General features: G+C 46.6%; 2 protein-coding genes and 2 non-coding genes across 6 annotated transcripts in view; 2 read left to right on the top strand and 2 right to left on the bottom strand.

The window, feature by feature from the left end:
* Window positions 1-2645, top strand: part of LOC140460051 (uncharacterized) — a 14357-nt gene extending 11712 nt beyond the window's left edge. Inside the window, exon 4 of the mRNA XM_072554457.1 lies at window positions 1019-2645. Within this exon, the coding sequence (XP_072410558.1) occupies window positions 1019-1910 (892 nt within the window). The 3' untranslated portion in view covers window positions 1911-2645. The remainder of the gene's footprint in view (window positions 1-1018) is intronic.
* Window positions 2646-13967: 11322 nt separating this feature from the next.
* LOC140460298 (uncharacterized) lies at window positions 13968-37463 on the bottom strand. 3 transcript variants are annotated; one of them, XM_072554753.1, is made up of 2 exons: window positions 37097-37463; window positions 13968-15731 (listed from the first exon to the last, which is right to left on the bottom strand). In XM_072554753.1, the coding sequence occupies exon 2, from the start codon at window positions 15346-15348 to the stop codon at window positions 14296-14298; it is 1053 nt and encodes a 350-aa protein (XP_072410854.1). In that variant the 5' UTR covers window positions 15349-15731; window positions 37097-37463; the 3' UTR covers window positions 13968-14295. The 3 variants fall into 3 exon arrangements, with proteins under 3 accessions (XP_072410854.1, XP_072410857.1, XP_072410856.1); XM_072554756.1 differs by lacking the exon at window positions 37097-37463 and adding an exon at window positions 34360-36944; XM_072554755.1 differs by lacking the exon at window positions 37097-37463 and adding an exon at window positions 23584-23980.
* A 3923-nt stretch (window positions 37464-41386) lies between these two features.
* On the top strand, window positions 41387-41458 carry trnaw-cca (transfer RNA tryptophan (anticodon CCA)). The gene has a single exon. It is a non-coding gene; the product is annotated as a tRNA-Trp (tRNA).
* A 23320-nt stretch (window positions 41459-64778) lies between these two features.
* On the bottom strand, window positions 64779-64850 carry trnae-cuc (transfer RNA glutamic acid (anticodon CUC)). The gene has a single exon. It is a non-coding gene; the product is annotated as a tRNA-Glu (tRNA).
* Between the last annotated feature and the right edge of the window lie 7239 nt (window positions 64851-72089).

Raw genomic sequence — 72089 nt, 5'->3', positions numbered from 1 at the left:
GCATGGATTGGGTAAATAGACGAGGTATTTTCCTTGGGATGGTGAGTCCAGAACTTGAGGGTAATAGATTTAAGGTGAGGGCGGGGGGGAGACTGCAAAGAGACCGAAGGGGCAACATTTTTACGCAGAAAATGGTGGATGTATGGAATGAGCTGCCAAAGGAAGTGGTGAAGGCTGGTACAATGACAACATTTAAAAGTCATCAGCATGAGTGTATGAAAAGGAAGGGTTCAAAGGGATATGGGCAAAACGCTGGCAAATGGGACGAGATTAATTTTGAATATCTGGTTGGGCACAGAAGAATTTGACTGAAGTGTCTGTTTCTGTGCTGTACATCTCGATGACTCTGGCTTTCCACAAATGTTTGTCATGTCTGTATGTTCAGTTTCTCTCTGGTGGTGGTGTCAATGTCTTGATGGCTCATTTTGCTTTCCCCCCAACTTCCTGGGAATGTTAACCATTTTGTCTGGTTGTTCTTCAAGAACCTGCATTGCAGGTTCACCCTGAATTGATGTTTGTTTGCTTCCCAAAATCAGACCTGCTCAGTCTCAGCAATATCCCAGTGTTGTGAAAGATATTAAATTTCAGGTGGAGTTATCCAAAATTCAGTCTTGACGTTTTTGCTTTTCTGCCCCTATAAGATCCTGAATCAACACATTCAGGAGAATGAGTTAGAGAGAGAGATATAGTGCTTTCAGTTTTGTGGAATAACAACACAAACAAATTGCTTGTTCTGAATTTTTATTCTGGACTGACAGTAATGAATTTTGTAATCGTTTTTTCCAGAGTATTTGAAGATCTGAAGACGGAAGTTTCAAAATCAACAGATGAAGGCCTTATGCCCAAAATGTTGACTCTCCTGCTCCTCAGATGCTGCCTGACCTGCTGTGCTTTTCCAGCATCGCACTTTTCAATACTGACTCTCCAGCATCTGCAGTCCTCACTTTGACATCAATGTCTGACAGTCACTCAATCCATCGGGATCACAACAATTTTCAACGATGATTCTGTGAGAAAGAGCAAAGCTTTTTGGTTCCTGTTTCAGTCCATTTTCAGCATCAGTGGAACTGGATGAGACACCCCACTGTTGGAGTGCACTGAGTGTGGAGCCTGAAACAGTTATAAGGCCTGGGAAGAGGAGTTCACGGAGCGGAGGAGCTCTACACGTATTGTGTGCGGCTGAAGCTTCGGCCATGGAGAAACCCAAGGAATCCTGCCCCATGGAGAAACCGTGGAAGTGTGGTGACTGTGGGAAAGACTTCCGTTTCCCATCTGCTCTGGAGATTCATCGTCGCAGTCACACCGGAGAGAGGCCGTTCCCCTGCACAGAGTGTGGGAAGGCCTTCAGCAATTCCTCCGACCTGGTGAGGCACCGGCGGGTCCACACCAGGGAGAGGCCCTTCAGCTGCCCCAAGTGTGGGAAGGCCTTCAGCAATTGCTCTGACCTGTTGAGGCACCGGCGGGTCCACACAGGGGAGCGGCCCTTCAGGTGCTCTGCATGTGGGAAGGGCTTTACCCAGGCCTCCACCCTGTTGGCCCACCGGCAGGTCCACACTGGGGAGAGGCTGTTCCTCTGCACCGAGTGCGGGAAAGGCTTCAGCAATTCCTTCGACCTGCTGACCCACCAGCGGGTCCACGCGGGGGAGAGGCCATTCCCCTGCACAGAGTGCAGGAAGGCCTTCAACAGTTCCTCCGACAGGCTGAAGCACCAGCGGGTCCACACTGGGGAGAGGCCCTTCAGCTGCCCAGAGTGTGAGAAGGGCTTTACCCAGGCCTCTGACCTGCTGAGACACCAGCGGGTCCACACAGGGGAGAGGGCGTTCACCTGCTATCAGTGCGGGAAGAGTTTTAACCGCTCATCCCACCTGCAGAGACACCAGAGAGTTCACATGCCATCGCAGGGGATTTAAAGCAGCGACAGCTGAGTGCCTTTATCGACTGGACTATCAACCCAGTTCCGGGGAGCTGCCAAGGCAGATGGTGGAATTGGAATTCGATTAGAAATCTGGAGTTCAGAATCTAACAACGAAACAATTGTCAGGGAGGGGAGGGGAAACCCTCATCTGATTCACTCTCAACCTTTTTAGGGAAGGAAACTGCTGTTGTGTGAACGGATTCACTCACTCGTCCCAGTGCATCCTTTACCCGGGCTGGCCTACACGTGATTCCAGACCCACAGCAGTCTGGTTGACTATTCTGCACTCCTTCTCTTCCTCCCCCCCACCACCCCCCCATCCCAACTCCAGTCGATGAGGGGGGAGAAACCTACTTGGAGACAAGGTATGGGTTTGAATTGGTGCATGAGGCAATACTTCTTCTAGTTTATGGCTACACCAAGGATCCAATTCCAAAAGGACAACTCTGTGCTGACAAATAGTAAAGAACGTGGGGAGGAGAAGTGTGTGTGCTTTGACCTTGAGCTGTTTTTTTTTAAAAAAAAGATACTTTTTCTACACCTTTTTGCTGGGGTGGATCTGAAGCTGTAACAAAGTTGGGTCGCAATAAAGGTTACCTGAACCTCCTGCCGGGCTCAGATTCTCATTGAAAGCTTTGAGCTCCAACAGGTTTTTGTTTAAAAGCTGCCCATTTCTTTCAACCTCCTGTGCTAAGTTTCCAATGTCATGTATCAAATGGAGCAGTGAATGAGTAGCTAGTATCATTAGAAATTATAAATTTTTTTAGGAATGCAGGCACTGCATTGTTTAATCAGCATTGTAAAGTTTCGTGGCGGAAGTGTGGGCTGTGTTCACCAGAAACGTTGCGGAGGTGTCAGTGTTGGACTGGTGTGCACAAAGTTAAAATCTCACAACACCAGGTTATAGTCCAACAGGTTTATTTGGAAGCACTAGCTTTCAGAGCTCTGCTCCTTCATCAGGTAGCTGTGGAGCAGGATCGGAAGACACAGGTTGTATAGCAAAAGATCACAGTGTCATGCAACTGATAGGATATATTGAACAAACCTAGATTGCTGTTAAGTCTTCCATCTTTTAGAATGGTTTGCAGCTTTCTGTTCATTAATATGTAAATCCCAGAACTACTTTTAATTCATGTTCTCAAGGTGACTTAAGGTTTTATAAAAATAGTGACATCTCAGCTCAGACAATGCATGAAAGGTGAGAGGTTCGGTTTGTCTGTATCCCAATCTTGAATCAGACTGGTTCTATTTCCAAAGTATGAGTTGATAAAATATTACATGGATTGATTGCCTTCATTAACTGCCTGCTGATTTTTCCACAAAAAGCACACATTGAATCTATCTGCAAATATAATACTGCAAATGCAAATTCATCCCATGGACTTGTATATATGTGCATGCATGAGAGAGTAGTGTGAGTGCATGTGTGTATGATGGAGTATGAGCCACTGAACAGCATCTTCATAGAGAATACTGTGCACGTCAGGTGAGGTGCCAGAAGACAGGAGGTTGGCTAACGTGGTGCCACTGTTTAAGAAGGGTGGTAAGGACAAGCCAGGGAACTATAGACCAGTGAGCCTGACGTCAGTGGTGGCACATTGTTGGAGGGAATCCTGAGGGAGAGGATGTACATGTATTTGGAAAGGCAAGGACTGATTACGGATAGTCAACATGGCTGTGTGTGTGGGAAATCATGTCTCACAAACTTGACTGAGTTTTTTGAGGAAGTAACAAAGAGGATTCAGGAAGGCAGAGCAGTAATGTGATCTATATGGACATCAGTAAGGCGTTTGACAAGGTACCCCATGGGAGACTGATGAGCAAGGTTAGATCTCGAGGAATACAGAGAGAACTAGCCATTTGGATACAGAACTGGCTCAAAGATAGAAGACAGAGGGTAGTGGTGGAGGGTTGTTTTTCAGACTGGAGGCCTGTGACCAGTGGAGTGCCACAAGGATCGGTGCTGGGTCCACTACTTTTTGTCATTTACATAAATGATTTAGATGCGAGCATAAGAGGTACAATTAGAGGGAGAGGCTGAATAGGCTGGGGCTGTTTTCTCTAGAGTGTCAGAGACTGAGGGGTGACCTTATAAAGGTTTACAAAATTATGAGTGGCATGGACAAGATAAATAGACAAAGTTTTTTCCCTTGGGTTGGAGAGTCCAGAACTAGAGGGCATAGGTTTAGGGTGAGAGGAGAAGGATATAAAAGAGACCTAAGGGGCAATGTTTTCACACAGAGCGTGGTACGTGTATGCAATGAGCTGCCAGAAGAAGTGGTAGAGGCTGGTACGAATGCAACATTTAAGAGGCATTTGAATGGGTATATGAATAGAAAAGGTTTGGAGCGATGTGGGCCAGGTGTTGAGGGGCGGGACTAGATTCGGTTGGGATATCTGGTCGGACCGAAGGGTCTGTTTCCATGCTGTACACTTCTGACTCTCTGCTTGTTCAGCAAAAGCCGCGCATGCTCTGTCTGCAGAAACAGTGCAAACCCTTCTTCAAATGGACCAATGAGAAGCCAGACAAGGAGCCTAGTCCTCCTGCCAATCACAGCTCCCCAATTGTCTGAATGCAGAAGATGGACCATCAGGTTTTGATGCTGCTGCTGCTCCTCTCCAAATGAAGATCGAGCTTCACCTCAGACTGCAACTTCCTTCCTCTATCCGTCATCTGTGAGTACGGCACTGTCTTTACCATTTCATTTATTCATTCTGGGGTTAAATTGTTGACTTGCAGCAACTGAAAAGAAAACGACTGAATCCAGGGAGGGGACAGAGTTGGGAAACGTTGGTCCAGGTCTGTGTCTCAATTGACAAACGCACAGCAAATGCAGTCCCACAGTGTAAAGTGATAACCTCTTATGAAAAAAATAACTGCCGAAAGGAGGTGCGTTGTTTAAATGGTGATATATTGGGATGTGGAGAAAGTGAGGACTGCAGATCCTGGAGATCAGAGTCGAAAAGTGTGGCACTGGAAAAGCACAGGAGGTCAGACAGCATCCGAGAAGCAGGAGAATCAACGTTTCAGGCATGAGCCCTTTATCAGGAATGATGTGTGGATGTAAAAAGTGGCGTCAGCATCCTTCCACACCAGTCACTGCCAGTTGTCAGACGGATGCAGCAAGCAATCAGCAAGGCAAGAGGTATATTAGCAAGAGGAATTGATTTCAGAAGTAGGGATGTCTTCTTGCAATTAGGGGGTCATTGAATATATTCAAGGCTGAGTTCAGCTGATTTTAGAACAACCATGAAGTGGATGTTTATGGGGGAAGGCAAGTAAAATGATTTTAAGACCAGTACAGAACAGTTAGAGTCATACAGCACAGAACAGACCCTTCAACCCAACTCGTCCATGCTGACTATATTCAAATCTAAACCACTCCCACCTGCCTGTGTTCAGCCCATATCCCCCTGAACCTTTCCTATTCATGTACTTATCCAAATGTCTTTTAAATGATGCTGCTCAACCTGCATCCACCATTTCCTCTGGACATTCATTCCACACAAACCACTGTTTAAAAAAAAAGGTGCTCCTCATGTGTTTTTTAAATCTTTCTCCTCTCACCTTAATTTGCAGCCTAATCTTGAAACGACTCATGCCGTTCACCTTATCTATGCCCCTTATGGTTTTGTAAACCTCTATAAAGAGAACAAAGAACCTTACAGCACAGGAACAGGCCCTTCAGCCCTCCAAGGCTATGCTGATCGAGATATTCTATCTAAACCTGCCGCCTATTTTCTAAGGATCTGTATCCCTCTGCTCCTTGCCCATTCATGTATCTGTCTAGATACATCTTAAAGGACGCTATCGATCCCACCCCTACTGCCTCCGCTAGCGATGCATTCGAGGCGCCCACCACCCTCTGTGTAACTTTCCATGTATATCTCCCTCAAACCTTTACCCCCTCACTTTGAACTCGTAACCCTGAGTAATTAAGTCTTCCCCTCTGTGAAAATAATTCTTCCTATCCACCCGTTTACATCCCTCATGGTTTTTCGGCCTCAATCAGGACCCTCCCCAACCTCCTTATTTCCAAAGATAATAATCCTAATCTACTCAACCTCTCCTCATAGCTAGCGCTCTCCATAAAAGGCAACATCCTGGTGAACCTCCTCTGCACTCTCTCCAAAAGTATCCACTTCCAGTTGCCAGATTTCCAAAAGGATTTGTACGCAGTATTCCAAATGCCGCCAAACCAAAATCTTATATAACTTTAACATGACCTGCCAACTCTTTTATTCAATCCGTCTGATGATGGAACGCGTGTTGTATGCTGCCTTGACCACTCTACTGACATGCGTTGCCACCTTCAGAGAACAATAGACCTGAACACCCAGACCTCTCTGTACATCAATTTCCCCCAGGACCTTTCCATTTACTGTATAGTTCGCTCTTGAATTGCATCTTCCAAAATACATCACCTCGCATTTGTCTGGATTGAACTCCATCTGCCATTTCTCTTCCCAACTCTCCAATCTATATTCTGCTGTATCGTCTGACTATTTGATATTCCATCAATCTGAATGTCATCTGCAAACTTGCTAATGAAGCACCCAATACCTTCACCTTTCAACCTCCTGTGCTCCAGTGAAAAAGGTCCCAGCCTACCCTTCAATAGGTGTGAAGTCTGTCTGGGTCCCAATGTCGAGGTAAAAACCGAGTCAGCCTGACATTTTAGATAGAAAAGCTCTGCATTTAAATTACGTTCTTGAGAAAGTTACTGAAAACAGGTTCTGGGATTAACATACCAAAGAACAGAACTCCAGTCTAAAAGATGGAAGATTTAATCTAAATTGTTTAATGTATCACATCTCCATGAACTGGACTCTGTTGGCTATAAATAGTCTAATCATGATCTTATTCTCCACAACCACCTGAAGCAGCAGCAGCACTTCAGAGCGCCAGAGATCCGGGTTCAATTCCCACCTCGGGCAACTGTCAGTGTGGAGTTTGCACATTCTCCCCATGTCTGCGTGGGTTTCCTCCCACAGTCCAAAGATGTGCAGGTTAGGTGAAGTGGCCACGCTAATTTGCCTGTAGTGTTAGGTGAAGGGGTAAATGTTGGGGAATGGGTCTGGGTGAGTTGCTCTTCAAAGGGTCGGTTTGGGCTGAATGGTCTGTTTCCACACTGCAAGTAATAAAATCTAGAATAAATCTAATCACTCCGAAAGCTAAGGCTTCCAAACAAACGACGTTATGGCAGCAGCGGGAGATGTGGACTATATTCACTAAAAACAGTTAAGCAGTTAGATAACACGTTCGAATGGGAAGTGTGTATAACATGATCTCCCAACTCCTATACTCAATGCTATGAGCAATGAAGGAAAGCAAACCAAACACCGCCTTCACTAAACTGTCCACCTGAGACTCCAGCACTCCAAGGTCTCTTTATTCTGCAATACTCCCCTTAACTATGTCAGTCCTGCCTGGATTGCTTGACCAAAATGCAAACCTCTGATTTCTCTAAATTAAACTCCAACTGACACTCCTCGGCTCTTCAGCTGATCCCATAAATTCTAATTTATAGTGAACTCTTTCCTCTCTTATTTCCTGGAAGCTGAAAATCTCCATCCCACACTCACTCCCTCCATTTTCACTTTGCTTATAGCGGAAGAATGTAACTGAGAAACTTATCAGCCATGATTGAATGGAATGAGCAGACCTGGTGGCCTAATTTCTGCTCCTATGTCTTGTGGTCTCTTGCTGTCCTGGACACCGAGAGAGAGAATTGGGACCAGCATTGAACAGATCATGACTGGATATGGATCTACCTGCATCTAGGTGGATGGGCTGAGACTTTTTCACTGGCGCATAGGAGGTGGAGAGGTGACCTTATCAGGGTTTACAAAATCATGAGGGGAGAGATGAGGTGAACGACAGGTGTCCTTCCCCTAGGGTTGGGGTTTCAAGATTAGGGAGCAAATTTTGATGGTGACAGGAGAAAGAGATTTTAAAAAGACTTGAAGGCCACAATTTTTTTTATACAGAGTGGTTCACATGCAGACTAAATGTCTAGAGGAAGTGGTGGATGCAGGTACAGTAACAACGTTTAAAAGACATTTGGATAAGTTCATGAATAGGAAAGGTTTGGAGGGATATGGGCCAAAATACTAGCAGGTGGGACTGGTTTAGTTTGAGAACATAGTCAGCATGGACTAGTTGGACTGAAGGGTCTGTTTCTGTGCCGTATGGCTCTGTAACTCTGTTCTATACTGGTCTTAAAACCATTTTCTTGCCTTCCCCATAAACATTCACATAAAAATCAGATGAACTCAGTCTTGAATATATTCAATGACCCCCTAACTGTAGGAAGACATTCCCACTTCCGATCAGAATTCCTCTTGCTAATACACCACTTGCCTTGCTCAGTGCCTGCTGCACCTGTCTGACAACTGGCACAGAAGGACACTGATGCCTCTCTGAACATCCACGCATCATTCCTGATGAAGGGCTCATGCCCAAAACTTCGACTGTCCTACTGCTGCTTGACCTGCTGTGCTTTGCCAATTGTGGTCTTCTCCACATCGGGAAAACAGAGTGTAAACTCGGGGAACGGTTTGCTGAGCATCGCAGAGGCTGAGCGGACTTCCCAGTCTCCACCCATTTTAATGCCCCTTCCCACTCCCCTTCTGACATGACTACCTTTGGCTTCCTCCATTACCACAACAAACCAAACCACAAATTGGAGGAACAAAACCTCATCTTCTGTCTGAGCAGTCAACAGCCTGGAGGACTCAACACTGAGTTCTCCAATTTCAAATAATCTCCCATCCCATCCCCCAACTCACTTCCCAGCCCCTTCCACTCTTCCCTGCCAACTAGATTCCTTCCTCCCATTCACCAACCAGGTCGTACCAGGTTATGGGGATAAGGCAGGAACAGGATACTGATTGAGGATGATCAGCCATTATCACAATGAATGGTGGTGCTGGCTCGAAGGGCAGAATAGCCTACTCCTGCACCTATTGTCTATTGTACCCTCTACCTGTCTCCACCTATCCCCACTTCAATACCCTGCCCCCAGCACACCCTTGTTCCACAGCTCTCCCTATACCCACCCCCCAGGCCTGAACAAGAGTTACACCAGATACCTCGACTTCTCCACCTCCTAATACTGCCTGGCTTGCTACATTCTTTCAGTCTCCTGCCTGTCTATTTTGCCAATTGAGAACAAAGGCCTGGACTAACTTTTCCAGAGTCTGTCCCCTCGCTGGATTCACTCCCATTCCTTTCAGTTGCTCCAAGTCAACAACTGAACTTCAGAATGAAGTGTAAATGGAAATGGGGGTGAGAAAAGAGAGTGCCGTACTCTCAGATGTTGGACAGAGGAAAGGAGTTGCAGTCTGAGGTCAAGCTCAATCTTCATTCAGAGAGAGGAGAAGCAGGAGCTTCAGAACCTCATGGTCCAGCTTCCACATTCACCAACAGGGGAGCTCCGAATGGCAGGAGGACAATTCTCCCTCCGGTCCTCCAGTGCTCCTTATTTGTCCATCAAACGTAGGTCTCACCCCTTCTCTGCCGACAGCGAGGAACACGCCCAATGTTTTGGTGACACCGGCAAACATGTGCCTGCTTGTTGACACTGAGGAGTGTACACAATATGCACTGTAGCAATGCTGGTGTTATTGACAGACCTTAAATGTCCAAATTCCTATGGGAGAACAAAAAGGGGAGAGCCATATTTTTTTTCCATGTGGCTCAATATTTGATTGCTTTTGCATTTGTCTGGCTGCTCAATGTTTTTATGTCTTTTCCTCAATATGCTCTGTAGCAATGCTGGTGTTATTGACAGATTTTAAGTTTCCAAATGCCTATCGGCTAACAAAAACAGTACAGCCATAATTTTTTTCTCCCCCATGTGGCTCGATATTTGATTGCTTTTGCATTTGTGTGGCTGCTCAATGTTTAAGTCTTTTCCTCAGTGTTGGGGTGAGATTCACAATTAGAAGGCATAGGTTTAGGGTGAGACCACAAAGATACCTGAGGGGCAACATTTCCATGCAGAGGGTGGTGCGTATATGGAATGAGCTGCCAGAGGAAGAAGTGGAAGCTGATATAATTACAGCATTTAAAAGGTATCTGGCTGGGTATATGAATAGGAAGGGTTTAGAGGGATATGAGTCAAGTGCTGGCAAAGGGGACTAGATTAAGTTAGGATATCTGGTTGACATGGACAGGTTGGACCGAATGAGTCTGTTTCCGTGCTGTACATCTTTATGACTCTAAATAATAAAAAGTCTACTTTTCCAAATAACAAACTATATCCATGTTAACAAGGCTTAGTGCACCACATACTTTATTAACCATTCTCAACAGGCCCTGCGCCTTCAATGACTGAGAAACATAGACATGCTGGTGCAAAATCTCCTTCAATAGTATTTACACACTACCCTAGGGAATTGCACAAGTAACAGCAAAGAGCAAACAGCACAAGGATGAAACAAACAGTGAGGGGTAAACAGCACAAGGATTAAATAAACAGTGAGGGGGTAAACAGCACAAGCCCCAGTAAAATCAGATGTAAAGTGAGTGTAAAATGTGACTATGACAGGACAGGCCCCACATTCCTTCCCCTCCGTCCGTCCCCCCCAACCTGCCTCACCTTTCACCTCCCGGGCCCAGTACCTTCCAGGTGGCCCCAGCGTTGACACAGGGGCCGCCCCACGACCAGTAGAACTCCACCACCCAGGCGGCCGACGGGTTCCCAAACAGGCCCTTAACCCCATCCGCCTCCAGAATGGTCACCGGCTCCTGCCTGCTGTACAGCCGGGCGGTGTGGCCGTGACACAGCAGCTGCACCAGGAAGGCGGCGGTGCCCAGTGACGGGTGTCTGCCCCGGGCCGCACGGCGCCATTTTCCTAACGGCCGCCCCTTCCCCGCTCGAGGGACTTCTCCTCCCAACCGCCTTCACCCCCGCGTGACGTCAGCTCAGGGGGGATGGGCGGGGCCGGGGGAGCCTCACCGTCACCAAGTAACAGCCACCTCGCGCTACAACTGCTCATTCACAAAAACAAACTCTCCTGTCTCGCTCTGCAGCTGCAGGGGGGACACTGCGACATTTCGAGGAGCCCTGTCTACATTGGGAAAGCTCACGGCTCAGTTTAAACAGATATTCCGACATATAACGGAACGGCATCATACCTAAAAGGGGGGCAATCTGCATTTTAAAGTGACGTGGACATTTTAACGGCCTATTTTTGCAAATAAACAGATTTAAATGGACAAGATTATATTTCAAAGGAATATGGGCACATTCAAAGGGATATCTTAATATGTAAAGTGACGCAGTTATATCTAAATGAATCTACATTTCGAAGAAACGTTGCCCTATTTTTAAGCAGAAGTACCTCTTTAAGAGACATACTGATATCTAAAGGGGTAAATATACATTATCGAGGAGTGAGATTGCGTTGTGAGGAACATAACACATTTAAAGGGTGAGTTACATGTAAAGGGGCATTTTTATATTTAAAAAGATACATTGAAATCTGAAGAGATTTGTTCATAAGTAGAAGTACATGGTAACATTAAGGAAGCATGACCGTATTGGAAATAGTGTAGCCATTTTTAAAAAGGGGGTTGTAGTGGCCGTGAGATGGTTTAATTTTTAAGAAAATAAGCAAGGTATTACGATTTGGAATGGTCTTGAAGGGGTGATGGAACCAGCAACCATGGAGAAAGTTAAAATTCACACAACACCAGGTTATAATCCAACAGGTTTATTTGGAAGCACTAGCTTTCGAAGCGCCGCTCCTTCATCTGGTGGTTGTGGAGAATGAGATCACGATCACGGAGTTTATAGCCAATGGAGTCCAGTGGCATGGAGATGTGATACATCAAACAATTTTAGATTAAATCTTTCACCTTTTGAATGGGTTTCGAAAGGTATGTTAATCCTAGAATTTGATTTTAATTACCTTCTCACGAATATCATTCAAATGCAGAGCTTTTCTAACAATAGGTGTGAATCCTGTCTGCGTCCGAATGTTGAGTCAGACTGAGATTTTTCTTAGAGAAAAATTTTTGCATTTAGACTTCATTTTTGAGGAAGTAATTTACAGATTAGGGTGTAGAGGTTAGGGTGGATTGGCTGTGCTGAATTACCCATAGCGACCAGGGATGTGCAATTTAGGATAGATTGTCCATGGGAAATACGGAGAAAGGGGATGGATATGGATGAGATACTCTTCGGAGGGCCAGATTAAAATAGATGGGCTGAATGGCCTGCTTCCATGTTATTGGGATTCTATGACTCCCCCCGACAAAGCAGCATTTTATATGCATCTATCCTGTCAAGCCCCTTTCAGAATTCTACTGGTTTCAATAAGATCACTTCTGGTTCAGAGAGGTATACAGCACAAAAACAGACCCTTCGGTCCAATTCATCCATGCCGATCAGGATTCCCAAACTAAACTAGTCCCACTTGCCTGTGTTTGGCCCATATCCCTCTAAACTTTTCTATGCATGTACTCATCCAAATTCCACATGCAAACCACCCTCTGTCAAAAAGTTGCCCCACAGGTTCCTTTTAAATCTCTCTCCTCTCACTTTAAAGAAATATGCTCCCTAGTCTTGAGCTCCCCTACGCTAAGGAAGAGCCCTTTGGTGTTCACCTTACCTCCACGCCTCATGATTTTATCAATCTCAATAACGTCACCCCTCAACCTCCTGTGCTCCAGTGAATGAAGTCCCAAAATCTTCTTATAACTCAAACCCTCCAGTCCTGGCAACATCCTGGTAAATCTTTACCAAACCCTCTCTAATAGAATTCTTCCTCTTACAGGATCACCAGAACCATACTCGGTACTCTACAAGTGGCTTCACCAACATCCTGTACAACCTCAACATGATTAGATTTTATTAGATTACTTACAGTGTGGAAACAGGCCCTTCGGCCCAACAAGTCCACACCGACCCGCCGGATGTCCCAATCCCTCTACTCAATGGTGTGAACAATGAAGACAAGTATGCTAAATGCCTTCTTGACCACCCTGTCTAGCAGCGATGCAACTTTCAAAGAACTATGTACCTGAACCCCATCATGTCTCTCTTTTACAGCACGACACAGGGCCCTACCATTAACCGTACACGTCCTGCCCTTCCTTGTTTTAGCACAATGCAAGCCCTCACTTTTAATAGCTCACTCATACACACGCTTTCTCTCAGACACCCACATATACACATCCCCAACACTCTCACAGGCTTATACTCCATCACACTCTCACTTTACCAAGCATGCACACACACACTTACATGCATGCATTCACACATCACTTTTTGGGCAAACTTATATTGGCAGAATTATGTTTGCAGATACATTCTACTTTGCTCAAAAAGTGCACAACCTGCAGGCAGTCAATCCATGTAATATTTTATAAATTCCTACTTTGGAACTAGAACCAGTCTGATTCAAGATTGGGATACTGTCAGACTTGAACCTCACACTTTTAATGCATTGTCTGGGCTGAGATGTCACTTTTTAAAATAAAAAACCTTAAAGTCATCTCGAGAACGTGAATTAATAGTAGTTCTGGGATTTACAGATTAATGAACTGAAACCTGCAACTCAGTCTAAAAGGTGAAAGACTTAACAGCAATCTTGGTTTGTTCAATATATCCTATCAGTTGCATGACACTGTGATCTTTTGCTATAAAATCTGTGTCTTATGATTCTGCTCCACAGTTACCTGCTGAAGGAGCAGTGCTCCGAAAGCTAGTGCTTTCCAAATAAACCTGTTGGACTAAAAACTGGTGTTGTGTGATTTTTAACTTTATCCAGCCCAGTCCAACATTGGCTCCTCCACATAATTTCTTGCGAACACAGCCCACACCTCCTGATGCTGCCAAGAAATCTTACAATGCCGATGAAATGACACTCTCTGCACTCCTGAAAAATTGACAATTTCTCACGATACTGGCTGCTCATTCACGACTCCATCTGATATGCGACATTGGAAGCTTAGTGCAGGAGACTGAAAGAAATGAGCAGCTTTAAAACAAAAACCCCTTGGCGCTCAAAGCTTTCAATGAGAGTCTGAGCGCGGCAGTAAGTTCAGGTAACCTTTATTGCGACCCAACTTTGTTACAACTTCAGATCTCCTCAGCAAAAAGGCAGAGATAAAGTTGCTTGTTGAACAGCTCAAAATCAAAGCGCACACATTTCGCCCCACCACTTTCTTTACTATTGATCAGCACTGAGATGTCCCTTTCTAATTGGGTCCTTGGTACAGCCTTAACCCGGAGGAAGTGTTGCCTCACTCAGCAATTTCAACCTGTACCCTGTATAGCGCCATCTGCTGCAGTGGGATTCAAACCCGGGAGCACCTGGAACTGGGTCAATAGTCCAGTCGATAATGACACTCAGCCGTTGCTCCTTCAAACACCCTGCGATGGTAGGTGAATGCGCTGGTGCCTCTGGAGGTGGGAGGAGCGGGTGAAGTCCTTCCCGCATTCGGGGCAGCTGAACGGCCTCTCCCCCGTGTGGACCCGCCAGTGGGTCAGCAGGGCGGAGGAATTACTGAAGGCCTTCCTGCACTCGGGGCAGCTGAAGGGCCTCTCCCCCGTGTGAATCCGCTGGTGCTTCAGTAGGTTTGAGGAATTGCTGAAGGCCTTCCTGCACTCGGGACAGCTGAAAGGCCTCTCCCCTGTGTGGACCCGCCGGTGCCTCAGCAGGTTGGGGGAATTGCTAAAGGCCTTCCCACATTCGGGGCAGCTGAAGTGCCTCTCCCCAGTGTGGATCCGCTGGTGGGTCAGCAGAGAAGAGGAATTGTTGAAGGCCTTCCCGCACTCGGGGCAGCTGAAGGGCCTCTCCCCACTGTGGGTCCGCTGGTGGGTCAGTAGGGAAGAGGAATCGCTGAAAGCCTTCCCACAATCTGGGCAGCTGAAGGGCCTCTCCCCCGTGTGGACCTGCTGGTGCCTCAGCAGGTTGGGGGAATTACTGAAGGCCTTCCCACACTCGGGGCAGCTGAAGGGTCTCTCCCCTGTGTGGGACCGCCGGTGGGTCAGCAGGTTGGAGGCCTGGGTAAATCTCTTCCCACACTCAGGGCAGGAGAACGGCCTCTCCCCTGCGTGGGCCCGCAGGTGCCTCAGCAGGTGGGAGGCCTGGGTAAATCTCTTTCCGCAGTTGGGGCAGCTGAAGGGCCTTTCCCCCGAGTGGGACCGCTGGTGCCTCAGCAGGTCGGAACAATTACTGAAGGCCTTCCCGCACTCTGGGCAGGGGAATGGCCTCTCCCCGGTGTGGGTCCGCTGGTGCCTCAGCAGGGCGGAGGTCTGGGCAAAGCCCTTCCCGCACTCAGGGCAGGAGAATGGCCTGTCCCCTGTGTGGATGTGCTGATGAATCTGCAGGGCAGACGGGAAATGGAAGCCATTCCCGCCATCACTGCACTTGCACCGTTTCTCCACGGGGCGGGATTCCTCGGGTTTCTCCATGGCCGAAGCTTCAGCTGCACACAAATACGTTTCCAGCCCCTCCCTGCTGTCAATTCCTGCTGCTACATGCCCCACACTCAATGCGCTACAATGGTAGGGTCTCTCATCCAGTCCCACTGATGCTGAAAACGTACTCAAACAGGAACCAAAACGCTTTGCTCCTTCTCACAGACTCATAGTTGAAAATTCTTTCTGGTCCCGATGGATTGAGTCATTGACGTCAATGTGAGGACTGCAGACGCTGGAGGATCAGTGTTGAAATGTGTGGTACTGGAAATGGCCAACAGGTCAGGCAGCATCCGAATAGCAGGAGAGTCAATGTTTCGGGCATAAGAACTTCATGCGTTGATTTTGAAACTTCTATCTTCAAATCTTCAAATACACTGTTTAAAAAGAGATTGCAAAAGTCATCACTGTCAGTGCAGGGTAGAATTCAGAACAAGCAATTCTACCTTCTGTGGAATATTCTTGTTTCTCCACAAAATTGAAAGCACCATCCCACTCTCTCTCCCCCTCTGTTCTCACTCCAATCTAAATAATTCTCCTGAAGGTGCTGATTCAGGATCTTACAGGGGCAGATGAGCAAAAAACATCAAGACTGACATCGCTCTGAATTTTGGATAATTCCACCTGAAAGTTAATATCTTTCACAACACTGGGATATTGCTAAGAGTGAGCAGGTCTGCTTTTGGGAAGCAAAAAAAAGTGTCAATTTAGGGTGAACCTGCAATGCAGCTTCTTGAGGAAGAACCAGACACAAAATGGTTAACGACCCAAGAAAGTTGGAAGCAAAATGAAACGTCAAGGCATTAATACCGATACACTTCAAACTCTTCTGCTCCCAGTCAGGGCAAAACATCCTCTGAAAGTCCAGTTATCACAGCCACACTTCTGCTTTCACTGAAGACGATTAGAGTCACACAGCACAGACACAGACCCTTGGGCCCAACCTGTCCGAGCTGACCAGATTTCCTAAATTAATCTAGTCACATTTGTTATCACTTAGCCCCTATATGGGCTGGGTGCTGGGACTAAATTGGGTTGGCTATCTGGTCGGCAAGGACGAGTTAGATCGAAGGGTCTGTTTCCGTGCTGTACATCTCTATGATTTGCCACCACTTGGCCCCTCTCCAGCTGAACCCTTTGTATTCATCCGCCCATCCAGATGCCTTTTAACTGTAGGAATTGTACCAGCCCCCACCACTTCCTCTGGCAGCTCATTCCATATACGCATCACCCTCTTCATGAAAAAGTTGCCCCTGAGGTCTCTTTTACATCTCCCCACTGCCGTCACCCTGAACCTATGACCTTACAGTTCGGGACTCCCCATCCCAAGGGAAAGATCTTGTCTATTTACCCTATCCATGCTCCTCATGATTTTATAAAAGTCTATAATGTCACCTCTCAGGCTCTGGTGTGATGGGGAAAACAGCCCCACGCTATCCTTCCGTCCCTCCTCACCCGGGTAATTAAGACACATACCTGAGGTTGCCAAGCCTGCTCCCTCCCTGGATTCACTCCAACTGCCACAAGTGAATAGATTTCCCCCCTCCCCTCCCAGGACAAAGAGTTGCCCATTGAGAGGGAGTTTCACTCAAACTGACAGGACCACTTCCGCGTTGTGACGCCATCAATGCGTCGAGGGTGGGGGAGGGGGAGGGGGGAGGGGGAGGGAGAAGGGGCGAAACAAAAGGGGCGGGGCGAGGTGAGGTGCACAGTTGCAGGAATCCCTTTCCTTCACAGAATCCCCACAGCGTGGAAGCAGGCCACTCAGCCCAACGAGTCCAAACCAACCCTCGAAGGGTAACCCACCCACACCCATTCCCCTACACCTCTTGCTCTACTCACTGACTATCACACCTAACCTGCACATGTGGGCGGCACGGTGGCAAAGTGGTTAGCACTGCTGCCTCACAGCGCCGGAGACCCGGGTTCATATCCCGCCTCAGGCGACTGACTGTGTGGAGTTTGCACGTTCTCCCCGTTTCTGCGTGGGTTTCCTCCGGGTGCTCCGGTTTCCTCCCACAGTCCAAAGATGTGCAAGTCAGGTGAATTGGCCATGCTAAATTGCCCGTAGTGTTAGGTAAGGGGTAGATATAGATGTAGGGGTATGGGTGGGTTACGCTTCGGCGGGGCGGTGTGGACTTGTTGGGCCGAAGGGCCTGTTTCCACACTGTAAGTAATCTAATCCCTGGGCACTATGGATAATTGAGCATAGGCAATCCCCCCTAACCTGGACAAAGTTAAAAATCATAACACCAAATTATAGTCCAACAGGTTTATTTAGAAGCACTAGCTTTTGGAGCGCTGTTCCTTCATCAGGTGATTGTGGAGAATAAGATCATAATACATAGAATTTATAGAAAAAGATGACAGTGTCCTGCCACTGAAATGATACATTGAACAAACCTGGATTGTTAAGCCTTTCATCTTTACAAATGGGTTGCAGGTTTCATTAATATGCAAATCCCAGAAATCCCTGGAAGGCACCTTCTCCATATAACTTAAATTTTGATAACAAAAAGTGACATTTCAGCTCAGCTCTGCAAATATACATTCACTCCCGTGGACTTGTGTGTGTGCGCGCATGAGAGAGAAAATGTCTATTTCCATCCTGTACATCTTTGTCTATTTCTGTTGGTGTAAATATTGTTGTAAATCATAGCTGGGTTCTCATAGATAGATGAAAGAGAGAGAGAATTCCTCAAGTATGACAGTCTCAGAATCCTAGGAGACCCCCATTTCTGGTTTACTTCCGAATGAACAAACATTAAACAAGAGCACCTATTTGTTTCAAATTTGGATTCATTTTTCTTGTGTGATTCCCTGCTATGATTACACTGTGTGTCTGGATGGTTGACAGGCTGGGATATGTGGGTTGGGGCTTGATTGGCTGAATGCTTTATTGTTCCAGAATGTGACAAAAAAAAAGTTGGGGGGGGGGGGGCAAAGCTTCAGCAGAAATCCAGCAGAGCTGACAACAGACCGACATGTTACTCTGTAGGAACAGGGAGATCAACAGAGGACAGAGAAATCAGGACCTGAAATCCGAGCTGACACCAGACTACCCTGTGATCAGTGCTTTGATTAGCAGCACCAACCTTATACCTTTACCTCACTTCCCATTTGACCAAACCCTCGATATTCAGGATCCAATCCTTGTCATCCTGAAGCCATGTCTCTGTAAGGAGTCTCAGATCATAATTATTCTCTTCAATGTGTGCAGTCAACTCATTTACTTTTGTCACAATGCAGCACACATTCAGATACCATTTCTGGTTTCAATTTTTGATTGCTGGCATATTTACTCTCCTTGTCCCTTTCTATCATTCTCTGAAGTTCATTTCCCACATCACTACGTTGCTCACTGGCCTTGGTTTGGATTGTTCATGCTAAATTGCCCAGAAAGTCGAAGTTAGGTGGGTTAGCCATGGGAGATGCAGGTTTGTAGTTTCATAGTAATAGAAGCAGGAGTAGGCCATTTGGCCCATCTAGCCTGCTCCACCATTCATTAAGATCATGGCTGATCTATCCATTGTCTCAGCTCCTCCTCCCTGCATTGTCCCAACTACCCTTAATTCCCCTACCATGCAAAAACCACCTCCAACTGTGTCTTGAATATACTTAATGAAGCTGCCTCTACTGATTCCTTGGGCAGAGAACTCCACAGATTCACTATTCTCCAGGAAAAACAGTTCTTCTTCATCTCTGTCCTGAATCTACTCCTCCTAATCTTGAGGCCTGGTTTCATTCACCAGCAGAAATGACTCAATAGGTAGAGCTTCATCTCCACAGTGCAATGAATTCCCACTTTCCACCAAAATCCCGGATGTACTCACTCACTCAGTTGCTGTCTCACAAATGCAGGATTTCATTGTTACTTCTTCTGCTCCCATTAAGGGCAAAACATCTTTGAAAGCTGCTCTGAAACTCCAGCCTTCATAATCACACTTCTGCTTTCACCGAAGGAGATTAGAGTCATACAGCACGGAAACAGACCCTTTGGTCCAACTCGTCTGGCCAAACAGATATCCTAAATTAATCTAGTCCAATTTGCCTGCATGTGGCCCACATCTCTCTAAACCCTTCCTATTCATGTACCCATTCAGATGCCTTTAAAAATTCCGACTCATCTCAAACGTATGCCTTCTAGTTTTGGACTCTCCTACCTTGGGGAAAAGACCTTGGATATTCACCCTATCCATGCCCCTTATGAACGTCTATAAGGTCACCCCTCAGCCTCCAATGCTCTTGGGAAAATATCCCCAGCCATTTGAGCCTTTCCCTGTCACTCAAACAGCAGACTTGTAAATCTTTTCCGACCCCTTTCAAAGTTTCACAATGTCTTTCCTATAAAAAGGGAGACCAGAAATGAATACAGTTTTCCAAACGTAGACTAACCAATGTCCTACACAGCCACAACATGACCTCCCAACTCCTATATTCAATGCACTGACCAATAAAGGAAAGCATACCAAATGCCTTCTTCACTATCCTGTCTACCGGTGACTCCGCTTTCAAGGAACTATGAACCTGCACTCTAAGGTCTCTTTGTTCTGCAATATCCCCCTTTACCATGTCAGTCCTGCCTGGATTGCTTAACCAAAATGCAAACCACACACTTCTCGGATTTAAACTCCATCTACCACACTTTGGCCAATCAGCCCACCTGATCAGTTCTAATTTATAGTGAACTCTCTTTCCTTGCTTATTCCTTAGAAGTTGAAAATCTCTATCCCACACACTCTCCCTCCATTCTCAGTTTGCTGAACCTAATCCCTGCTGTAACTCATCCTGAAGGATGCAGTTGACGCTGGTTAATAGGCCCACAAGCAGGAGTGTCCTAACTGAAACGTAATGAATACTGAATGGCCTGGAAAGAGTGGAAGTTGGGAAGGTGTCTCCATTGACTGGAGAGACTAGGACTAGTGTGCACAGCCTCAGAGTAAAGGGAAGACCTTTTAGAATTGAGGTAAGGAGAAACTTCTTCAGCCAGAAAGCGGTGAATCTATGGAATTCACTGCCACAGAAGGCTGTGGAGGCCAGGTCACTGAGGATATTTAAGACTGAGATAGAGACATTCTTGAGCATCAAGATGATGGAGGGTTGTGGAGACAAAGTGGGAGAATGTGGTTGAGAAACCTATCAGCCATGATCGAATGGCAGAGCTGACCTTGAATGGCCAATTTCTGCTCCGATGAATTATGTTCTCCTGCCGTCCTGGACAGAGGGGGCAAGAATTGGAAGCAGGAGTAGGCCATCTGTTTGTTCAAGCCTGCACCAGCATTCAACGAATTATAACTGGATATGAATCTACCGACATCTAGGTCCAACCTAGAGGGCATCGGTTTTGGGTGATCGGGAAAAGATATATTTCAGACTGAAGAGACAACCCATTCACACAGAGGGTGGTGTGTATATGGAATGGGCTGCTGGAGGAAGTGGTGGAGGCTGGTACAATTACAACATTTAAAAGGCATCTGGATGGGGACATGATTAAGGAGGATTTTGAAGGATGTGGATCAAATACTGGCGAATGGGTCATTAGATTAAGTTCGGATATCTGAACAGCCTGGACTGAAGGGTTTGGTTCTGTGCTCTGCAACTCCGTGACTCTATTACTACGTAGTCGGAACCAATTTCACAACACCCGAAATAATCTATTCACCCCTTATAGCCTGTCCTGTAACTGTACCTGCATCCACGACTTCCTCTAGACATTCATTCCACACGCAAACCACTCTGTGTAAAAGAAAAATAGAGTCCCTCATGTCTCTTTTGAATCTTTCTCCTCTCACCTTCAAAGTTCGCACCCTAATCTTGAAACCGCCACCGAGGGAAATGACACCCACCATTAACGTCATCCATATCCTTTATCAACCTCAATAAGGTCACCCTCTCAACCTCCCATGGTCAAGTGAAAAAGTCCCAGTCTCTCCACCTAAATGTAGGCAGATTCATATCCTGTTATGATGTGTTCAATGCTGGTGCAGGCTCAAAAGACCAAATAGCCTACCCCTGCTCCCAATTTTCTCACTCTGTGTCCAGGACAGCAAGTGACTGAAGACAGAGGAGCAGAAATTATGCCATTCAGCCCATCAGGTCTATTCATACCATTCAATAGTGTCTGATAAGTTTCTCAACCCCATTCTCCCACTTTCTTCCCGTAGCCCTCGATCCCCTTGATACTCAAGGACCTATCTGTCTCAGTCTTAAATATCCTCAGTGACCTGGCCTCTGCAGCCTTCTGCGGCATTAAATTCCATAGATTCACCGCTCTCTGGCTGAAGTACTTTCTCCTTATCTCTGTTCTAAAAGGCTTTCCATTTACCCTTAGGCTGTGTCCTCAGGTCCTATTCCCTCCTACCAATGGAAACATCTTTCCAATGTCCACTGTGTCCAATTGGATGTCACTTGAGTGTGAGCCTGTTAATCAGCATGAACCAGACCATTCAGGATGAGGTACAGCAAAGTGAAAATAGTGAAAATGGCAGCAGAGTGTTTGGAACTGGGGTGAGGTGGAGGAAAGGGAAATGAGGAGACTGTTGAAGTCCACATTGATGCCCTGGGGTTGAAGTGTTCTGAGGCAGAAGATGAGCCGTTCTTCCTCCAAGCATCCAGGGGTGGGAGGTGTCGGGGGTGGGAGGGGGGAGTTGAAATATTGGGCCACAGGGCGGTGTAGTTGATGGGTGCAGGTGTCCCAGAGATGTCCCCAAAAGCACTCTGCTAGGAGGCATCCAGTCTCCCCAATGTAGAGGAGACTGCATCGGGACCAACGGATACAATAAATGATATTGGTGGATATGCAGGTAAAACTTTGATGGATGTGGAAGGCTCCTTTAGGGCCTTGGATGAAGGTGAGGGTGCAGGTTTTTCAATTCCTGCAGTGGCAGGGGAAGGTGCCAGGATGGGAGGGTGGGTTGTAGGGAGGTGTGGACCTGACCAGGTAGTCACGGAGGGAACGGTCTTTGCGGAAGGTGGAAAAGGGATGGGGAGGAAAATATATCCCTGGTGGTGGGGTCTTTTTGGCGGAAATGTCGGCAGATGATTTGGTTTATGCGAAGGTTGGTAGGGTGGAAGGTGAGCACCAGGGGCGTTCTGTCCTTATTACGGTTAGAGGTGTGGGGTCTGAGGGCAGATGTGCGGGATGTGGACGAGATGCGTTGGAGGGCATCTTTAACCATGTGGGAAGGGAAATTGTGGTCTCTAAGAACGAGGCCATCTGGTGTGTTCTGTGGTGGAAATAGTCCTTCTGGGAGCAGATACGGCAGAGGAATTGGGAATACGGGATGGCATTTTTGCAGGAGGTAGAGTGGGAAGAGGTGTAATCCAGGTAGCTGTGGGAGTCGGTGGGTTTGTAAAAAAATGTCGGTGTCAAGTCAGTCGTCATTAATGGAGATGGAGAGGTCCAGGAAGGGGAGGAAGGTGTCAGAGATGATCCAGGTAAATTTAAGGTCAGGGTGGAATGTGTTCGTGAAGTTGATGAATTGCTCAACTTACTCGTGGGAGCACGAGGTGGCGCCAATGCAGTCAATGTCATCCTGATGCCTTTTAAATGTTGTAATTGTACCAGCCATCACCACTGTCTCTGGCAGCTCATTCTTTGCACGCACCCTCACACTAAAACTATGACCCATCCAGGGAAAAGACCTTGTCTATTTACCTTATCATGCCCCTCCTGATTTTATAAAAGTTTGTAGGGTCACCCCTCAGCCTCTGGCGCTCGAGAGAAAACAGCCCCAGCCTATTCAGCTCAAACCCTGACAACATCCTTGTCAATCTTTTCTGAACCCTTTCACGTTTCACAACATCCTTCCTCCAGCAGAGAGACCAGAACTGCACACAACATTCCAAAAGTGGCCTAACCAATGTCTGGTGCAGCTACAACATAACTTCCCAACTCTTATAATTAGAGGATTGGGAAAGTTTTCAAAACCCACAAAAAAGAATGGAGAGACAAACAGATCTTTTGAGGGTCAGCTTGGAACATCAGGGCGGGGAGATGGGAATGAGGGAAGGAAGCTGACTGTGCTGGAGCAAAGGCGTAGGAAGAACAGGACGCAAAACCGGCTTGAAGCTGCAATGAGGAAAATTGCATGTGCTGTACTTACACCTGTTGCAGTTAGTGGTGGGAATCGGGTTCATTTTAAAGATCAAAACAGAAAACTATCTACCCCTCGCCTTCCCAACATCGATTCTTCAGTTCCTCCTCACCCGGATAATTAAGACACATACCGGAGTTTGCGGAGTCTGCTCCCTCCCTGGATTCACTCCAGTTGCTACAAGTGAACAATTTCGCCTCCTTCCATCTCTGCCTCCCTCCCAGGATGAAGAGTTGTCCAGATGGAGGGAGATTCACTTTGACAGGTCGACTTCCGCGTTGTGACGTCAATAAAGGAACCAGGGGCGGGGCAAGGAAAAGTGACGGCAAGGGGGGAGGGGAAGACCGACAGCAAGCCCACGCGCTGCGCATGCGCTGCGGCTGAAGGGGCGGAGAACACACTTTCCAAAGCCCCCTCTCTTCAGAGAATCTCCAGTGTGGAAGCAGGCCACTCGGACTCACCGACCCTCTCACGGGTCACCCACCCACACCCATTGCTATACATTTAACCCTGAGTAATACACCTGATGCCGAATTTAGCATGGCCAATCCACCCTAACCTGCACATCCTTGGGCACTATGGGTAATTTAGCATGACCAATCCACCCTAACCTGCACATCCTTGGGCACTATGGGTAATTTAGCATGACCAATCCACCCTAACCTGCACATCCTTGGGCACTATGGGTAATTTAGCATGACCAATCCACCCTAACCTGCACATCCTTGGGCACTATGGGTAATTTAGCATGACCGTTCCACCCTAACCTGCACATCCCTGGGCACTATGGGTAATTTAGCATAGCCAATCCACTTTAACCTGGATTTAAAATCACACCACTCTAGGTTGTAGAACAACAGGCTTCTTTGGAAAATGTAACTGAGTGATTTGCGTTCAATTCCCGCTTCGAGCAATTGTCTGTGTGGTGTTTGCACATTCTCCCCGTGTCTGAACGGGTTTCCTCCGACAGTTCAAAGATGTGCAGGTTAGGTGAATTGGCCATGCTAAATTGCCCCGTAGTAGGTGCATTAGTCAGGGGTGAATGTAGGGGAATGGGTCTGGGTGGGTTGCTCTTCGGAGCGTTGGTGTGGACTTTTTGGGCTGAAGGGCCCGTTCCCACACTGTCGGGAATAATTATATAAAATGCCACCAATCCATTCGAGTGCCCGACATTAGTCTTAATTGGGTAGTAGAAATCTGCAATAAGTATAATTGCTCGCTTTAGGACATCCAGACTTGAATTAATTTAGCATACAGGACACATTGGGCAACTATTAAAGACTCCGTTGGATTTCCCCTGGGTTGTGGACTCATGCAGAGACACAAACAACTTGCTTTGAAAACAGTGTTCGATTTGCAAATGAAACGGCTGACAGATATTGAGAGTTTGCACAGTTGGTTAAGCAGCTATGTGTCATAGCCAGGATTTGTGAGGCTCAACTCCCTAATTTGGACTGTTCTGGAAAGTGTGTGCTTCGCTAGCCTTGGAAGGAAGGAAGGAATAAACAAAAGCTGACAAACTGAGATATGAAGCAAGTTGGAAAATGTTACAGAGAGACACACACACACAGGTAGAAGTTTGCAGAAAAGTTAACACTTCAATCTGGTTTCAATGCACATTAGCCTGGGTATGGTACAGATATCACAGGGGCCTCAAAAAGGGTAATCCCTCAATACTCAAACCAAAATGTGGGTGACCCCTACTGGACTGGTTTGTGTTCATTCTTTGCTGCTGCCTATTTCAGTTGATTATGTACATTATTGTTAACACTCACAAACCTGGTGGCACCCAGATTTTTGGAAAGCAGCTAGGAAAAGATCTGAAGTGTGTTTAATTTATAAACAAACAAGATGCATACTCTAAGAGGGATGCCCTGGGTTTGTTAACCACCTCCTTGCCTGGTCAGCCTTTTTAAATTGTCTACAACTTGCTTATATAGAATTACCTCGTGTACATTGTCATGAATATTGTCTAATAAGAGTAGATGAATCAAAACCATCCCAATGACTGAAACAGCTGTCACTGTATTGTTGGACGAGTGGGAAATATTTACATCAGTTAACCAAAGCACTTCAAAGTTTACAGTCACGGGTACATCAAGTCGAAGAGTTAGAACCGGTGCATTTTGGAGCCTGCTTCCTTGGGCAGAGAATTCCGCAGATAAACTACTCTCTGGGAAAAGCAGCAGCCCTCACTTCCTCCTCCTCATCTCTGTCCTAAACCTACTCCCCCAAAGCTCAAGGCCTAGTCTCAGCCACCAGCAGAAATGACTGGAGAAGGTAGGGCTTCATCCTTAAAGTGAAACGAATTCCCACTTTCCCCCAAAATCCCAGATGTACTCACTTAGTTGCTTGCTGTCTCACAAACAAAAGATTTCATTGTAACTTGTTCCGGTCCCAGTAAGGGCAAAACATCTTTGAAAGCTGCTCTGAAAGTCCAGTCTTCACAACCACACTTCTGCATTCACCGAATACAGTAAGAGTCACACACCACACAAACAGATCCTTCCACCCACCTCGTCGATGCCAACCATATATCCAAAATCAATCTATTCCATTTGCCAGCATGTGGCCCATATTCCTCAAAACCCTTCCTATTCATGTACCCATCCAGATGCCTCTTAAATGTTGTCATTGTATCAGCCTCCACCACTTCCTGTCAGCTTGTTCCATACATGCAGCACCCTCTGAGAAAATGTGGTCCCTCAGGTCCCTTTTAAATCTTTGCCCTCTCAGCTCAAACCTCTGCCTTCTAGTTTTGGACTCCCCTACCTGGAGGAAAAGACCTTGGCTATTCAACCTATCCATGCCCCTTATAAACTTCTATAATGCCACCCCTCAGCCCCGACACTACAGGGAAAACAGGCCCAGCCTATTCAGCCTTTCCCTCTCGCTCAAACCCTCCAACTCTGACACCAGCCTTATAAACCTTTTCCAAACCCTTTCAAGTTTCACAACATCCTTCCATAGGATGGAGACCAGAATTACACACAATATTCCAAAAGTGGCCTAACCAATGTCCTGTTCAGCCACAATATGACCTCCCAACTCTTTCACTCAATGCTCTGACCAATAGACAAAAGCATACCAAACATCATCTTCACTATCCTGTCTACCTGCGACTCCACTTACAAGGAACTATGAACCTGCACTCCAAGGTCTCTTTCTTCTGCAGTGTAAGTCCTGTGTAAGTCCTGCCTGCATTGCTTGACCAAAATGCAACACCTCACATTTCTCCAAGTTCAACTCTTTCTGCCCCTCCTTGGCCCATCAGCCCATCCAATCAATTCTAAGTTATAGTGAACTTTCTTTCCTCTCTTATTCCTTAGAGGCTGAAGATCTCCATCCCACACACTCTCCCTCCATTTTCAATTTGCTGAACCTAATCCCTGCTGTACCTCATCCTGAAGGGTCTGGTTCATGCTGATTAACAGGCCCATACTCAGGGGAGATCTAACTGAAACATACAGAAGACTGAACAGCCTGGACAGAGTGGATGTTGGGTAGATGTTGGGTAGATGTTTCCATTAGTAGGAGAAACTAAGACCCGAGGGCACAGCTTTAGAGTAAAGGGAAGACTTTTTAGAATGGAGATAAGGAGAAGCCTATTCAGCCAGAGAGTGGTGAATCTATGGAATTCATTGGCACAGAAGACTGCGGAGGCCAGGTCACTGAGGATATTTAGACTGAGATAGCTAGGTTCTTGAGTATCGAGGGGGACAGGGAGAAAGCAGCAGAATGGTACTCAGAAATTGATCAACTACGATTGAATGGTAAGAGCAGACCTGATGGGCTGAATAGCCCACTTTCTGCTCTTATGTCTGTGGTCTCTTGCTGTCCAGGACAAAGCATGAGAATTGGGAGCAGGAGTAGGCCATTTGGTCTTTCAAGCCTGCACCAGCATTGAACAGATCACAAATGGATACGGATCTCCCTACATCTAGGTGCAGAGGCTGGGACTTTTCTCACTGGAGCATTGGAGGTTGAGAGGTGTCCTTCGAGAGGTTTAAAAAATCATGAGGAGTATAGGTGAGGTAAACGGCAGGTGTCATTTCAAGATGAGGGTGCAAACGTTTAAAGTGAGAGTAGAATGATTCTAAAGACATGAGGAGCACTTTTATTCTTAAAATAAAAAGAGAGTGGTTTGTGTGTGGAATGAATGTCTAGGGGAAGTGGAGGATGCAGGTACAGTTACAACGTTTAAAATACATTTTGATAAGTACATGAATAAGAAAGGTTCAGATGGATATGGGCCAAACACAGGCAGGTGGGATGAGTTTAGTCAGTCTGTTACTGTTCTGTACTTAAAACTATTTTCTTGCCTTCCCCAATAACCATTCACTTCTTTGTTGTTCAAAAATCATGTGAACTCAGCCTTGAATATATTCAATGATCCCCCCTAACTGCAGGGAGACATCCCCACTTCTAAACTCAATTCCTCTTGCTAATATAACACTTGCCTTGCTGATTGCTTGCTGCACCTGTCTGACTGGCGGAGGAGGACACTGAGGCCCCTTTGTACGTCCACACATCATTCCTAATGAAGGGCTCGTCCTCGAAACGTCAACTGTCCTGCTGCTTGGCTGCTGCCTGACCTGCTGAGCTTTTCTGGTGCCACACATTGCAACTCTGATCTCCAGCATTTGCACTCCTCACTTTCTCCACTTCCCAATATACCACCATTTAAACAATACACCGAATTTCTGCTATTTTCTCCCCACAGTAAAGACTATAACTTCACCCTGTGGTACTGCATTTGCCATATGTTTGAGGCACAGACCGGGACCAGCTTTTCCAGAGTCTGTCCTCTTTCTGGATTCACTCCCTTTTTCAGTTGCTGCAAGTCAACAATTGGATCCCAGCATGAAAATAAAAGAAATAGAAAAGGGAGTGAGAGAAGAGTGTGCTGTTGGACAGAGGAAGGAAATTAGAGTCTTGGATGAATCTCAGTCTTCATTCAGAGAAAGAGGAGCAGCAGCAGCTTCAGAGGTTCATGGGTCAAGATTAGAAAAGCACAGCAGGTCAGGCAGCATCCGAGGAGCAGGAAAATCGACGTCTCAAATTCAGACAATAGGGCTGTTCTGAATGGTAGGAGGACCAGGCTCCTCCTTCTGGTGTTCCAGTGCTCCTCATTGGGCTGGCAAATGAAATTCATGCACCATTTTTACAGACATAGAAGGATGTGCAGGTTTTTTTGCAGACACCGGCGAACATGCGTAGCGCTTGCTGACACTGAGGGGCACGTGCAGTAGGCTTTGTAGATATGCTGGTGTAACTGACAGATTCAACTGGCCAAATGCCAATAGGAGGAAAAAAAGGTAGAGCCACAATTTTGTTTCACCTCCCCACCCCGACTCTACATAACCGCACATGCTCCTCGCTATTCTCCTTACCCTCACCCCTCATGATTTTTCAAATCTCAATAAGGTCATTCCTCAACCTCCTCCACTCCAGTGATAAAGTCCCAGCCACTCCCTATAACTCAAACCCTCCAGTCCTGGCAATGTCCAAGTAAATCATTACCGAACCATCTCTAATAGTATTCCTCCTATTACAGGGCAACCAGAACTGTACCCAGTACTCCAAAAAAAAGATTCACCAACATCCTGTACAGCCTCAACATAGAACAAAGAAAATTTACAACTCAGGAACAGGCCCTTCAGCCCTTCAAGCCTAAGCCGATCCAAATCCCCTGTCTAAACCTATCGCGCAATTCCTGAATCTATATCCCTCTGCTCTCCACCTACTCATGCATCTGTCCAGATGCACTTTTTTTTTAAAAAGATATTTTTATTGAAAATTTAACATGTTTTTACAAGTTTACAAATAAAAAAAACACAAGTACAAACATTAATATACAATTAAATCTTAAATAATAGCCAAAACCTGACAAAGAAAAAGACAAAACTCAACTAACTACTAATCTAACCCATAACTAACCAGAGTGTATGATCAAATAAATTACATTATTCAAGAGAAAAAAAGGATAATATAGTAATTAAGTCGTGAAGTACATGCTTGGAATGAGTGAACATCAAGTCATAATAAAACCCGTATTCATGCGGGATTCCTCTCCCAAGGGGCCCCGGACCAGCCTGAACCGTTACCTCAACTAGATGAAAGTCCTTGATAGAATGGCCAAAATATCTGTATCTATGAAATTCAAAAAGGGCTGCTATATGTTATAGAATAATTCAGTTTTTTGTTGCACCATATTTGTAAGGAAGTCAAGGGGAATATATTCCATGATTAATCTATGCCAATTTGGAAGTCCTGGAAGGCCCTCAGCCACCCAGTTTACTAAGATATTTTTCCTTGCACAGAAGGAGAAAATGGAAAATAATTTGCTCCCGTGCACATCCACAGAAGGTAAGCTCGAGAAGCCCAGAAGAGGAGATACTGGATCTACTGTAATTTACGTTGCCAAGATGTCTGTCAGGGCGTTTACTACTTTGGTCCAGTATTTGAGGATCTTATGGCACGTCCACAAGCGGTGTGTAAGAATGCCCACCTCTGTTTTACATTTGGGACACATTGCAGATTCTCCTGCCCTAAAGTTTGCCAATCGTTCTGGTACTATATGGGCCCTATGAAGTATCTTTACCTGAATGGCCTGGGTTCTGTTACAAATGGAGATTTTTTTTGGCATTTTCCCAGATGTCATTCCACTGTTCTGTAGAAATTTCCAGCCCCAAATTCTGATCCCATGTTCTAAGCAGACGGTCCATATATTCCGACATTTCATCATGTAATAAATGATAAAGAGTGCTGACCAAGGGTACACCCATTGGCCACAACACTCTACGTTCTCTATCTGATTTATAGAGACTATCTAATAGCATAGCCTTCTTCTGTATGACGTCTCAAATTTGGAAGTATCGAAAGAGGTCTCCATTAGGTAATCCAAATTTCTGCTGCAGCTATTCAAAAGACATCAGGACCCCTCCTCAAACAGATCCCCGAAACAGGAGATACCCCTGGATCTCCAGGATTTGAATATGGCATCTGTAAGCTCTGGTTGAAAACCCCATGCCCCCACTATAGGAGTATAGGGGGATGTTTTATGTGAATTACCCTCGTTTTGCCACATTATATTCCAAGCTTTAATTGTGTTTCGTACTGTAGGGTTTCTACAGTGGTTCGTGATGATTTTCATCTTACCTAAAAATAAGAGGTTAATAAGAGGGCACTGTACTTGAGAAGCCTCGACGTCCATCTAGATTGATTGCAGATCAGACAAGACCCAATTGGCTATGTAGCTGAACAAGGAACTTAACTGAGACTTCCTAAAGTCTGGAAAATCCAGCCCTCTCCCCTTGCCTGTGGAAGCTGTAGCTTCCTTAACTTAATGAGGGGCCGTCTAGGATTCCAGTTGAAAAAACCCAGCCAATGATACAGTTTGCGCAGTGCCATACTCAGCAGCATCACCGGAAGCATTCTCATAGGGTATAAGAGGGAGCAAGACATTCATTTTAATTAGGGCTATTCTACCTAGCCAGGAAATTGGAAGGCCTCCCCAGCGTTGAAGGTCCTGCCTTACCCTTTCCAATAGACGTACAAATTGGCTTTATACAGTTGGCCAAACACTGGGGTGATAAAAATGCCTAAGTGTTAGAAACCCCCCAGAGACCACCGAAAGGGGAAGTGGGATCCGTCCAATAAGTGGGACATATTAGTGAGGCCACCCATCGGCATGGCCTCCGATTTTGAAAACTTAATTTTGTAGCCTGAAAATGAACTAAATGTATTAATAACTTGGATGAAGAGAGGCATGGACATCAGAGGATTATTAAGAAAAAGGAGATCATAATCTGTGTATTGGGTAATTTTATGTTTACCTGCACCAACCCTCGGGGCCGTTATATTAGAGTAAGCCCATATCGCTTCCCGCCAGTGGCTCAATTGTTAGCGTGATTAGCAATGGTGAGAGAGGACATCCCTGACGGCAGGCCCTATCCACACTGAAGCTATCCAAACCTAATCCATTGGTGATCACAACTACTTTGGGATCATTATACAGTGTTGAGAGCCATTTGGCAAATACGTTTCCAACGCTAAACCTTTCCTATGTAGAGAACAGGTATGACCATTCAACCCTGTCGAATGCCTTCTCTGCGTCCAATGAGACTACTATTCCCGGTATTCTTTCCTGATGACAGACTTTATTCACATTCAAGACCCTTCTAATATTATTAGATGATCCACGGCCCTTAATAAATCCAGTCTGGTCCTCTTATGATATATGGCAGTACCCTCTCCAGCCTCAATGCCAATGTTTTAGAGAGAATTTAAAAATCTACAGTTAGCAAGGATATTGGTCTGTATCGTGCACAATCATCTGGATCCTTTCCTTTTTTGAGAATAAGGGAGATATTCACCTCTTTCAGTAAAGGCAGGAGGCAGCCCTGACTATTTGTGTAGTTGTATATGTCCATAAGTGGGCCAGCTAATACTCCTGTGAACTCTTTGTAAAATTCAACCTGAAAGCCCTCTGGGCCAGGTGCCTTACCGCTCTGAAGTTACCTGATTGCACCAAGTATTTCCTGGGTTGTTAGGGGAGCATTCAGGACCGATACCTATTCCGGGATTAAGTCCGGAAAGGCCAGGCTTTTAAAAAAGGACTGCATCCTCCTGGCTCTATCTTCACAATCCTGTGATCAGAATAAAACTTTCTGAAGATTGTGTTGATCCCTTTGTGATGTGAATCAGAATACCAGCACTTTCCCTGATAGCTGTGATAGTTTGAGGGGCCCTTTTGTTTTCCTTACAAGAAATGCTAAGCATCTACCAGATTTATCGCTAAATTCATATAATCTTTGTTTTGCAAATAATATTTCCCTCTTTGCCGTTTGAGTGAAGGCGGTATTCAGAGCTGTCCTAAGGGTCATAATCCTTTGTAATTTGGCAATAGAAGGTCTGTCAGCGTATGCTGTTTCAGCTGCTTTTAAGCGAGCCTCAAGTAGACGCTGTTGTTTTCCTTTTAATTTTTTCCGGGTCACCGAGTATGAAATGATCACAACTCTCGCATAAGCTTCATTAGTCTCCCACATCATTGACGGGTTACTAGCTGTACCTGAATTAATTTCCAAGAAAGCTTTAAATTCTTGAGAAAAATATTTTGCAAATTTACTATCCTTCATTAAGAAGGAATCCATACGCCAATGTCAGGGGGATGCCTCATTGTTCCTAGCCTTGATTTCCATGTACACAGCAGCGTGATCAGAAATGATCATATCACCTATTTTACAGGACGATATGGAATTTTAAAAAGTCGAGAGGATAAAAAGCATGTCAATTCTCGTGTGACATTTATGTGGATTAGAGTAAAAAGAGAAATCTCTGCCTTGCGGGTGGAGGAACCTCCACACATCTATTAATTCTAATTCTTGATTCAAATTCGCCAATTGTCTAAATCTGGGGGATACACCTGCAGTATTCTTGGGTATCCTGTCTATTTCCGGCTCCATAATGCAATTAAAGTCTCCCCCTATAATTGTATGACGAGCTCAGTTTGGAGAAGGCTTCAGTTATAAATTTGAAAGGATGCGCCGGGGGACAATACTGGTTTAAAATCCCATATTCCTCTCCATTTATAAGGGCTTTAATTAGTATATATCGTCCAGATTCATCTTTTATCTGACTTAGGATTTTGAAAGGGAGATTCTTCCAAATAAGAATGACTACTCCCCTACATTTTGAGCTGAAGGAAGAAAAGAAGGCCTGATCAAATCCACCCTGTTGTAATTTCAAATCTCCTTTATCCAATAAATGGGTCTCCTGTAGAAGAGGTATATGAACCCTTTCCTTTTTGAGGTTTGATAATATTTTCTTCCTTTTGATTGGGGAATTACTCCCCTTGGCATTCCAGGTGCACTATTTAAGCGAATGACTCACCATAATCATCCAGGCAAGTCCAAGACCCCCTGGGAGGAGAAACACCATCCAAAATGCACCTGGGCAGTACGGTGGCACAGTGGTTAGCACTGTTGCCTCACAGCGCTAGAGACCCAGGTCAATTCCCGCCTCAGGCGACTGACTGTGTGGAGTTTGCACGTTCTCCGTGTCTGCGTGGGTTTCCTGCGGGTGCTCCGGTTTCCTCCCACAGTCCAAAGATGTGCAGGTCAGGTGAATTGGCCATGCTAAATTGCCAGTGTTAGGCAAGGGGTAAATGTAGGGGTATGGGTGGGTTGCGCTTCGGTGGGTCAGTGTGGACTTGTTGGGCCGAAGGGCCTGTTTCCACACTGTAATGTAATCTAATCTAAAAGATTAGACCATAGAAAATTCACAAAAATTGAGATTCTTTATTACACTCACCAATAAAATAAAAAAATCTATTTCTAAATAAAACAACATAACATATTTAAATCGAGATTTTTTCCGTTTCCGGGGCAATCACTTCCTTTCCGAAAACCAATCATATCCTCTCCCGACCAGTGCCCCACCCTCGACCAAGGCACCCCATAATAAAGTGAAGAAAATTCAAGTGTACGACCAAGCTAAAGTTAACAATGAGTCCCCTACCCTCCTCCCCCTCCCCACCCACACATCAACACCTAGATATATTTGGTGATGTTAATACAACATATAAACATATAAAACTATAAAATTACAATCTCAGCAGATAATAATTAATTATGGTAATACAAAATAACAGGGGGAAATAACCCCGTTTTAAGAGAAAAAATAAGACAAAACAGAGACCCCTCCTCACCTAAATCTACTAGACCACCCGGCCTATATATATTTACAAAAAAAAGGAGAAAATCGCAGAGTGGAGAACAAATAAGCCCCCCCTCCCTACTTCCCGGAGATAATATTAAGCAATAAAGTAATAAAAGAGAAAAAAAAGGGTGAACCAGAGAAGGGGGAGGGCAGAACAACATCATTCACCACACGGGTTAACTCTTACAATTTATCTAAGAGACTCCAAAAATTCTTTGGCCTTCTCCGGTGATCCGAAGTTATACATGGACCCTTCATGGCTAAAACGAAGCGTCGCTGGGTAGCACAGGGAGTACTGAATGTTTAAATCCCTTAAACGCCCTCCTCTTTTGGACCAGAGCCAGGGAAAAGTCTTGAAACAGCATAATCTTGGATCCTTTGTAAATCATGGCTTGGGGATCTTTCCCAAGATTTCTGGAAGCTTCCAGGAGCATCTGCTTCTCCTAAAAGCACTGCAGCCGGAACAGGACCGGGTGGGGGCGCTGGTCCAAGCCGGTGGGCCCATTCTACCCTGACCTGGCCTGATCCACCCTCCAGATTTAATAACTGCGGAAACCACTGATCCAGAAACGTTGTAAGCTGGCCTTCCTCTTCCCATTTGGGAAGGCCCAGCAAACGAATATTTTCTCGACCACCTCGATTTGAGGTATTTGATGTGATCTTCCAAGGCCCAGACTCACTGTTCGAGAGTCCAGACCCGACCCACGGCTGATTCTGCAGCAGCCTGGGAGGTCGCGGCCATTAGCTCCGCCCCTCCGACTCGATGTTCGATTCTTTCAATATCTTGGTCGTGCTTCTGCAGCGCAACCGAGAGCGACTCCCACCTGCTCTTCTATGAAGGTGTCGATCTTCTCTTCAAGCTTAGAAATCACTGCAACAAGGCTCGCCACCATAGTGGGGCAGCTGCGGACACCTCTACTGCAGCTGGGGAAGGGTTCCTATGTGGTGCGAGCTGCGGGCATTCTTTCCTTTAGTCATTTTAACAGGGCACTAAACTGCTCAAGTTTGGTGCAAAATAACTAGTGTATTTAAATAAAAGCTATTTTAAATGATTTGGCAGGTGTGGTGGAGGCAGGCAGCCCACTTTGCCTGAGTCTTGGACAGAGCACTACAGACTCAGACTTGCTGGGTCGCCACCATCTCCTCCGCCCAGATGCACTTTAAATGAATCTACCATCCCTGCCTCTACTTTTCCTGACAATGCATTCCAGATATCTATCACCGTCTGAGTAAAGTACTTTCTGTGTGCATCTCCAACATGATGTCCCAACTCCTGTACTCAGCATGTGAACAATGAAGGCAAGTGTGCGAAACACCTTCTTCACCCCTGTCTACCAGTGATGTAACTTTCAAGATCAATGAACCTGAACACCTCCGGGTCTCTGTTCTACAACACGACCCAGGGCCCTACCATTACCTGTTCAAGTCTTGCCCGTCTTTATTTTAGCAAAATGTAACCCCTCACTTCTATCCATACCTCTGTCATACATGTGGTCTCTCAGACATACACATACACCACGCCCTCAACACTCTCACCCTCTCACAGGTTCATACTCCATCACAATCACAATTTATCAAGCATGCACACATGCAAATACACTCACCAACGCGCAGTCTTTTTCACAAACTCACATGCACACACACACACTTTCCTGATGAAGGGCTTTTCCCTGAAACGTCGATTTTCCTGCTCCTCGGATGCTGCCTGACTTGCTGTGCTTTTCCAGAACCACTCTAATCTAGACTATTCCATAGATTCACGACCCTCTGGGAAAAGCAGTTGCTCCTCATCTCTGTCTGAAAGCTACTCCCTCTAACCTTGAGGCCTAGTCTCACCCAGCAGCAGAAATGACCAGATAGGGTAGGACTTCATCCCCACAGTGCAATGACATTGGGAAGATGTTTCCATTGGTAGGAGAGACTAGGACCAGAGGGCACAACTTTAAGAATAAAGGGAAGACCTTTAGGAACAGAGATAAGCGACGTCGCCTTTTCTGCCGACAGCGAGGAGCATGGACCATGTGTTGGTGACACCAGCGAGCAGGCGTGCTGTTGTTCACACCATGGAACAGACATTATGTCGTGATGCTGGTGTTATTGACAGATTTTAAGTGTTCAAATGCCAATAGGAAAAATAAAGGGTAGAGACACAGTTCTTTTTCCCCATGTGGCTCAACATTTTATAGCTTTTGCATTTTGTCTGGCTGCTCAACTTTTTTAATGTCCTTTCCTCAGTGTCGGGGTGAGGTTCACAACAAGAGGGCATAGGTTTAGGGTGAGAGCAGAAAGATATTAAAGGTACCTAAGGGGCAACTTTTCCTTGCAGAGGGTGGTGCATGTATGGAATGAACTGCCAGAGGAAGTAGTGGAGGTCAGTATAATTACAGCATTGAAAACACATCTGAATGGATAGATGAATAGGAAGGGATTAGTGGGATATGACCAAAGTGCTGGCAAATTGGACGAGATTAATGTAGGGTATCTGGTTGGCATGGACAGGTTGGACCGAATGGGTCTGTTTCCGTGCTGTACATCTCTATGACTCTAAATAATAAAAAGTATATTTTGACAAATAACAAACTATATCCATGTTAACAAGGCTTAGTACACCACATACTTTACTAAGCATTCTCAACAGGTCCTGCCCCTTCAATCACTGAGGAGCATCGACATGCTGGTGCATAATCTCCTTCAACAGTATTTACACACTACCCTCAGCAATTGCACAAGTAACAGCAAAGAGCAAACAGCACAAGGATTAAACAAACAGTGAGGGGTAAACAGCACAAGGATTAAACAAACAGTGAGGGGGTAAACAGCACAAGCCCCAGTAAAAGCAGATGGAAAGTGAGTGTAAAATGTCACTATGACAGGACAGGCCCCACATTCCTTCCCCTCCGTCCCCCCCCCCCAACCTGCCTCACCTTTCACCTCCCGGGCCCAGTACCTTCCAGGTGGCCCCAGAGTTAACACAGGGGCCGCCCCACGACCAGTAGAACTCCACCACCCAGGCGGCCGACGGGTTCCCAAACAGGCCCTTAACCCCATCCACCTCCAGAATGGTCACCGGCTCCTGCCTGCTGTACAGCCGGGCGGTGTGGCCGTGACACAGCAGCTGCACCAGGAAAGCGGCGGTGCCCAGTGACGGGTGTCTGCCCCGGGCCGCACGGCGCCATTTTCCTAACGGCCGCCCCTTCCCCGCTCGAGCGACTTCTCCTCCCAACCGCCTTCACCCCCGCGTGACGTCAGCTCAGGGGGATGGGCGGGGCCGGGGGAGCCTCACCGTCACCAAGTAACAGACACCTCGCGCTACAACTGCTCATTCACAAAAACAAACTCTCCTGTCTCGCTCTGCAGCTGCAGGGGGGACACTGCCACGTTCCGAGGAGCCCTGTCTACATTGGGAAAGCTCACGGCTCAATTTAAACAGATATCCCGACATATAACGGAACGGCGTCATAGCTAAAGGGAACAATCTGCATTTTAAACGGACGTGGACATTTTAATGGGTATTTCTGCAAATAAAGAGGTTTAAATGGACGAGATTACATTTCAAAGGGATGTGGGCACATTCAAAGGGATATCTTAATATGTAAAGTCACGCAGTTATATCTAAGTAAATCTACCATTAGTGGGTCCACATGGGGGAGGTGTCGTTCAGTTGCCCGAAGTGCTGGAAGGCCTTCGGCAATTCCTCAGCCATGCTGAGGTACCAGTCCGTTCACACCGGGGAGAAGACGTTCTCCTGTCCGAGTGTGGGAAGTGCTTTACCCGCTCCTCCACACTGCTGAAGCAACAGCTAGTCCATACGGGTGGGGGAGGGGGAGGCCATTCTGCTGCCCTGAGTGCGGGAAGGCCTTCAGCAATTCCTCCACCCTGCTGAAGCACCAGTGTGTCCACACTGGGGAGAGACCCTTCAGCTGGCCCGAGTGTGGGAAGAGGTTCATGTTTTCCTGCAACTTGCGGAAGCACCAGCGGGGGCACCAGCGCTCCCAGCAATCGGATCCCACCAGTGACGCTGCCTTCGGTCACCCCCCCAGGACTGAATCTGCTGCCAGTTCTGACAGTGGGTGCAGTGGGAGAGTAGTTGGGCTGTTATTGTTTTCTGCTGGAATGCAATTGCCCCCCCTACACCCCACAAACCCAACAACATGGTAGCTCAGGGTTAGCACTGCTGCCTCATGGCACCAGGAACTCAGGAATAATTCCACCCTTGGAGGTCTGTGTGCAATTTATGAAGGGTAGAAAAATGGATCTGAGTTGGTTAGTCTTCGGAAGATCAGTGCAGATGTGTTCGGCTGAAGGACCTGTTTTTCCACATTGTAGGAGTTCTACGATCCTATGAGCTTTGCTTTCAGTGGACACTGCTTCTCATTGAGCCAGGGACTGCACATTGCCAATGAAATGAACCAGAGAAACCTAAGACCGCCAGACCATCAGAGCAGATGTTAGGCCAATGGGCCGGACGAGTCTACTCTGCCATTAGTTAGAGACAAAAGTAGTGCAGATAAGATTAGGTACAGTGTGGAAACAGGCCATTCATCCCAACAAGTCCACATCGACCCTCCAAAGAGTAACCCATCCAGACCCATGTACCTAACTCTATGGGCAATTAAGCATGGCCCATCCACATGACCTGCACATCTTTGGTTTATGGAAGAAAACAGGATCATCCAGAGAAAACCCACGCAGACACTCGGAGAATGTGCAAACTCCTCACAGACAACCACCCAAGGGTGGAATCAAACCTGGTTCCCTGGCGCTGTGAGGCTGCAGGTGTAACCACTGAGTCACTACATGTTGCAACCCGAGGTAGGCAAGCAGGAGGTTGGGAGCCAGCAAGCCAGGCAGCACCAGGGTGTGGAGTAGTCAGCGTTTTGGGTATTAACCCTTCTTCACGACTGAAACGTTGACTTCTCTGTGAGAAACGATTTACGGGAATGTTGCTGGGGGTTGGAGGATTTGAGCTACAGGGAGAGGCTGAATAGGCTGGGGCTGTTTTCACTGGAGCATCGGAGGCAGCGGAGTGATCTAATTGAGGTTACAAAATCATGAGGGGCATGGACAGGTTAATAGACAAGGTCTTTTCCCTGGGCTGGGGGAGTCCAGAACTCGAGGTTTAGGGTAAGAGGCGAAATATATAAAAAGGGACAACTTCTTTATGCAGAGGGTGGTACATATATGAAATGAGCTGCCAGAGTATATGGATCAGGTGCTGTCAAATGGGACTAGATTAATTTAGGATATCAGGTCAGCATGGACAAGTTGGACCGAAGGGTCTGTTTCCATGCTGTACGTGTCTCTGACTACTGGTCCTGATGTAAGTTTAAAATAGAGTCCAAGTAACTTTGAACAGTTCAATCTTGTTGAGCTCACCTCCTGAAAAGTTTCAGATGAATCCCTCTGAGAGATACTGTTTAAACATGCTGAGTTGGACAAAGTATCCCATCAAGTTCAACACAAACCCAGAGTTGAAGAAGTCAGAAGTCAGAACACCAAGGGGACCAAAACTGATCACAATATTCCAGGTATGGCCTCATCAACGTCCTGTATAACTACAACATAACTTGCCAACATCTATACTCAATTCCCTAACCAATGAAGGTCAGTGTGCTGAAACCTCTCTTCACTGCCTTGTGTACCGATGTTGTCAGAGATATAGGACCTACTTTAAACTGATACACAATCCAGCTGCTGAGAGCCCAGAAGCAGAGTAGTGCTGCGTGAGTGTGCTGGGCTTTAGACTTTGACACCACCTCCCCACACTTCTGGAGACCTCAGGTCTGTAGCTTGCCTTCTTATCCTTGAGGGTTTTCCACCTGTTTGAAACAGCTTGTCCTGCAATTAACCCCTTTATGCCAAGGCGTTCCTTCTACAGACAGAATTAATTGTCCTTTTGTCACACAGTTATTAAACACCATTATCTCATGTGTCCAAAGGAACAGCTCATTGTTTTGCCTCCTCCTGCCCAGCGATAGTTAATGTATGTTATTTGTTAACTCCCTTGTAGCAGTTTCTCATTGGCCCTTTCGTTTCTTGGTCCAGAAGGAGTTATTGCTGACTCATGAAGTTATCAAAGTTCTGGAGTTTACAGGATCACACCACATTCCTCTCTGCCTCCCCCAGGAATAACGATTGCTCCTGAGATACTCACAGTTCCTGACGTTCCTTGATATCCCCAAATACAATCCATATGTCAGGAAATCACTGGTGCTGCCCTGACATAGATAGTCATTGTTGGAACAGAAGATTATGGGGAGAAAATGCAGAAATCCGAAATGCAAAGAGACTTGGGAGTTCAAGTCCAGGATTTTCTCAAAGTAAACTTGCAGGTTGAATTGCACTTTCCCCTGCAAGTGCCGAATGTGTGACACCAGCCCATTTACCTATTCCCTCCTCGCTATCCAAGGGGCCAAACTTACCTTCCAGGTGAAGTGGCACTTTACCTGCATTTCCCACAACCCAGTCTACTGCATTTGCTGCTCACAATGCGGGCTCATCTACATTGGGGAAAACGAACCGTAAACTGGGTGACTGCTGCACAGAACATCTACGTTCTGCACGCAAAAAAGACCCTGAGCTTCCAGTTGCCTGCCAATTCCACACCCCACCCTGTTCCCTGTCCAACATCTCTGTCTCAGGTTTGCTGTTGTGTTCCAACGAAGCTCAGCACCAGCAGAACGAAGAGCACCGAATATTACACTTGGGGACCATACATCCCTCCGGTCCCAATATCGAATTCAATAATTCTAAGGCCTGAACTCCATGGTATCCTCGTCCCTGCCGCACACGCCAAGCCCTGTTATCACATAGTCTGTCATTCCACACTACTTAACCACGAACAGTGTCCATTAACAGTTATTCACCCCCCCCCCCCCGCCTCACGCAGATCGTTATCAACTCCTTTGTCTGTCCAACAGTTCTTCCTTCGCTTTGGGCTCTGTCCTGATCTTCCCTTCCTCCCACAATATCTCCTGCATATAAACCGACATGTTCCCAATCACCATCTGTTCTGTGGAAGGGTCACCGGCAACTCCTGTTTTTTGTTCCTGATATACAGCATCCGCAGTTCTTTCAGATTTTTATTGAGAGAGAGTTGGAAATTGTTTCGAGAGACAGAAGGAGAAGGGGGAGAAACAGAACAGACATGAACGTAAAATCATTGCAGTGCGATCACTTCCCTGAAGCATGAATAGAGCGCACAGGCAATCCGTGAGCTTGTGGCGCAACGGTAGCGCGTCTGACTCCAGATCAGAAGGTTGCGTGTTCAAATCACGTCAGGCTCACTACAATCAACATCTAACATTTCAAATGAAGAAAGGGAGGACGTTCACTCCGTATATCGTTTGTATCGAAAGTTCTTTGCGGAAATTTTCGATCACACGTGAAGCTTTGCTGTCAGTTTGATTTGATTTGGGGAGGTGGTGTGCCCATTGTTTGGGTAAATGCTCAGCTCCCCGCAATGTGAGAAGTCGAACAGTGAACTGCTCTTTTTGTTAAAAACCACAAGTTCTTGATTTATTTTCACAACTTACTGGTATTCACACCTGCACATTCAATGTCAAACTCTGACATCAGAAATTAAATTACAGCATTAATTTTGACTTGAAATATTCGAACAAACAAATTAATAGCACACAGTGAATCGCAAGTCTGATTAATCTGAAATTAAATTTATCCAAAAACATATAAAATCAAGATGGGAGATAAGAAATGGGGGAAGGGCAGAAGGCGAGAAATGCAGCATCATAGAAAGTGCTCCCCCAGAGTGTGCATTTTACCAACCACCACTGCTAAATATAAACACTCTGATATGATCCTTCGGTTTTAATGTAAACCATAGCCCCATACAGTAGGTACCATTTAAATGAGTTAAAAATACAAGCATTGAGCAAATCCAGCTTCCAGCCTTACCCCCCCCCCCCCACCCCCCCTCGCTTCTTGGAGCTTGGACCTTCCTCCAGCTCCGGGGGGTTGTTGAACTCCTGGGCTCCAGCGGCCACGCCTCCACTGAAGAAGCTTTTGGAAGCAGATGCAAAGGCAAGATGCAGAACAGAGAACCTTTGTATATGAAAGCAGCTTACCGAGATATTGAGCAATAGAATCACATGGTTTTTACCAATCGACCTCTGGGTTATCTACCCAGCACACTCACGCAGCACCAGTCTACTTCTGTGCTCCCAGCAGCTGGATCGTGGATCAGTTTAAAGTAGGTCCTATATCTCTGATAACATCAGTACAGAAGGCAGTGAAGAAAGGTTTCAGCACACTGGCCTTCATCAGTTAGGGAACTGAGTAAAGATGTTGGCAAGTTATGTTGGAGTTATACAGGATGTTGATGAGGCTGCACCTGGAATATTATGATCAGTTTTGGTCCCCTTGGTGTTCTGACTTCTGACTTCTTCAACTCTGGGTTTGTGTTGAACTTGATGGGATACTTTGTCCAACTCAGCATGTTTAAACAGTATCTCTCAGAGGGATTCATCTGAAACTTTTCAGGAGGTGAGCTCAACAAGATTGAACTATTCAAAGTTACTTGGACTCTATTTTAAACTTACATCAGGACCAGTAGTCAGAGACACGTACAGCATGGAAACAGACCCTTCGGACCAACTTGTCCATGCTGACCTGATATCCTAAATTAATCTAGTCCCATTTGACAGCACCTGACCCATATACTCTGGCAGCTCATTTCATATATATACCACCCTCTGCATGAAGAAGTTGTCCCTTTAATATATTTCGCCTCTTACCCTAAACTTATGCCCTCTCGTTCTGGACTCCCCCACCCCAAGAAAAGGACATTGTCTATTACACTGTCCATGCCCCTCATGATTGTATAACCGCTATTAGGTCACTTCTCTGCCTCCGATGCTCCAGTGAAAACAGCCCCACGCTATTCAGCCACTCCCTGCAGCTCAAACCCTCCAACCCCCAGCAACATTCCTGTAAATCGTTTCTCATGGAGAAGTCAACGTTTCAGTCCTGAAGAAAGGTTAATATCCAAAACGCTGACTACTCCACATCCTGGTGCTGCCTGGCTTGCTGTATTCTCCCAACCTCCTACTTGCCAACTTCGGGTTGCAATATGTCGTGGCTCAGTGATTACCACTGCAGCCTCACAGTGCCAGAGACCCAGGTTTGATTCCAGCCTTGGGTAGCTGTCTGTGAGGAGTTTGCACATTCTCCCAGTGTCTGCGTGGGTTTTCACTGGGTGGTCCTGTTTTCTTCCATAAACCAAAGTTGTGCAGGTCATGTGGATGGGCCATGCTTAATTGCCCATAGAGGTAGGTACAATAGTCAGAGGGAAATGGGTCTGGATGGGTTACACTTCGGAGGGTTGGTGTGGACTTGTTGGGACGAATGGCCTGTTTCCGCAGTGTAGCGAAACTCATCCAATACTTTTGTTACAAACGAATGGCAGAGTAGGCCGAACTTCTTCTCCGATGGTCTTGCGGTCTTCGGTTTCTCTGGATCATTTCATTGGCGATGTGCAGTCCCTGGCTCAAAGAGAAACAGTGTCCACTGAAGGCAAAGCTCATAGAATCATAGAACTCCCACAATGTGGAAACAGGTCTTTCAGCCGAACACATCTGCACTGATCTTCCGAAGACTAACCCACTCAGATCCATTTTCCTACCCTCCATAAATTGCACACAGAGCCCCAAGAGTGGAATTATTCCTGGGTTCCTGGTACCATGAGGCAGCAGTGCTAACCCTGAGCTACCATGGGGTTGGGGTTGTGGGATGTAGGGGAGGCAATTGTAGTCCAGCAGAAAAAAAAACAGCCCACCTACTCTCCCACTGCACCCACTGTCAGAACTGGCAGGAGGTTCAGACCTGGGAGGTGACTGAAGGCATCATCACTGGTGGGATCTGATTGCTGGGAGCGCTGGTGCCCCTGCTGGTGCTTCCGCAAGTTGTAGGAAAACATGAACCTCTTCCCACACTCGGTCCAGCTGGACGGCATCTCCCTGGTGTGGGCACATTGGTGCTTCAGTAGGGCGGAGGAATTGCTGAAGGCCTTCCCGCACCTTGGGCAGCAGAACGGCCTCCCCACCTCCGCCACTGAACCCCCCCCCCCAACACCCCCATGCGGTCCAGCTGGTGATTCAGCAGTGTGGAGGAGCGGGTAAAGACCTTGCCACATTCGGGGCAGGAGAACGGCTTCTCCCCAGTGTGGATGGACAGGTGCCTCAGCAGGGCAGAGGAATTGCTGAAGGCCTTCCTGCACATAGGGCAACTGAACGACCTCCCCCCCATGCGGACACACCAATGGGCCAGTACATCGGAGGAAAGAGCAATGCCCCTCCTGCAGTTGGGGCATAAGAACGGCCTCTCAGTGTGGACCCACTGGTGACTCAGCAGGTGGGAAGAACTACTGAAGGTCATCTCACACTTGGGGCCAGAGAACAGCCTTCCCCGGTGTGGACCAACTGGTGCGTCAGCAGGGCAGAGGAATCACTGAAGACCTTCCCACACTCAGGGCAGCAGAAGGGCCTCTTCCTCTCTGTGGACCCATTCGTGTTTCAGAACCCTTTCAAGTTTCACAATATCCTTCTGATAGGAGGGAGACCAGAATTGCACACAATATTCCAAAAGTGGTCTAACCAAAGTCCTGTACAGCCACAACATAACTTCCCAACTCCCATACTCAGTCAGAGAATTGGGAAAGCTTTCAAAACCCACAAAAAACAAACAGGAAGGAATGGAGGGACAAACCGAATTTTTGAGAGTCAGCTTGGAAACATCACTGAGAAATCGGTGGACTGGGTTTATTGGGCCGCGTTCTCCTTAAATACACTAGATACGTATTCCTCTTGTGCTCTTCGTAGTTACTCTGTGCTGCAGTGTGTAGTGGCTCGTTGAAATAATGTCCTAATGCAGCTTCGTTTGTGGGTGTTGGGATGATTGCTTCTGTGGTTAAGTATTTGGTTTGTGTGTGTTGTTTTTCTGTAGATGCCAGTTTGAAGTTCCCCATTGACTGTTCGCTCTACTGTGACATCTAAGAATGGCAGTTTATTGTTGTTCTCCTCTTTTTCAAACCAGGAGCCCCCCTTAGAACATAGTCTCACTACTTGGAACACCAATATACAGACTAGTCAATGGCCTCCACTGAAGACTAAAACACCAAGTCGAAGATTCACTCCACTCCATTTACTCCATCCAAGAATTCCTGAACACCAAAGACACTGAGATAGAAGAGGATGGAATAATGTTGTCCTTTGACAGAACAGCCCTGTTCACATCCATTAACATCAACGTGGCCAAAGAAAACTGAAGACACTACTCGAAGAACCAAAGACACAAACACAGCACCAACTTCATCAGCAAAGATAACACTGTCAACCTCGTGGTTAGCACCCACTTTATATTCAGTAACAAGCCCTACAAACAAATCAACGAAATACCCATGAAACACTTCTGTCATCAAAAAGTGAAACGAATTAGAGGAAACCTACAACACCATCAACAATATCCTTTCTGGCATAAAATTCACAAAAGAGGAGAACAACAACAAAGTGCCATTTCTAGATGTCACAGTAGAGCGAACAGTCAATGGTAAATTCGAAACAGCCTCTGCAGGAAAGCAACATACGCGAATCAAGTACTTAGCTACAGAAGTAATCACCCATACACATACAAACAAATCTGAACGAGGACACTATTTCAACGAGCCACGACACACTGCAGCAGCCCGTAACTCCGAAGACCAATAAGTCACTGCACAGCGCATTTCAGGAGAATGGGGAGCCAAAAATCACACTGAAAAGTACTTCTTTAACCGGGAATCGAACCCGGGCCGCAGCGGTGAAAGCGCTGAATCCGAACCACTAGACCACCAGGGAAATATGCACAGCGTGTGGCAGCTCTACTGAAAATTGCTTCCCTGCCCGGAAATCGAACCCGGGTCACGGTCGTTAGAAGGCTTCCACCAAAGTCATTTCTTGTATCCAATGCTCGCGATGCGGTCTCCTCTACATTGGGGAGACTGGAGCCTCCTCGCAGAGTCAAGTCACAGCGCTTGAGAGAACATCTCCAGGACACCCGGAACAATCAACCCCATCGCCCTGTGGCCCAACACTTCAACTTCCCCTCCCACTCTGCCAGGGACATGCAGGACCTGGGCATCCTCCATCGCCCCTCCCTCCCCAACCGATGCCTGGAGGAAGATCGCCCCAACTTCTGCCTCGGATACATTCAACTCCAGGACATCAATGTGGTCTGCACCAGTTTCCTCATTTCCTCTCCCCCCACCTTACCTCAGTTCCAACCTTCCAGCTCAGCGCTGTCCTCAGGACCTGTCAATCTCCCTTCCCACCTATCCGCTCCACCCTCCTCTCTGACCTGTCACCTACCCACCTATCCGCTCCATCCCCACCCCCATTCACCTGTTGTTCTCTTTGCTACCTTCAGCCCAGCACCCCCCAATTTATCTCGCCACCCCTGGAAGCGTCCTGCCTCTATTCCTGATGAAGGGCTTTTGCCCGAAACGTCGATTTTCCTGCTCCTCGGAAGCTGTCTGACCTGCTGTGCTTTTCCCTCACCACTCTGAACTAAACTCTGATTTCCAGCATCTGCAGTCCTCACTTTTGCCTCCCAATAAACCCAGTGTGCCGATTTCACATCAACAAATTGACACAAGTAGACTCAACGTCTGCAGAAACCCTAGCCACATTACTTTACATTAAAGACATCTGTGAAATGATGTCCAGACAAGTCAAACCCCTCAGCATCATGGTAGCCCACAAACCTACCAATACACTTAAACAGCGGCTAATGAACCTGAAATACCCGATACAAACAACCAGCAAACGAATGTAATTTACAAAATACCATACAAGGAAATATATACATGAACTCTGCCTCACAGTTCTCTGTGGCAAGAAATGCTGGGATGATTTTTTCAGCCAAAACGAATCGGCACTGACTGGACAGCCATTTGAAATCACCCCTGTCAGCCCAGGATGGAAGACCCGAAGGGATGAACAGTTTTCTTATTTCCTGAAGATTTACAAAGCTGAGACTGGGTTTTGGTGTTTGTTCCTTTCCACTCCCAGGAGCCGCAGTGGTTGGGGCGGTGAGTTGGGGAAAGTGAAATGTGCCCGTGAGCAGCGTGTGGGGCTATTTCAGCTTCCTCTCCTCTGACAGCGCTGTGACCTGACTCTGATGTTCTCAGGGACATTTACTGACGCGACACAGTGAAAAGAGTCTCATTCCCGCAGATCGGGAATTCAAACCGTATGCCGGCTTCAGGACAATGAGAAAGATTAATTGGGGTGTGTGAAGAAGCTGTGAGCTGCATTTCAAACAGGTAGGTGGAGTCAGATGCATCATCCATTGCGCCCCGGGCCTGTGCGTATCTTACGCCACCATGCTGCAGAGTTCTGACGTTAACACGGACATGCGCAGCAATGGGTTCATTCACGAGGTGAACAACCAAAGATAATCACCGTCACTGCTTCCCTTCCATAGTCCCAACTTTGTGAAGCAGTATCTTTCACCGGGAAATAAAACACCTTTATCCTCAGGTGCCTGCTTAACTTCGATCACGACTTCACGCCCCTCACTGTTCCAGTCTCATTTCCAAACTCTTGGCTCATCGCCTCAATAGCAGCTCTGTGGGTATCTGCTTGTTCCACCCTGTCAGGCAGTGGGTTGCAGATTCCCGACCAGTCCCAAAGTGATTGAAATACTTCAACCCCTCCACTGATTTGCATCTTTAAAAAAACCGTGGAGCAACCTCCCTTTCTTTTTGAAGTCGTTTCTCAACTGTCGTCGGCAGGGTTCACACCTGCGTGGGGAAACCGCAATGGATTTCATGTCCATCGCATTCACCACTCGGCCCATCAATAATGAACCATACTGACAGCTTCATTTCCCAGGTCTGTCTGCCTGTGGAGCTGAGAAAGAGTGAATCATTGCAGAGTTTGTTTGAATCCAATCACTTCTCAGGTTTTGAAAGGGTTAAATATCTGCAAATGGCGAGTCTGGGTGTTTCATCCCGAAAGATGAAATGGACGTTCAGTTAAAAACAAAAACAGAAATTGCAGGAGCAATTCAGCAGGTCAGGCAGCATCTGTGGAAAGAGAATCAGAGACCACATTTCAGAACTCGTTTTTTGCCTCATCCAGGTACAGCCAAACCTGCTGAGTTTTTCCAGCAGTTTCGCTTTCTGTCTCGGATTCTCAGCATCCGCAGTCCTTTACGTTAGAAATTCAATCAATTCAGAAACCCCTTTGTGCTGCCTCAGTGGAGAAGATTTCCGTTTGGGAAACATTTTCCTGAAACCATTAAAAACGTGCACTTTTGCAGCCAAAAAAGCGGTAGGAGCGAGAAAAAGAAACACTCCGTCTCTGGGTGGGTTCGAAACACCAACCTTTTGGTTAACAATCGAACGCGCTGACCAAATGCGGCGCAGACAGGCCCAAACCCCAGCAGGATAGTGTCTTGGAGGAACCTACTAATCAATTCATAATTCAACCCGCCCCCCCCCCCCCACCCCCAAAATTACCATTGTCTTCTATCAGTTTTACTTTTCCATAATAAAGCCTTGGACATTCATTATGGAGACATGGGGACAGCCTGATCCCACCATCTGCAGGCACATCCATGTCTCGAGGAACGAGTTCTCCTACACCGGGGCCATCGCCCTCCGAGCCTTTCAGTGTTTTGCCTCTTCCCGAATTTTCACATTGACCCCGAGTCGAGAATGGGTTTGAATTCCTGATGTGCAGAGAATTCTTTCAATGTCTCGGGTCAGTTCAGGTCCCGAGAATATAAGAGTCAATCAGCCTCTTAAACAAGGGGACGGTGTCTGGACTGTATCTGCTCAGTCGGAAAGTTCATCCTTTATTCTCCTCGAATTCCACTTCCCAAAGAGTTTCGAAAGATTCACAAAGCTGGAGACTGGGATTTCTGTTTTACTTCCTGAACATTTTTCCACCTGCTAACTGACAATATTTTGCCAAAACCTCTTCCCAAGTTTGGGAATGTTCTCTTTGGAGCAAAGAAGGTTAACTGGAGATTTCCAGGGGCTGTTGGCAATGATGGGAGAAGACGTGGCGTGAATGGGCAGGTTAATGATCAGAAGAACCTATTGCCACTGACTCGGGTCAGTTACCAGAGGACAGGGATTAAAGTTCTTTAATGGAATGCAGCATTTGTGCAGAACAAACACAGCGAATACTGCAGAAAGCCAACGGGTCGAGCAGCAACTGTGGAAAGGTAAACAAAGCTGACGTTTTGAGTGTGTTACGGTTTTTGTTCAGAACTCGAGTTTCCTGCATGGCAATAAATTCCCATTCGTGAGAAAACGTGGCTTTATTGAAAAGGGTTTTGTGAATTTTGAGCGATATTGCAACCAACAGGTAGTTATTTAAAATCGCCAGCGAAGAAAGCACATTCAGCAGGATTCCAACCTGGGCGGGGGAATCCCAAAGAATGTCTAAGGTGGCAACATAAATGTTCGGCCACAACTAGAGGCCCCAAGTTCTGGTCTAAATTTCTCATGGAATGGGTCCAATAGGAAAGGTGAGTATTGGGCTTGTCATGGCCGCGTCATAACCCCAATGCTCCCTGTTCTCCTGGATTTGATCAGAACAGAGGAGGCTGATGGGGAATTTACCTGAACTGCACACATTGATGAGAGATAGAGCGGGTGGAAAAGATCAATTTCCATGTTAAGAGAGATTAATAATCAGGGCCGAAAATAAGGTGCCACTTCAAGAAATTTGGGGTTCATTCAGGAAAGCTAAAGTCGAATTGTTCACAGAAAATTGTGATGAAAGTCTCTCGAGTTATTTTGACGAGAAGTGTTGATGATGCTAATACAATCGATAGGATGAACGTATATTGATAAATGTATTTGGTGACAGTTCTGTTCTCGCCCTGTGAGCGAAACCTGGATCTGAAGGAGTATAAGGGACATTAACAACATCGATCTGAAATTGGACACGTGACAAGAAACAGAGCCATCATTAACAGTTCGCTTTTGAACTGGACAAGGTTTCTCGTGAAATTAGCTTGAGGCTTGAGATCTGCAAGATCAAGCTAATTTAGGTAAAACACGGAAATGTTGTTCTCATTAGCAGAGAGTGAAAGGATTACGAGACACAAATTAAACATCTTCAGCAAGTGATACAGGGGACTGGGAAGATAAGTATCATAAACTGTGAAAAACAAAGTTCTGGAGCACAACACTTACATTCAAAGATCGAAAACTTCCAGGTCCTGATTAATCAAGTGTCACTCTCAGATTGTATTGTGGGGCTTTTCTGCAAAACATCCACTTGCAAAGTTCTCCAAAAAGAGTGACAATCCTCATTCCTGTCAGTCCAGGATAGAAAATCCGAAGTAATGAACACATTTCTTATTTTCTGAAGATTCACAAAGCTGAGACTGGATTTTGGTGTTTGTTTCCTTTCCACTCCCAGGAGCCGCAGTGGTTGGGGTGGTGAGTTGGAGAAAGTGAAATGTGCCCATGAGCAGCCTATGGGGCTATTTCAGCTTCCCCTCCTCTGACAGCGCTGTGACTTTACTCTGATATTCTCAGGGACATTTACTAACGCGAAACCGTGAAAAGAGTCTCGTTCCTGCAGATCAGGAATTCAAACCGTATGCCGGCTTCAGGACAATGAGAAAGATTAATTGGGGTGTGTGAAGAAGCTGTGAGCTGCATTTCAAACAGGTAGCTGGAGTCAGCTGCGTCATCCATTGCGCCCCGGCCCTGCGCGTATCTAACGCCACCATGCTGCAGAGTTTTGACGTGAACATGGACATGGGCAGCAATGGGAACATTCACAATGTGAACAACCAAAGATAATCAACGTCACTGCTTCCCTTCCATAGTCCCAACTTTGTGAAGCAGTGTCTTTCACTGGCAAATAAAACACATTAATCCTCAGGTGCCTGCTTCATTTCGATCACATTTCAAACCCCTCACTGTTCTAGTCTCATTTCCAAACTCTTGGCTCATCACCTCAAAAGTAGCTCTGTGGGTATCTGTTCCACTCTGACAGGCAGTGGGTTGCAGATCCCTACCAGTCCCAATGTGAGTGAAATATTTCAACCCCCTCCACTGATTTGAATCTTAAAGAAGAAACCGGGGAACAGTCTCCCTTTCTTTTTGACCACATTTCTCATTTGTAGTCGGCAGGGTTCACAACTGCGTGGGGAAACCGCAATGGATTTCATGTCCATCGCATTCACCACTCCGCCCACCAATACAGAACCACACTGACAGCTTCATTTCTCAGGTCTCTCTGCCTGTGAAGCTGAGAAAGAGTGGATTATTGCTGGGTTTGTTTGAATCCAATCACTTCACATGTTTCGAAAGGATTAAACATCTGCACATGGCGAGTCTGGTTGTTTCATCCCGAAAGATGAAATGAACTTTCAGTTAAAAACAAAACCAGAAATTGCAGGAGCAACTCAGCAGTTCAGGCACCATCGGTGGAAAGAGAATCAGAGACAATATTTCAGAACTCTGTTTTCTCCCACAGGTACTGCCACACCTGCTGAGTTTCTCCAGCAGTTCCTCTTTCTGTCTCGGATTCTCAGCATCCGCAGTCCTTTACGTTAGAAATTAAATCAATTCAGCCTCATGTGCAGGAATGAGAATCCTTTCAATTTCCCAAAAAAATGACAGAGATTTCAAGGCATTTGGAAAAAAAGTAAAAGTGACATTAGGAAGAACATTTTCGCACAGGGAGTGGTTCGGATCCGTAAATCCCTGTCTGACCGTGACAAAGAGGCAGATTCACGAACACAAAAGGGAATCCGGTGGTCATGTTCAAAGTAACAATGTGGAGATTTACAGGGAGAACCCAAGAGAATGATACGAATAGAGACTCTCATTTACTTGCTGTGTCGAACCAGCAGAGCTAAGGTGGGCCTGCAAATGCGCTGTGACACGTGTTGTGATTCAGAATGAACTCACAGTTCGACCAATACAAGGTAGCAATTTAGAAAAATTTTGTACTTACACAATCTCCTCACGTCAGCGCAACAGCAAAATAGTTTAATTATCCGCCAGTCGAAAGAGCCCTGTTCCTGGATTTGGGACAAACAGCTGGCTCAGGGATACCAGTCCACATTGCTCTCTTTGCCGCCAGTTCAGAGGGAGAACATTGGAGGGCCAAAGGAGTGTAGGACGGTGACTAACTTAATGGAGACTGTTCCTGGTTCACAATAAGTGGTGTGTAACAGCAGACTATGTGATAACAAGGCCTCGTGTGGGTGTGGTAGGCGTCAAAGGCATGGGGGAGTTCGGGTCCAAACAGTATTGAACTCGATGTTGAAGACTGGATGGTTATAGGATCTACAAGTTTAAACTGAGGCGTTGCCCTTCAATCTGGAGCTTCGCTTTCATGGAACACTGTTACATGCCTGACACAGAGATGTTGGCCAGGGAACAGGGTGGCGTGTTAAAGTGACAGGCAACCAGATGCTCAAGACCTTTTTTTGCGGGCAGAACCAAAATGTTCTGCGAAGCAGTCACCCAGTTTATGCTTCATGTTACTTTGGGGAAACCACACAATGAGCAACGAATGCAGTAGACTAGGTTTTTGCAAATGTGCAGGTAAATGGGCAGGTGTTACACATTCGGCGGTTCCAGCGGAAAGTGCCTTGGGACAATGGGAGGTGGGTGTGGGGTGTTGCGAGTGAAGGAAGAGTGGACCCGAGGTGTAAGCCCTGCCGACTTACCTCCTCTCATATATAAATCCGTGAAGTTGGAAGAACATTCCATGGAATGATTCAGTACCACGTGGCTCATGAACTAATTCATATTCATGTTCCGGGGCCAGTATCATTATTGCGTCACAGCAGCTGCAGGCCATCACTGGGAGCCCGCCCTATGACGTCACGGTACGGCTGGAAGCCCCCGGGACAGTTTATCAAAGAAACCTCCCTGTGGTTCAGGGCAACCCTGCATCGGGAAGCATTGGGATGGACAACCACTATCAGTTAACATGGGGAACACATCTCCACATTACGCAGCCTCGAGGCAAACTTCCCTTCCTTCTACTTAAAGTTCAAAAGCCCTCAGACCGAAATTCGCCTGGTCAGTTTGGACGAATTTCTTCCAGGTGTTCGCTAAATATAACTATGAGCACTTTGTTAAAGTTTGAATTTTGCTAGTGTTGAAATTTTGTTCTTTTGAGTGAATTCACAGTTCGAAAAAACAGAATGTGGGAATTTAGACAGAGTTTATATTTGCACGACGGCGATATGTCTGTAGGTGCATGATGGGAGCATCACCCAAAAGGGAAACCATCTCTCCTATTCAGTCAATGTCGTCTTTAGCAGCTTTCCCGTATAACGGCGCTCTGTTCTGCACCTCGCCTTCTCATCTCTTTCCCAAAAAAACTTCGACATAAATATTTCACATTGATACACAGGCCCAGTATGCACAATTGAGATGACACCCTCGTGGAGGTCTGAGTGGTCTTCTGTTGTTCTCTGTACCCTATGTTGAGGAGGGCAATGCTTGTCATGGGCCACTCCGGTGTCAGAGAAAGGTTTATAAACAAAACGGTTTAATTTTCTGCTAGTAGAGATGGTCCGGTACCTGGGTCCAGGACAAACGGCAGCAGGGTGACAGAATGAGAAGCAATTGTTCTGGAAACTCTTCGCCACTTGCAATTTTCAGAGCAATGTCAAGTGTATTTCACACTGAGCAAGACTCAGCTGGTTAAAGAGGTGGAGCGGGGCTGCTTGTGTGATCTCAGTGTGGCTCGTTGGTCTCGGGGTATGATTTTCGCGTTGGGTCTTCTACTACGAAGACTTGCGCGAAATCCCGGACGAGCCCAGATTTTCTGGCTTGTGCAAGAGTGCCCGGTTAACTTTCTCAAAAAGCACATTCGCTAAAGTCGGTGCTTTTGACCGAAACGTTAATTTCACTACTCCTCGGATGCTGCCTGAACTGCTGTGTTTGTCCAGCACCACTAATCCAGAATCTGGTTTCCAGCTTCTGCAGTCATTGATTTTACCTGCTTGGAGTCCGAATTGGGCAGAAAACAAGGAAGTGAAATGATGGAATATAGCGTTGACGTGAGTGGTGCCGTGTTTAAGGAATGTCAGCAATGAAGCAATATTGGAAAATTAGGACACCTCTCCTCGGAGAACAGAAGTTTGAATTCTGGCCTGATTGAAGTTTTCCAAATCATGCGAAGTCTTGACAGAGAAAGTAATGTAGTCAAAATGCTCCCACGCCTGAAAGGGTTGGCAGAGTATTAAAATCATGAGGAAAATAACCAAAAGTGACATTAGGAAGAATGCTTTCGTACAGGGAGTAGTTGGTGTCAGTAAATCCCGAACTGACACTGACAAAGAGGCAGATTCATTGGACGCAAACAGGAATTCGGTGGTCATGTTTAAAATAACAATGTGTAGAATTACATGGAGAAGGCAAGAGACACATGTTTACTTACTGTGTCGAACCAGCAGAGCGAGGTGGCCCGCATGGCCTCTGTCTGCGTTGTGTAACATGTTGTGATTCAGAATGAAATCACAGTTCAACCAACAGAATGTGGGAGTTTAGAAAACAAGTTTATATTTGCACAGCCTCCATACGTCTGCGCAACAGCATATGATACGACAGCGGTGGAGATCTTCAACATCACTCTCGAAGGGACCTGTGGATAGCACTCGGCGCGTGGGTGCAGAGTGGCGCAGCAGTAGTGTGCTGGGATAGCCATGGGCACACGTATGGGCCCAAGCTATGCCTGTCTCATTGTTAGCTACGTAGAACAGTTGATCTTCCATAATTCCACCGACACCACTCTCCACCTCTTCCTCCCCTACATTGATGACTACATTGGCGCCACCTCCTGCTCCCGTGAGGAGGTTGAGCAATTCAACAACTTCATGAACACATTCCACACTGTCCTTAAATTTACCTGGACCATCTCTGACACCTCCCTCCCCTTCCTGGACCTCTCCATCTCCATTAATGACGACCGACTTGACACTGACATTATTTTCAAACCCACTGACTCCCACAGCTACCTGGATTATACCTCTTCCCACCCTACCTCTTGCAAAAATGCCAGCCCGTACTCCCAATTCCTCCGCCTCCACCGGATCTGCTCCCAGGAGGACCAGTTCCACCACAGAACACACCAGATGGCCTCCTTCTTTAGAGACCGCAATTTCCCTTCCCACGTGGTTACAGGTGCCCTGCAACGCATCTCGTCCACCTCCCGCATCTCCGCCCTCAGACCCCCACCCCTCCAAACGTAACAAGGACAGAACGCCCCTGGTGCTCACCTACCACCCTACCAACCTTCGCATAAACCAACTCATCCACCGACATTTCCGCCACCTCCAGACCCCACCACCAGGGATATATTTCTCTCCCCACCCTTTTCTGCCTTCGGCAAAGACCTTTCCCTCCGTGACTACCTAGTCAGGTCCATGACCCCCTACAACCCACCCTCCCATCCTGGCACTTTCCCCTGCCACCGCAGGAACTGTAAAACTTGCGCCCACACCTCCTCCCTCACCTCTATCCAAGGCCCTAAAGGAGCCTTCCACATCCATCAACATTTTACCTGCACATCCACTATTATCATTTATTGCATCCGTTGCTCCCGATGCAGTCTCCTCTACATTGGGGAGACTGGGCGCCTCCTAGCAGAGCACTTTAGGAAACATCTCCGGGACACCTGCACCAATCAACCACACTGCCCCGTGGCCCAACATTTCAATTCCCCCTCCCACTCTGCCGAGGACATGGAGGTCCTGGGTCTCCTTCACCGCCGCTCCCTCACCACCAGACGCCTGGAGGAAGAACGCCTCATCTTCCGCCTCAGAACACTTCAACCCCGAGGCACCAATGTAGATTTCACCAGTTTCCTCATTTCGCCTTCCCCACCTCACCCTAGTTCTAAACTTCCAGCTCAGCACTGTCCCCATGACTTGTCCGGAATGGTCCTACCTGCCTATCTCCTTTTCCACCTATCCACTCCACCCTCTCCTCCCTGACCTATCACCTTCATCTCCTCCCCCACTCACCCATTGTACTCTATGCTACTTTCTCCCCACCCCACCCTCCTCTAGCTTATCTCTCCATGCTTCAGGCTTACTGCCTTTATTCCTGATGAAGGGCTTTTGCCCGAAACTTCGATTTCGAAGCTCCTTGGATACTGCCTGAACTGCTGTGCTCTTCCAGCACCACTCATCCAGAATCCGAGGACCATTGTTATAAGACATGACAGCCCTACTTGAGTTATTTGGATATAGATTTGTCAGTTATCTTAACTAGGGTATTTGTTTAACCAAGATGGTTAGGTTTGTCACCCTGGGCCCTGGAGGAGGTCTCCTGAGTTAATACGGCTATATATACAATGCTCCCGTTCCTTTATTTGGGAGCATTGCGCCGAGCATAGCTGTTCTGTATTCTTGTGTTTTTTTAGCTCTATTATTAATATATATATATTTATTGGTGTTGCTTTGCACAGTGTTCGGGTTTGTTTTGTATTATAGGGTAGGTTAGTAGTTAATGGACAGTAGTTGTATTGTGATTTGTGTTTTTATCTTTTTATTATACTGATATTAATAAATATATTTACAAAATAAAGGGGTACAGGCAAGGTCGCAAAGCTTCAGGGATCAGACTCCCGTGAGCGGCCTCTCTCACCCACCAATACAATATCTTGTTGAATGCAGTTGGACATCTCTTACTGTTACTTTGGTTTAGACCTTTATCCCGCCCGGATCCAATACCATGACCAGCTTCTCGAACCTTCCTCCAGCTCCACGGGGTTGTTGAGCTCCTGGGCTCCGGCCGCCGCCGAAGAAGCCGCGGGCGCCGGCTCTCTCTCCACCACCGCCGACATTTTTAATTTGTTTTCTCGTTCACCCGGTAACCGTCACCTCCCCCTTCCCGGGCCCCGGAAATTATACAGAAATAAACAATAAACCCCACCGACTGTCTCCTTTTCTTCACAGCTTTTGCTTGAAAAGTTCCGGCTTTAATTTGAAATGTATTTTAAAGGTATTTTCTGAGGTAAACGATGCCTGTCTGCCCCCCTCCCTCCGTCAGAAACCGCCCGCTGAGTCGATGAGAAAACTGCAGCCTCGCGTCGCCATCTTTGTTTTTCTTCTTCATTCCGTCTCCTCCTTCAGTGACGCGCGTCATCCGCGCTCCCTCCAATCAGAGCGCACCTTACTCCACCTGACCAATGGCGACCGGGTGTGCAGACTGTACTGGTCCTACCCCCGGAATGTCGCGCTCCAATTAGTCCGCACGGACCTCAGGCTTGGGGATTGGTGGAGAGGTTCGCAGGCCCTTCACTGTCCCCGCCCCTTTACTGCAAAGGGCTCGAGGAGCACAGAATGAGCGTCCCATGTTCAGGAGGAAAGTGTTCTCACTCATTCATTCAACAAGAGAATGGCTCAATTTAATATAATGGGCTCGGAGGGAACAATGGTCGTGTCCTATGTTGAGGAGGAAGGTGTTTCCATTCATTTATCAGACAGGCATTTTTATGGTGTAGTGGTAGTGTCCCTACCTCTGAGCCCTGAGTCCCAGGTTGAAATCCCATTGCTCCAGTATGTGTAATAACATCCTCAATCAAATTTTTTTTGTCATAAGTCACACAACGCCAAATTATAGTTCAACAGGTTTATTAAAAACTCACAAGCTCTAGGAGCGTAGCCCATTTATCAAGTGAAGTCGTGGAAAAGTATGGAGAGAGAATTCTGCCATGGATGGCGAAGAAAGACAGAGCATCTCCACAGTCAACTGCCTACTCCCATTCCTATTTCTGATCTTAATACATGCAAGTTGTGTGTTTTCCAAACATTAATTTATGTCCATTGTTTAAAAACAAATATTTCAGGATGGTCAGTTCTTTCTCAATTGGCCACATTGTGACCCAGAACAATTTATATGGCACTGTTAATATCATAAACCCTCTCATGAGATATCACAGGAGCAATTCATAAAAAAAGTCACTGAATCACTCAAGTAGAGAAAGAACCCTGCAGATATTGGGAATCTAAACGTTATCGATGTGAAATGTTAACAAAAGTAGGGGAACATCCCAATAAGGGAACTCAGCTGACGACATAATTACAATCACGACAATACCCAGTACTACTCTTCAACATGCGGCGTGACATCGAACAATTCTTCCGCCGCCTTTGCCTCCGCGCCTTCTTCTTCAACCAGGATTCCCGCCCATCCTTTGACGACCCCTTCTCCCGCCTCCAACGCCTCCAACGCACCCCATCCACCTGGACACCCCGTGCTGGCCTCTTACCTGCCCTCGATCACTTCATAGCCAATTGCCGCCGCGACATTAACCGCCTCAACTTCTCCACCCCTCTCACCCACTCTAACCTCTCACCCTCGGAACGTGCAGCGTTCCACCCCGACCTCAAATTCACCTGGACCGTCTCAGACTCCTCCCTCCCCTTCCTAGACCTTTCCATTTCTATCCACCTAACCTGCACATCTTTGGAATGTGGAAGGAAACCCATGCAGACAGGGAGAACATGCAAACTCCACACAGACACTCACCTGTGGTTGGAATTGAACCTTGGTCCCTACTGCAGTGAGGTAGAAATGCCAAGCACTGTGCCACCCCAATATGATATTAAATTTGAACAAATGCTCTAAGTTGCAAATTTGTCCATGTGAAGAACTTACTGCAAATGATTCGAAGCAAGATGCATATGAATTGTGTTTTGGGAGAGATCCAGAACTTATTTCATTAATGATTGAAAATCTTCGACCTTTAGAATGGTCTGCAAGAGAGAGTGTTGGAGTCAGATTAAATTATGGCATTCAAAAGAGAGTTGGATAATGAAACTGAAATGGAAAGTAATCAGTGTTCGGTGAAGAGTATCAGGCGACCGAATCAACACGGACATCTACTATAAACTGACCAACTCCCACAGCTACCTAGACTACACCTCCTCCCACCCTGGCCCCTGTAAAAACGCCATCCCATGTTCCCAATTCCTTCGTCTCCGCCGCATCTGCTCCCAGGAGTACCAGTTCCAATACCGTACAACCCAGATGGCCTTCTTCTTCAAAGATCGCAATTTCCCCCCAGACGTAATCGACGATGCCTTCCACCGCATCTCCTCCACTTCCCGCTCCTCAGCCCTTGAGCCCCGCTCCTCAAACCGCCACCAGGACAGAACCAGAACCCCACTGGTCCTCACCTACCACCCCGCCAACCTCCATATACAGCGTATCATCCACCGTCATTTCCGCCACCTCCAAACGGACCTCACCACCAGGGATATTTTTCCCTCCCCTCCCCTATCAGCGTTCCGAAAAGACCAATCCCTCCGTGACTCCCTCGTCAGATCCACACCTCCCACCAACCCAACCTCCACTCCCGGCAACTTCCCCTGCAACCGCAAGAAATGCAACACTTGCGCCCACACCTCCCCCTCACTTCCCTCCACGGCCCCAAGGGATCCTTCCATATCCGCCACAAATTCACCTGCACCTCCACACACATCATTGATTGCATCTGCTGCACCCGATGTGGCCTCCTCTATATTGGGGAGACAGGCCACCGACTTGCGGAACATTTCAGAGAACACCTCTGGGACACCCGGACTAACCAACCCAACCACCCCGTGGCTCAACACTGCAACTCCCCCTCCCACTCCACCAAGGACATGCAGGTCCTTGGACTCCTCCATTGCCAGACCATAGCAACACCACGGTTGGAGGAAGGATGCCTCACCTTCCGCCTAGGAACCCTCCAACCGCAAGGGATAAACTCAGATTTCTCTAGTTTCCTCATTTCCCCTCCCCCACCTTGTCTCAGTCAAATCCCTCGAACTCAGCACCGCTTTCCTAACCTGAAATCTTCTTTCTGACCTCTCCGCCCCCACCCCCACTCCGGCCTATCACCCTCACCTTGGCCTCTTTCTACCTATCGCATTTCCAACGCCCCTCCCCCAAGTCCCTCCTCCCTACCTTTTACCTTAGCCTGCTGGACACACTTTCCTCATTCCTGAAGAAGGGCTCATGCCCGAAACGTCGATTCTCCTGCTCCTGGGATGCTGCCGAACCTGCTTTCCAGCAACACATTTTTCAGCTGAGAAACTTATCAGTCATGATTAAATTGTATGAGCAGACCAATGGGCTGAATGGCCTGATTTCTACTCCTATCTCTTATGGTGTCTTACTGTCCTGGACACAATGTGAGAGAATTGGGTGTAGGAATAGGCTATTCTGTCTTTTAAGCTTGCACCAACATTGAACAGATCATAACTGGATACGAATATACCTACATCTAGATGGATAGGCTGGAATCGTTTTCACTGGATCATAGGAGGTTGAGAGGTGACCTGAAAATGAAAAAACTCATGGGGGCTATAGTTGAAGTGAATGACGGGTGTCCTTTTTGTTAGAGCGGGGCTTTCAAGATTAGGAAGCAACCTTTGAAGGTGAATGGAGAAAGATTTTAAAAAGACATGAGGCACACGATTTTTTTTCTCCACAAATAGTGGTTTGTGTGTGGAATGAATGTCCAGAGGAAGCGTGGGATGATGGCACAGTAACAATGTTTAAATTTGGATAAGGACATTAATGGGAAAGGTTCTGAGGTGTTATGATCTAGGCTAGACCACTCAAAACATTCTTAAGCAGGTAGCCCAGACCGTAAGTTTGCTATTTGTTTCGGTCAGTTCACAGTGAAAATTACCCAGAGTAAGTTAGCTAGGTTGACTACCAGGTTTTAAAAAAGAAGTGTATTCACAAGATTGTGGAAGGAAACACAAAGAACAGAATAGAGAATACCCATTGAACTCAGCCTATCGAAACTGGACTTAAATATGCTGTTCCAAATGTACACAACAGTCCCAACAAACAAACCTCTTAAACAGAGAGTAAAACTGAAACAGAAGCTGACAGGTCAGAGTTAGGAAGATAGAACGAATGAGGGTTTAACAGCTTTTCTCCACACAGTCCACTGCTGAACTCACTCAAACAAGATTTCAGCTTTCACAACTGACCCCTCCCCTTTTATTATGCACGTCGCTTCAAAAACATAAAAGCTTTGACATAAAGTCTTATCTGTTTACATAAAAACAAAAAGGCCTCCCAATAAACATTTAATCTGTGTATTAAACCAGTCATTTTGGAGCCCGGGACTGTTTTACAACCCCTCTGAAAGAAGCCAAGGACATAGTATCCTTGAGAAGAAGGTCCAGCTTTTAGAAAAAATGGACCAGCTTTGTGGCAGAGGGAAAGGAGCCAAACACTGGCAAGTGGGATTGGTTAAGTATGAGAACATAGCATTGGGCTAGTTGGGCTGAAGTGTTTATTTCTGTACTGTATGACTCTGTAACTGTTCTATACTGGTCTCAAAACCTTTTTTTTTTATTTCCCCCATCACCATCCACTTCTTTATTGTTCAAAACTCAGATTAACTCAGGCTTGAATATATTCAATGACCACCCCCACCGCCCAAAACTGCAGGAGACATCCCCATTTTTGAACTCCTCTTGCTAATGTACCGCCTTGCTCATTAGTTGCAGGAGCTGTCTGACAACTGGCATTGACTGGTGTAGAAGGACAGTGAGGTCCATTTGTACATCCACACATCATTCCTGATGAAAAGTTCGTGCCCAAAACGTTGACTTTTCTGCTCCTCGGTTGCTGTCTGATCTGTTGTGTTTTCCAGCGACACACTTGACGCTGATCTCCAGAATCTGCAGTCCTCACTTCCTCCACATCCCGGTCTATTAACATTTAAACCATGCACCTCCTTCTTGCTTATTTTTTTCCAAAGCAAAGTCTATAACTTTACATTGTGGTACTGCATTTGCCATGCGTTTGCCAATTGAAACACAGCCCTGGACCAACTTTTCCAGAGTCTGTCTCCTCCCTGGATTCACTCCCTTTCCCTTCAGTTCGTGCAAGACAGCAACTGAAACCCAGAATGAAAAATAAATGGAAAAGTGGGTGAGAAAAGAGGATGCCGTACCCACAGATGTCGGACAGAGTAAAGATGTGGCAGTCTGGGACGAAATTCAATCTTCTTCAGAGAGAGAGGAGCAACAGCAGGTTCAGAAGCTCATGGCCCAACTTCCGCATACAGACAAAGGGGTCTCTCTGATTGGCAGGAGGACCAGGCTTCTGCCGGTCCTCCAGGTCTCACCATTGGTCCTCCACAAGAAAGTCAGGGGCCGTTTCCGCAGACAGCGACGAGCATGCTCAGTGATTTTGCTGACACCGCAGCACATGCGCAGTGTTAGCTGACACCACGAAGCATGTGAAATATGCTCTGGAAGAGGCTGGTTTTACTGACAGGTTTTAATCGTCCAAATGTCAATATGAGAAAAAAGCTGGAGCCATAATTTTATTTTTCCCTGTTGGTCGACATTTTATTCCTGTTGAAATTTGTCTTACTGCTCAACTTTATATGTCTATTCCCCACGGTAGAGGAAGCCCAAAGCTAGAGGCGAAGGAAATGTAAGAATTGTATGATAAATGGCAGAACTCATAGCAGCACTGGCATGCAGAAGGATTTGGGCATATTGATCCGTGGAAGTGGTAAAGCAGGTCGGTACGGTGGTCAAGAAGAAACACAGCACGCTTCCTTGAGTGTAAGAGTTGGCGAGTTATGTTACAGCTATTTATTCTGGCCACATTCGGAATACTACGTTCAGTTATGGTCGCCACACTACCGGAAGGATGTGGGTGCTCTGGCAGAGGGAAAAGACAAGGTTCACCAGGACATTGCCTGGTCTGAAGGGCTCTAGTTATGAGGAGAAGTGGCATAAACCTGATTTTTGTTTTTCTCTGGGAAGACAGAGGCTGAAGGGAGACCTCGAAAAAATGATGAGACACAGATTGGCTGGACTGGGGTGGCAGGGTAACTCAGTGGTTTGCACTGATGCCACACAGTGCCAGAGACCCGAGTTCGATTTCCGTCTCAGTTGACTGTCTGTGTGGAGTTTGCACATTCTTCCTGCACGCCACCTCTCGTGTCTGCAAGGGCTTCCTCCTACATTCCAAAGATGTGTAGGTTTGGGTAGATTAGCCATGCTCAATTACCCATCGTGTCCAGGGATACGCAGGTTAAGTTGGATTGTCTGTGTGTAAATTGCCCCAGTGTTAAAGGATGTGGACGTAGGTGCATTAGTTAGGGATAAATATAGAGTAATAGGGGTAGGGGAATGAGTCCCTGTGGGTTAATCTTTGGAGGGTCGGTGTTGACTTGTTGGGCTGAATCGTCTGTTTCCACCCTGGAGGGATTCTATGATCGTCAGAGGCTTTTTTCCCTCCAGGGTGAAAAGGTCAACTAAAATAGGGAACAGGTTCGAGACGAGAAGGCGACTTTCAATGTTATGAAACTTGAAACGATTGAGAAAAGATTCACAAGGATGTTGCCAGGGGAAGAGTTTTAAACCACAGGGAGAGGCTGAATAGGATGGGGCTATTTTCCCAGGAGCATCGCAGGCTGAGTGATGTTTTTCAAAGAGGTTTATAAAAGCTTGACGGTTGTGGTTGGGGTGAATAGAAAGGTCTTTTCCCTGGGATGGGGGAGTGCAGAACACGAGGGCATAGGTTGAGGGCGAGAGAGGAAACATTTAAAAGGGACCTTGCAGTTAACCTTTTCATGCAGAGGGTTGTGCATGCATGGAAAGAGCTGCCAGAGGAAGTGGTGGAGGCTGGTGGCAGCATCTGTTTGGGTATATGAATAGGAAGGATTTAGTGGGATATGGGCCAAGTTCTGGCAAATGGGACAAGATGAATTCTGCATATTCGGTCGCATGGACAATTTAGATTGAAGGGTCTGTTTCTGTGTTTTCCGTCTCCGACTCTATGTCTGGTGAAAAATATTGGCATTCGTCGAAACATTTATGCAACAGAAAATTATAAGCAGGTAAAGATAAGCCTCACGTCATTGATCCACGAATCCCGGTGTAGTATGGATGTGTTTTCCAGTAATAGGGTCAGTATGACATGGAAGGAGTCCAAAAACATGGCTTCTTTTATAAAAATTCACACTTGATACTTAAATCCGAGTCTTCTGGGAATCTAAGACAACCGTGCGTTAATCTAAGACAGATAAGTCTGGGGTATATGGTACATATTTGATGGAATATTTGTGGCTCTAAAAGCCTGATTTGCAGTTGGTTCTGGGCTCGTAATATTTAACCGCAGCATATTGTGTATCTTCAGTAAGAATGTCAATACCGCACGTTAGATGTCCATTCAACAACTTGAGTGAACTCCTCATGGAGTATGCAATCTACCACATTACCCTGCTGTATAGATTTACAAATAGATCAGCACAAAGATCTTGGGTATTAAGAGAGGAAAGAACGTTCCACAGAAACTCGAATTGTGTGTCTTGATTTTCTATTGTGACTGACAGCGATGACCTTTGCAATCTCTTTCCACAGGAATATTACAAGAGAAGAATTTGGAGGCAGAAATCTCAGACCAAACATCACATCGAAGTCCAACAGTCGATTGATTCACCAGGACTTGGATATGGATGGCCTTGACAACAAGGAGGAGGTGGTCAGTCTGCTCAAAACGTCAATGTGACTGGAAACTCAGAGTCTCACCTACCCACACACCAGAGTAGTGACCCGAACATAACCAATGGCTTCCCTGACCGGGAATTGAACCCGGGCCGCGGCGGTGAGAGCGGCGAATCCTAACCACTAGACCACCAGGAAGACACGAGCATATGTTGGTATCTCTGCTGGAAATTGTTTCGCTGCCCGGGAATCAAACCCAGGCCAGAGTCGTAAGAAGACTTTCACCGGTACAGACACCAATGTAATTTTATGTATCCATTGCTCCCGATGCGATCAATCCAACATTGGGGAGACTGGAGAGTTAAGTTCACATCTCTGGGACACCCGCAACTATCAACGACATCGCCCTGTGTCCCAACATTTCAATCCCACCTCCCACTCTGCCGAGGATATGCAGTTCCTGGGCCTCCTTCATCGCCGCTCCCTCCCCACCCAACGCCTGGAGGAAGAACACCTCATCTTCCGCCTCGGAACACTCAACCCCAGGGCATCAATGTGGACTTCACCAGTTTCCTCATTCCCCCAACCCCCCCACCTTACTTCAGTTCCAACCTTCCAGCTCAGCACTGATCTCATGACCTGTCCTACTTGCCAAGCTCCCTTCCCACCTTTCAGCAAAACACTCCTCTCTGACCTGTCACCTCCATCCCCACCACGATTCACATATTTTACTCTTTGCTACCTTCGCCCCAGCACACCCCTACCCCCAATTTATCTCTCCACCCTGGAGGCGTCCTGCCTCTATTCCTGATGAAGGGCTTTTGCCCGAAACGTCGATTTTCCTGCTCCTCGGGAGATGCTTGACCTGCTGTGCTTTTCCAGCACCATTCTGATCTAAACTCTGTCTTCCAGCATCTCCAGTCCTCACTTTTGCCTACCCAATAAACCCAGTGTGCCGATTTCACATCAACAAATTGACACAAGCAGGCACAACGTCTGCATAAACCCTAGCCACATTACTTTACATTAAGTACATCTGCTAAATGATGGCCAGACAACTCAACCCTCTCAGCATCATGGTCGCCCACAAACCTACCAACACACTTAAACAGCAGCTAATGAACCTGAAATACCCGATACAAACAACCAGCAAACGAATGTTATTTACAAAATACCATACAAGGAAATATATACATGAACTCTGCCGCACAGTTCTCCTTGGCAAGAAATGCTGGAATGAGATAAGGAAGATATTTTCAGCCAAAAAGAATCGACACTGACTGGACAGCCATTTAAAATCACCCCTGTCAGCCCAGGATGGAAGATCCGAAGGGATGATCAGTTTCCTTATTTTCGGAAGATTCACAAATATGAGACTGGGTTTTGGTGTTTGTTCCTTTCCACTCCCAAGAGCCGCAGTGGTTGGGGCGGTCAGTTGGGGAAAGTGAAATGTCCCCGTGAGCAGCGTGTGGTTTCTTTCAGCTTCCCCTCATCTGACAACGCTGTGACTTGACTCTGATGTTCTCAGAGACAGTCACTGACGCGAGACAGTGAAAAGAGTCTCATTCCCGCAGATCAGGAATTCAAACCGTATGCCGGCTTCAGGACAATGAGAAAGATTATTTGGGGTGTGTGAAGAAGCTGTGAGCTGCATTTCAAACAGGTAGGTGGAGTCAGATGCATCATCCATTGCGCCCCGGCCCTGCGCGTACCTGACGCCGCCATGCTGCAGAGTTCTGAAGTTAACACGGACATGCGCAGCAATGGGAACATTCACAAGAGGAACAGCCAAAGATAATCACCGTCACTGCTTCCCTTCCATTGTCCCAACTTTGTGAAGCAGTATCTTTCACTGGCAAATAAAACATATTAATCCTCAGGTGCCTGCTTCATTTCGATCACGACTTCATGCCCCTCACTGTTCAAGTCTCATTTCCAAATACTTGACTCATCGCCTCAAAAGCAGCTCTGTGGGTATCTGCTTGTTTCACCCTGACAGGCAGTGGGTTGCAGATTCCCGACATGTCCCAATGTGAGTGAAACATCTTTCACCCTCAACTTAAAGAAGAAACCGGAAAACAGTCTCCCTTTCGTTATGACGACATTTCTCATTTTGTAGTCAGCAGGGTTCACAACTGCGTGGGGAAACTGCAATAGATTTAAAGTCCGTCGTATTAACCACTCGGCCCACGAATAAAGAACCACACTGACAGCTTCATTTCCCAGGTCTCTCTGCCTGTGGAGCTGACAAAGAGTGAATTATTGCTGGGTTTGTTTGAATCCAATCACTTCGCAGGTTTCGAAAGGGTTAAATATCTGCACATGCCGAGTCTGGTTGTTTCATCCCGAAAGATGAAATGAACTTTCAGTTAAAAACAAAACCAGAAATTGCAGGAGCAACTCAGCAGGTCAGGCACCATCGGTGGAAAGACAATCAGAGACAATATTTCAGAACTCTGTTTTCTCCCACAGGTACTGCCACAACTGCTGAGTTTCTCCAGCAGTTCCTCTTTCTGTCTCGGATTCTCAGCATCCGCAGTCCTTTATGTTAGAAATTAAATCAATTCAGCCTCATGTGCAGGAATGAGAATCCTTTCAATTTCCCTAAAAATTGGCAGAGATTTCAAGGCATTTGGAAAAAAAGTAAAAGTGACATTAGGAAGAGCATTTTCGCACAGGGAGTGGTTCGGATCCGTAAATCTCTGTCTGACCGTGACAAAGAGGCAGATTCAAGAACACAAAAGGGAATTCGGTGGTCATGTTCAAAGTAACAATGTGTAGATTTACAGGGAGAAGGCAAGAGAATGATACGAATAGAGACTCTCATTTACTTGCTGTGAAGAACCAGCAGAGCTAAGGTGGGCCTCCAAATGCGACGTGACACGTGATGGTTCAGAGTGAACTCACAGTTCGACCAACGGAAGGTGGGAATTTAGAAAAGTTTATATTTACACAGTCTCCTCACGTCAACGCAACAATAAAATTGTTTAATTATCCGCCAGTGGAGAGAGCCCGGTTCCTGGAGATGGGACAAACAGCTGGCTCAGGGATATCAGTCCACATTGCTCTCTTTGCCACCAGTTCAGAGGGAGAATATTGGAGGTCCAAAGGAGTGAATAACGATCTGTGTAGGAGGGTGACTAACTGTTAATGGAGACTGTTCCTGGCTAACAATAAGTCGTGTGTAACAGCAGACTATGTGATAACAAGGCGTCGTGTGGGTGAGGTAGGGGTCAAGGGCATGGGGGAGATCGGGTCCAAACAATATTGAACTCGATGTTGAAGACTGGAGGGCTATAGGATCTCCAAGTGGAAAATGAGGCGTTGGTCTTCCATCTGGAGCTGAGCTTTGCTGGAACACTGCTGCATGCCTGAGACAGAGATGTTGGCCAGGGAACAGGGTGGTGTGTTAAAGTGACGGGCAACCAGAAGCTCAGGGCCTATTTTTGAGGGCAGAACCGAGATGTTCTGCGAAGCAGTCACCCAGTTAATGCTTCATGCTACGTTGGGGAAAGGACACTGTGAGCAACGAATGCAGTAGACTAGTTTGTGGCAAATGTGCAGGTAAAGTGCTGCTTTACCTGGAAGGTATGTTCGAGTCCTTGGATATTCAGGAGGAAGCAGGTAATACACATTCGGCGGTTCCAGCGGAAAGTGCCTTGGGACAATGGGAGGAGGGTGTGGGGTGTTGCGAGTGAAGGAAGAGTGGACCCGAGGTGTAAGCCCTGCCCATTTCCCTCCTCTCATATATAAATCCGTGAAGTTGAAAGAACTTTCCATAGAATGATTCAGTACCACGTGACTCATGAACTAATTCGTATTCATGTTCCGGGGCCAGCATCATTATTGTGTCACAGCAGCTGCAGGCCATCACTGGGGGCCCTCCCGATGACGTCGTGGTGAGACTGGAAGCTTCCGGGACAGTTTATCAAAAAAACCTCCATGTGGGTCAGGGCAACCCCGCATCGGGAAGCACTGGGATGGCTAACCACTATCAGTTTACATGGGGAACACATCTCCACGTTACACAGCCTCGAGGCAAATTTCCCGTCCTTTGACTTAAAGTTCAAGAGCACTCAAACCGAAATTCCCCAGGTAAGTTTGGAAGAATGTCTTCCAGGTATTCGCTAAATATATCTATGAGCACTTCGTTAAAGTTTCAACGTTGCGAATGTTGACATTTTGTGCTTTTGAGCGAAATCACAGTTCGAAAAAGCAGAATGTGGGAATTTAGACAGAGTTTATATTTGCACGACAGCGATATGTCTGCGGGTGCGTGATGGGAGCATCACCCAGAAGGAAAACCATCTCTCCTATTCAGTCAATGTCGTCTTTAGCAGCTTTCCCGTATAACGGCGCTCTGTTCTGCACCTCGCCTTCTCATCTCTTTCCCAAAACACTTCGACATAAATATTTCACATTGATAGACTGGCCCAATGTGCACAGTTGAGATGAAACCCTCGTGGAGGTCTGAGTGGTCTTCTGCTGTTCTCTGTACCCGATGTTGAGGAGGGCAATGCTTGTCACTGGTCACTCAGGTGTTAGAGAAAAGTTTAGAAACAAAACGGTTTAACTTTCTGCCAGTAGAGAGAGCCCGGTTCCTGGGGCCGGGAGAAACAGCAGCAGGGAGACAGAATGAGAAGCAGCTGTTCTGGAAACTCTGCCGCTTGCAGTTCTCAGAGCAATGTCAAATGCATTTCACACTGAGCAAGACTCAGCTGGTTGAAGAGGTAGAGTAGGTGTCTGTGGGTGGTGTTGGTGTTACTGGTTGGTGTCTGATTTTTGATGTGGGTCTTCTACTGCGCAGGCTTGCAAGAAATCCAGGGCTCAAATCTCGGACGAGCCCGCATTTTCTGGTTTGTGCAAGAGTGCCGGGTTAATTTTCTCAAAAAGCACCTTCGGTAAACTCGGTTGGGCTGCTTGGAGTACAAACTGAGCATAAAGCAAGGGAGTGAAATGATGGAATATTGCGTTGACGTCAGTGGTGCCGTGTTTAAGGAATGTCAGCGATGAGGGTAGATTGGAAAATTAGGACAGCTCTCCTCGGAGAACAGAAGTTTGAAATCTGGCCTGATTGAAGCTTTCCAAGTCATGCGGTATTCAGACAGAGAAAGTAACGCAGTTAAAATGCTCCCACACCTGAAAGGATCAGTAATGGTTCGGCAGAGTTTTAAAGTAATGAGGAAAAGAACTAAAAGTGACATTCGGAAGGGTGTGGTTAGGGTCAGCAAATCCCTATCTGACATTGACAAACAGGCAAATTCAATAGCTGCATAGGGGAATTCGGTGGTCATGCTTAAAGTAACAATATGCAGAATTACACGGAGAAGGCAAGCGAATGATACGAATAGAGACACACGTTTACTTACTGTGTCGAACCAGCAGAGCGAAGGTGGGCTGCATGGCGTCCGTCTGCGCTGTGACACAGGCTGTGATTCAGAATGAAATCACAGTTTGACCAATAGAATGTGGGAGTTTAGAAAACAAGTTTATATTTACACAGTCTCCATACGTCTGTGAAACAGCACATTACACGACAGCAGTGGAGATCTTTGACATCAGTCTCGAACGTGCATGCCACGTGCCAAACGAAAAGCTGAAGGGATCTGTGAAAAACGGAAGCGTGCTGGGAGTAACCCAGCGGTCGATGGATTGAAACCATCCTCTGCTGTTGCTGATGTCGCCTTGAACAGCTTCCTTTTGTAATGGTGCTGTGCTCTGTTCTGTCTCTTGCCTTTGTACCTACTTCCTGAGTGTCTGAATGCCCGACATCATACCGATACACTCACGAGCCTCGCACCGTTCCAGTAACATGCTTTTTGGAGGTCTGAGTGGTCTTCTCCTGTTCTTAGTCGGTTTCCTATGAACTGATTCGCAAAACCACTTCTCTGCGATGCCAATGAGCTGATAAAGTTGAAACACATGCCTTGCAATTTCATCCATTCCCTGCAGTAATTCACCACGCCGGGTCGGACGCGAATGACAAGACGATCAGCATTTCAAAAACTGTATCACCACTCAGATACAGTTCCTTCCTATTAGGACAGATATCACTGATTGTGAGTAACCTCAGAGAGAGACAAGTGACAGACAGTCGCCGTGACTCGATGGGCTGAACGCCTCTGTCGGCGGGAGAATGCTGCTTAACGTTTATGCCATCCCACTGCCTGCCTCTGAGACAGACAGACTGAGGGAGCAATAACGTTCATTTTAACCGGCCCTTCCGTGTTGGACTGCCTGCAGTCCCTCAGCTCAGGGCCGTGGGGATGACTCTCAGTGAGTGAAGGTTTCACTCGGATTCTCTTCATCTGGGACACTTGGGGCTCAGATGTTAACTGCTGCGCGGTCGCAGCAAAGAAAGCGATGCCCACTTTGCAATAGACTTTCCGTAAGATTGCTGCGTGATGACGATTTCTGAACACCAAGCAGGCTGCACAACAATGTGCTCATATGAATTTATTTGAGGGAAGAGTCTTCGATGTCCATTTCTCCCTTTCCCACCAGCGCAGCCTCTTTCTATCTCTCCGATAACAGGCCTTTGGAGCAAATTCACAATCAAAGCTCACTTCCCACGCATTAGTGTAACTGATACCTCTCACCGCAAGGGATTGAGAGAGAGAGCAGAAGAGCGATTGGACTCTTCCCTCCACCACCCACCTCCCCCCCCACCCCCCACCTCCCCCCGCTCTCAGAACAGCTTGCAAGTAGGAACAAATTGGTTTCATTATCCGCCAGTGGAGAGAGTCCAGTTACTGGGGATGAGACAAACATCAGCGCCCCGGGGACAGAATGACACGCAGATGTTCTGGAAACTGCTGCTTGCAATTCTTGGAGCAATGTGGAATGTATTTCACATTGAGCAAGTTCAGCTGGCTGAGAGTCTCCAGTGTACATTACTCTCTGAGTTTATATTTGCACATCGACGATATGTCTGCACAACAGCACATGACATTACAGCAGGGAAGATCTTTTGACGTCATTCTCGAACGTGCAAGTCACACGCCAGATGAAAAGCTGAACACTTCTCTGGAAAAGCAGGAGAATGGCACAGCGGGTGCATATTGGGATCATAATCCAGAAGCGAAACCACTTTCTCCTATTCACTCAATGTCGTCTATAACAGCTTTCCCGTATAACGGCTCTCTGTTCTGTTCATTGCCTTGTCATCTGCTTCCCAAAACTTCGGGTATCTGAGTTAAATATGTCACATCGATACACAAGTCAAATTTATACAGTTGCGCTGGCAACCTTGTGGAGCTCTGAGTTGTCTGGTCCAGTTTTCTGTCGGTGTGTTCTGATCTCAAGTATTAAACCTCTTCTCTCAGATGGCAATGAACCGGTGAAGTTGTAACACATGACTTGCTGATTTGGTCCATTCCTGCAGTAAAGAAACCAACGCCCGTGAAAGAAAAGACTTTCTTCAGGATTGCTGTTTCA

The sequence above is a fragment of the Chiloscyllium punctatum genome, chromosome 36 (assembly GCF_047496795.1).
Source record: "Chiloscyllium punctatum isolate Juve2018m chromosome 36, sChiPun1.3, whole genome shotgun sequence".
NCBI classification, from domain to species: domain Eukaryota; kingdom Metazoa; phylum Chordata; class Chondrichthyes; order Orectolobiformes; family Hemiscylliidae; genus Chiloscyllium; species Chiloscyllium punctatum.
Note: the sequence above shows the minus strand (reverse complement) of the source record. Positions and strands in the feature narration are given on the sequence as shown.

Coding starts and splice junctions, on each gene's coding strand:
- LOC140460298 (XM_072554753.1), bottom strand. CDS start 15,348: ATGGAGAAACCCGAGGAATCCCGCCCCGTGGAGAAACGGTGCAAGTGC.